Below are 60,948 nucleotides of genomic sequence, written 5' to 3' on the forward strand. Positions count from 1 at the left end.
ACAGGGTCTTGCTAAGTTGCTTAGGCCCTCGCTAAATTGCTAAGGCTGGCTTTGAACTTGCATCCTCCTGCTTCAGTTTCCCAAATTGCTATCATTACAAGTGTGCACCACAGCTCCTGGCTAGATTAAAGATATTTTTAGGCTGGGGTGTGGTGTCAAATACCTGTAATCCCAGCAGCTTGGGAGCCTGAGGCAGAGGACTATTAGTTCAAAGCCAGACTCAGCAATTTAGTGAGGCCCTAAAGCAACTCAGAGACCCTGTTGCTAAAGAAAATATAAGAAAGAGCTGGAGATGTGGCTCAGTGGTAAAGCACCCCTGGGTTCAATACCCAGTACCAAGAAAAGAGATATTTTTAGAATGTATCTTGTTTTTTGTTTGGGTTTTTTTTTAAAATGGGGATTGAATCTAGGGGCACTTTACCACTGAGTCACATCCTAGCCCTTTTTATTTTTTATTTTGTCTTGTTTTGTTTTTTATTCACCATGGCTCACCTGGCACTTCTGCATGCTAGGCAAACACCCTCCGAGATGGGCTATACAGTGAGCACTATTTTTTATTTTGAAACAGGGTCTCACCAGGTTGCTTCGGGCCTTGCTACTTTGCTGAGGCTGGACTTGAACTTGCAATTCTCCTGCTTCAGCCTCCCTAGTCGCTGGGATTACAGGCCTTTGCTACCACACCTGGCTATCTTTTTTTTTTTTTTTTTTTAACTGCACAAATAGCATACAGTTGTTTAAAAACAAATCTAAGAGTAGACTGTGAAGTTCCTTTCCTTTAAGGTTATTTTTGGTAGGTTGGTGAGACTCCTTCCAGGCTCTGGTCTGTTGTGACAATCACACGTCTCTTTATTATACAGACAGGACTGCAGGCACTGTCTGCAAGGTGCACTTTTTTCCAGTAACGACATCTTTTAGGCATTTTATCTTGCTGGGCTTTCGTTCTTTCTCTACCATCAGAACCTTCCCTCACTTCCTGGTGGTGAAAGCTGGAAAAAGAGAGCTACTTCTCCCACACTGAGGATTGAACTCTTGGATGCTTTACTACCGAGCTACAGCCCCAGCCCTCTTTATTCATTTTGATGCAAGCTCTTGCTCAGTTGCCCAGGCTGACCTTGAATTTACAATACTCCTGCCTCATCTCCCAAGATACTGGAAGTATAGGTGTGCACCACCGTGCCAGCCTAAAAATCCCAAGACTTTTTTCTCTTATTCTCCAGGCATCTCTTGATAACACTTCCACGTCTCCTGTGAAACCTATGATTTCTAAATGATGTTAGGCTGGCACCACTGGACTAGTTCAGCCCCACCCATGCTGCCAGTTGCCACCTCCTAACATGGAGGTTTCTGGGCTGGCCTTGCCTCATGACCGTGTGGGGCCACTTTCTTCTTGCCTTCTCCCTTCCTCAAGGCTCTCATTGTCCACACCTTTCCAAGGCGTGTGGGTGAAGTGAGTAAGGAGCATTTCCAAAGCACCAGGTGAAGCCTGAGTTAAAAGGAGGTGGGGACGTGGACACAAGTCCCCTAAAGTCATGACAGGTTCTTCTCTCCTTCTTCCAGGCAGCCGGCAGCATCACCTTTACTGAGTCCTCCGTCTAATCTCCATTTCAAACCCTCTTCCAGTCTCCTCCTTGCTGGACCCATTCCTGCGCCTTCCCTACCTCCTTTGCGCTTCTGAGATGGTATGCCTCGTTGACCTGAGCGTCCACTCCCCACTCCTTCCCTGGGCGCCTCGGTGCTCTTATCTTCCACAGGCAGGGGAGTGAGGTAAGGAGCATTTCCACAGGACTGAGTGGGTCTGGGGTGGGGATGGGGAGGAAGTGGGGACATAGGGTCTGAGTCACTTGCAGGTGTCTCTGATGCTCTTGGAATTCACCACCCAACACTTGGACCAAATAGAGAAACTCCAGCTCAGGCTTTTGTACAGATGGTAGGTAGGTGTGTCCTCTCACTGGGAGGACCAGTGACTGGTCTAGCCTCAAAATCGGCCCTCCTGGCCCTATTGGATTGGAACCAGTAAATCTGTGGAGACAGAAAGAGATAAGCGATTGTCAGGAGTCTGGGGTGGGGACGTGGGGAGTGACTTTTAGTGGGTATGGAGTTTCTTTCTGATGTGATGAAAGTGCTTTGGAATTAGATAATGGAATTTAGTGGTTACTCTGTAAATATACTAAAAAACCTCACTGAGTTGAACACTTTAAAAGGGTGAATTTTAAAGAATATGTATTGTATTTCAATAAAAATTAATTTAGAGGGTTAAAAATTTATTGAAGTCTACTTTATATGCAATAACATATATTCATTTAAATGTGAAGTTCAATGATTTCTGACAAATGCCCCATGCCACCACCATCCCAATCAAAATATGGAACTGTCACCTAAAAAAGTTCTCCTATTTCCTTCAGTATATTTTTCAATAAAATTGACCAGAATAGAAAATGTCAGGTTTATCACATATTATTTCATAGAAGCTGTGTTTCTTACATTTAAAGATATACACAGGGGCTGTGGTTGTGGCTCAGTGGTAGAGCACTTGCCTAGCATATGTGAGGCACTGAGTTCGATCCTCAGCACCACATGTAAAGAAGTAAAATAAAGATCCATCCAAAACTAAAAAAATATATAAATAAAATACATAATAAAATAGAAAAGGCCGGGGGATGTGACTCAGTGGCAAAGCAACCTGGGTTACATCTCCAGTAACAATACAAAATAAAATTGATTGTGGTAATGGTGTACAACTCTATGAATATACTAAAAGCCATTGAATTGTACACTTTAAATGGGTGGATTTATGATATGCAAATTGTATCTCAATGAAAACTGTTATTTAAAAAATAAATAAATAAAGATATATACAACTGGGCCATGCCTATAATCCCAGTGACTTGGGAGACCAGGTAGGAGGATTGCAAGTTCAAGGCCTGCCTGAGCAATTTAGCAAGACTCTGTCTCAAAATAAAGTAGAAAAAGGGTAGGGATGTAGCTCAGTGGTAGAGTGCTGCCTAGCTATTCCAGACCCTGGGTTCAATCCTCAGTACTGCAAAAGAAATGAATATACAAAAACAAATAAGCTAGCAAAATAAAATAATAAAATATTGAAATTCCCTGTTGAGACACAAAATACCACACAAGTGGTGGTGACTGTAGAGATGTTATTCACTGGGTTGGGGTGATGGCTCAGTGGTAGAGCACTTGCCTTACATGTGTGAGGCACTGGGTTTGATTCTCAGCACCACATATAAATAAGTGAATAAAATAAAGGTTTGTCACAAGTAAAAAATATTTTAAAAAATGTTATTCACTCCCTCTGAGGGGTGCTGGATGCCAGTCTCTACACTAAGCAAACGTGTATATATTATAGCTATAATCCACAACGTGACCCATTTTCTCCATCCTTTCAAACCTGGAAGTTAGATCTATCTGATTCCAAAATTTACTCTTCAGAATATCTGTTTCCTCATTATGGGCTTATGATTCCACCAGAAGGGTCCAAGTGCAGAGGAGACAGGATTTGTCAGTCCATCTAAGCTAATTAATTCACACACAGGAAAAATACTAGAAATGAGAGGGAAAAATAATAATAGTGAGACACATTTCTCCCTGTAAGGAGCCTGCTGTCCAGCAATCGGCAGAGGCACCCACCAGGGAGCTGCAAGCACCAGAGGGACACGGTGGCGTGTGCTTCGTAGCCCTGGATGTGACCAGTCCGTGGATAGACTTCACCAGCTGGCTTTTCTGACCTGACTTCTCCAGGAAGGCTGTCCGAGCCTTTCCCCGACAGTCCTGGACAGTCAGGCCAGGTTGAACCTGTGGGACCTAGTCTCTCCTGGCTTGTTCTGAGCCCAGTACAGCGCGTCCCTGGGTTCATCCAGATCCCCGGAAGAGCCTGGGTAACACGATCCAGTGCTGCTGGCAGGATGGGCCACAGGAGTCTTTCTGGAGACACTGGCGTCCCCTAAAGCCCTCCTGCTGGCTCCAGAGCAGCAGGGGCAGGATTTCTTTGTCATGAGGGCCTTGAATCCTGGGTGCTCCTCCATGAGACCCTGGTAGCCACCGTAAGTTTCTCATTTCAAAGAAGTCCAGAGAGGGTTGGGGAGACAGCTCAGTTGGTAGCGTTCTTGCCTGCAAGCAGTAAGGCCCTGGGTTCAATCCTCAGCACCACAAAAAGAAAGTCCACAGATGGCATTGGTTCTCCCTTCTGGTCAGCCCTGATAGGTTTCACCCTACTTGATTTATTGCTAGATAACGAGCTTGTTTATCTCAGGATCCAAACTCCTTCCTTCTTTATTAGATTCTTTGGCAGCATTAAATCGTCTTGTCCACTGGGGACGAATTTTAAAAACTGCACACCCCCGTGATCTGAACAAGCCAGAGCAGTCCCAAAGGAGACCAGATTTCATCCAAGGCGTAGCTAGAATCCAGAGAGCCTCTGTGTTTTTAAGACCTTCTCAATATGCTGAAGAATTCTGCACAATTGAAAACTTCCTATCACCCAGGAATATTGTGGAAAAAAAGAATCAGACAGATGTGGGATTGAATCTCAGCTCTGTCCCTTGCTAGCTATGTGACCTTGGGCAACTTACCTAACCTCTCTGGACTTCAGTTTCCTTATTCAAAATAAATAAATAAATAAATACCCAAACAAACAAATCAAAGTTAATAACCTTAGTCTTGTAGGGTTGTTGTGAGATTAAATGAGATTGAGGTATGTAGTTGGCACTTCCTGCCAAGAAGATTCACAGGCTGCAGAGAGATTATCCAAGCAACTTTCTTCTAGGAAGGATTCATGTTTTTATTTTCATTTTCCTCGAAGGGTTGATCCAGGAAACTTGGACTGGGAAGAGCATGGTAACTTTGAAAGTTTCTGTGGGTCTTAACCACCCTGCGTTCGTAGTGCCTTGTGTTCAGGGAGAAGGGATTTGTCTACACCAGGCGTCTTCACCTGGAAAACAGTCCACAGCTCTCTATCTGAACCATCACCACAGAGGACCAAGGCATCGGCCCTGCCCACTCAGGCCGCTCATCAGCTTCTCGCCAGTCCCCATTTCCTCCTTGCTCTCGCTTCTACACAGAGGCCGGTTCTGAAAATGTGACTAGTGCCCTGCTCTAGTCTCCCCATTGTCTGCACACTAGCAACACAATCCCAGTCCCTTCCCTGACCTGTGAAGCCCCCCTGTGACTAGCCCCTGCCTACCTCTCTTTTCTTGTTTCCTGTTCCCCACCCAACTCCCTGCTTTTCAGCTCCCTGAGCAGACCAACCTGTTCCTGCCTCAGGGGCTTCACAGTACCTGTTCCCTCCATCTTGAGCTCTCCTCCTCCAAATGACTGCTCCCTAGTCCCTTTGTATCCACAGGGGACAGGGGGTATGTTCTAAGCCCCACAGTGATGCCGGAAACCTTGGGTAAGTAATGAACCCTAAATGTTTTTATCCTATATACACATACCTATGATAAATTTTAATTTTTAAGTTCAATACAGTAAGAGATTAGCAACCATAACAAAATAGAACAATTATAACAATATGCTGTAATAAAAATGTGTCAATGTGATCTCTCAAGATTCCGCACAAGCAAATAATGGGTGGGTAGCATATACAGCATGGAAACACCAGGCAAAGGGATAATTCATATTCTGGGAGGAACAGTCGAACAACATTTAATTTCATCATGCTACACAGAATTCTGCACAATTGAAAACTTGTGAATTGTTCATTTCTGGAAATTTCCACTTAATATTTTCAGACTGCAGTTGACCGCTCACTGAAGCTATAGAAAGTGAAACCGAGGGTATCGGAAAAGGGGTAGGCAGGGGTGCTAACTCGTTCAGGTTTCAGCTTCTGTCCCACTGGCTGTCTTAAGAGACATCTTTGATCACGTCCCTGCCACCATGCCCACTGATCACTTCATCCTATGTTATTTCCATCATTGCATTTGTCACTACCTAAAGTTTTCTGGTACTTAATGTGTCTTATCGCCATGTACCCCAGGGCCGGGTACATGGTAGGCACACAGTCCTTGTTTGTTAAATAATCGAATACCTTCTTCTCACCGTGGAGGCATAAATCAACGATGTCAGGGTAAGGGCTCTCTTCATATTAGAACTTCGAATATGTAAGTGTCTAGACAGTCCTTTTATTTTTGGCATTTTTGGCAAAGTGAGTTGCTTCTGGAATTTAACAAAACCAGACAACGCCTGTCTCCCTAGAGCCTCATCCAAGACGGTGCCACTTCTTCTGAATCTGCTGAGACTCCTGTGGCCAGGGCCCCTCTTTAATGAAGAGGCAAGGATGAGACAAAGGCTTCATAAATCCCACCAGAGTATCTGCTGCCTGAAAAACGAGCGTTGCTGGACTGAAGCCTTCAGACAGAGGCAGTCCAAAGCCAGAAGGGCCCTGCTCCTCAGCAGGCTGGACACATGGGATTAATTCAGGCAGGAGCCAGGCAAGAAATGCTGGTCCCTGTGAAAACTAAACGAAGGGGATTTTCAGATCCAGATTGAAGGGAAAGCTGGTGCAGAACATGAGGAGGAACAGGAAAAACTTTTCTTTTCCTTAGCTCGAGGAATCTTAACCTGGTAGGGCTGACAATAAATGTTTAATTTAGTGTATATGCGTTTTAGGGAGAAGAACCATAGTTTTTTGGTTTTCGTTTTTTTATCGGGGTTGCAACAGCATCTGTTCCCCAAAAGGTTAAGAACCACAGTTCTGGAAGGCATGTAATTAGGCTAGCGAATCATCATCCTAAACATGACCCGAACTGAAACAATCACGAGAAAGGAAAAGTGTTTTATGCTCCAAAGAAAACAAAGCCTCTTCCAACAGGAATTGGCTGTCACATTCTCTGCACTTGGAAAAAAAATCAACAGAGCATCCGCCCAGCCTGCCCAAGACCCGTCCCTTAAGCCCAGGTCTCCAGGGAAGGCAGTGATCCTTTGTTTTCCAGTCTGTGGGCAACCGGCTGGGCAAGGAGCCAGAGGGGAGAGACCTCTATGGAAGAAAATACCGCCATGTGCCAAGCTGTGCAGACTGGAAGCACCCAGTGATGGGTTCTGGTTTGGCTGGAACAGAGATGCCCCAAAGACCCATCAAGGGAGAAACAGTGTGCCTCCCGAGGACCCAGAGTCCGCTTGTCACGTGGCCCCAGCAGGGTGTGGGCCACTCCTCTCGGTGCTGCACCGCAGTCTTCCTCACGGGCCTCGCTACTATTCTAAGTCGATTCTGGACCTCGCGTGGTTGGCAAGCCCACGTCTCTCCCTGGGGCCACCTCAGCTATCAGATTGGAGCTCCTGCTTATTCAAGGCTGTGTCACATTCGGTGTTTGGGACACTCCCTTCCCCTGGCCCTTCTTGCCTTTGTAAGGGGAGGACCTGGGACATGGCAGAAGTCCCAATAAAGGCTGGAAGGAGCCCTGTGAGCGCGCAGGCAGCCGGGGCCAGCGTGCTGCGCCAGCACTCGCATAACCTCCAGGGAGGGCGCAGTCCTCACACGTCCTGGCTTCCGAGAGGCAGGCCTGGGGTCGGCCCACAGCCAGCGCTGGGCTCACCTCGCAGGAGCTGGAGGCTCGGCCTTGAGCCGGTCCTTCTGTGTGTGTGCGCATGCTCGCCTCGTATTGTAGCCCAGGGGGCCCCTGTTTCCCTCCCGCGAGCTCCCACACCCTGGGGCCCATCCCTTGGGGTCCTCCTTAGGAAGGCCGTCCCAGGCACGGGATCCGAAGCGCCCCCGCCCCCGCCCTGCTCTCCTTCCGGTCGCCTGTTTATGGACCATGTTTCGTAAAGATCACTTTTTATTCTTCTGCCTCCCCACTCAGCATGCGAGGCCGGGAGCCACCGATACACCCCTCTTGAACCTCCAGATTCACTCTGCAGCCTTCTCCCCCTCAGTGCCTCGGGCCAACGATGGGGACCCTGCCGGGTGCCTGACTCTGTCGTCCAGACGCCCGTCCTCCTCGTGGCCTCGTGGGAGGCACAAGGAGACAGAATTAGAGGACCACAAAGTCAGGTGGCCCTCTCCCTCCGCAGCTCCTGTCTGCAGCCCTCTGCGACAGCTCGTGACAGGAACTTTCAGGCCCAGGGCACCAATGGAGGTCAGCTACCACCAAGCCTGCTTCACCACGCTTCCCACCGGGATTCCTCCTATCCCCGCCCTTGATTCCGCAAATGGTCCCTTCACTTCAATGACTCCTTTTGAAAATGTGTCATGTTACAATGCAGGTAGCAAACTCATTGACCTCTGTTTTCCCCAACAATGAGCTGAAGAATGTCCGGCATGTCCTAGGTACTTAATACTACATGGGGTTTTTTTTTTGGGTGGAGGGGACACTAGGGATTGAACTCAGGGGCACTTGACCACTGAACCACATCCCTAGCCCTACTTTGTATTTTATTTAGAGAGAGGGTCTCACTGAGTTGTTTAGCGCCTCACTTTTGCTGAGGCTGGCTTTGAACTTTCGATCCTCCTGTCTCAGCCTCCTGAGCCACGGGGATTACAGATGTTCGCCACCTGGCCCAGTTTATTACGTGTGTTTTGAATAAATCAATGAATGATAAGGATGCTGTGTTTTTATGTATTAAGATATAATTCATATATTATAAAATTCATTCTTCTAAAGTATACAATTCAGTCTATGAATTATGAGTTATTACCACTAATTCTAGAACATTTTCATAACCTCAGAAAATAACCCCCCAGCCGGGCATGGTGGTATACACTTGGAATCCCAGCAGCTCAGGATGCTGAGACAGGACGATCACAAGTTCAAAGCCAGTCTCAGCAACAGTGGGGCACTAAGCAACTTAGTGAGACCCTGTCTCTAAATAAAATATAACATAGGGCTGGGGATGTGTCCAGGAGTTCAATCCCTCATACTCCCAACCACCAAAAAAAGGCACCCTCCAGGGCTGGGCATGTAGCTCAGTGGTAGAACATTAGTTTAGCATGTGCAAAGTCCTGGGTTCAATCCCCAGAATCGCACATACATAAAAAGAAACCCCCATACCCATTAGCAGTTACTCCCCATTTCTCCCTTCCCCACACCCCTAGCAATCACTAATCAACTTTCTGTTTCTATAAATTTGCCTATACTGGACATTTCATTTAAGTGCACTCATTATATACATGGCTTTCTGTGATGGACTTCTTTCACTTAGCATCATGTTTTCTAAACTCACTCATGTAGTAGCATGTATCAGGGTTTCATTCCTTTTTATGGCTGAGTAATATTCCATTGCATGGATTATGCTGCATTTTACCTTTTGGCTATTATGAATAATGCTGTATGAACATTGATGCACACACTTTTTGGTAAAGATTATGTTTTCAATTTTCTTGACATATACATAGAAGTGGAATTGCTAGGACACATGATCACGCTACATATTAATGTTCTGAGGAAGGATAATGTGTTTAATATGTTTTAAATTTCTGTGTATCTCACAGCAGTACATAGTACTTTCTTTATCCTGTGGCCCCAGGTATTGACATCTGCATGGAAAAGAACGCAAACTGATAGGGTTATAGAACAAAGATGCAGATCTACACTGCAGATCTACTCCTAGGTATACATTAGGAGACATTCTTGCACATATGCACCATATGGAGGCAAAAATGCTCACAGTAGTATTGCTGGCCAGAAATTGTAAATAACCCAAAGTCTGTTAACAGTAGATGGGATAAATACATTGTGAACTGCACATCAAAGAAAGCAAAAGAACTACTGCTACACAGAAGAGCATGGAGAATTCTCTCCAACCTAGTGTTGAAAGAAACAAAAAAGAATACGTACAGTATAATTTCATTTAAATGAAATTCCAAAACAAGGAAAACGCAATCATGTGGTTTAAGGTTACATATGTAGGTGGAAAAACGATTAAAAATTATTATGCCAGAAAAAAAAAAACAGGATATTTGGTTACCTCTGGCTGGGCGGGGGAAATACATGTCAGGGAGGGCACGCGAAGGTCTTCCAGGCTGCCGACAATCTTCTAGCTCTCATCCTGAGTAACGAATGCGTCGAGTTTGCTTTGAATTAATTGTAACTGTATATAGGTACTTACCTATACTCTATATCAAAGTTTTATTTCACATTTCAAAGAACAGACAGAATAAAACTCAGGTCCAGGTGTCAGGAGGCCTGGATTCCAGATCAGGTTTACCACTAAAGAGCTGTGTGATGCAGGATAAATGATTTAATCTCTGTTTCAACTTTATCTCTAAAATGGCCATAACAATAACAACTGACATTTATTCGGGTGCTAGACATCATGCTAAGAGCTTTTACATATAATTTCAGTAGTCATTCTGTGTCTCATTCTAGGTACAAGAAACACATCACTGAAGTCAGCTTAAGCAAAAAGTGTTACAAGGATTAAGAAAGGGCCTGCACAGGGCAGGGTACAGCAGAGAAGGGACCCTGGGGACTCCATCTTTTGTTTCTGCTTTTCTGTCCCTAACTGCTGTGTTCTCCTCTCTTGCTATGTCTTTGCATCCAGTTACTGTGTGAGAAAATGACCGCAACCCCCAGATTTGTATATTTTCCATTCAAGACACCAGTCAAACCGGACCTGGAATTACTTGGTTCATCAGGGAAAGGATTCTTACTGCTCTCAGTCGGGTCAAGTGTCCTACTCTGATCACATCAACTGTGGCAAACAGGCAGAATCACATCACGCAAAATGGGACGTGCATCAGGAAACCAAGGGAGAATATGTTGGTTGGCACTCAATCCACAGAACTCTAATTCTGTAGCTCTTAAGAGACTAATTCCCTAAAGTGGGGGAGAAAGAGCAGGACAATCTAACTTCAACTGTTATTTAACACAATCTCTATAACAACCCAATGAAGTAATGTTGACATTTGTGTTGTACAGATGAAGACTGAGAATCAGACAGAGCCCAGAGTTTCTCAACAGCAGCACTGGGGACATTTCGGGCTCAACAACTATTTGTTGACAGGGGTTGTCATATGCATGATGGTATGTTTAACAGTAGTCTTTGCCTCCGCCCACTAAATGACAATAACATCACTCTGGTTATCGGTCAAATTGTTTTTTCAAAGAGCTAAAGTATAGCTCAATGATAGAGCATGTGCTTGGCATGCATAAAGCCATTGGTTCAATCCGCAGCACCAAAAGGGGGGAAAACAAAGTCTCCAGATGTTGCCAAATATCCTCTGGGGTTGAGAATCACTAAAACAGGCTCAGTAAATTGTGCAATTCCACTCCAGGACAAGAAGTCAAATCCAGGTTGGTCTGACTCTAGAGTCTGTTTTCTTAGTCACTGTCTCTCTTATGAAAATAGCTAACTTACCTCACAAGGTTGTAATGATGATATAAATATGAAAGTACCTTGAAGAATTAGATGGAACACAAATATAGTATGTCTGCAGGTCCTAATGAGCTTCCAGCTCTGTGGGTCTACGTGGCTTCTCAACAGGACAGGACTCGAAGCTGCTAAGCATGAGATTCCATGGGTTTGGCCACCAACCAACCATATTCCCCATTTGGTTTCAAGATGAGCTCTCTCCCTATGTCCTCACTCTCATGAGAACTGATATTTCAGGTTCTTGCTTTTATGCGTCTGATTCCACTCTTTGAGCAATGATTTATGGCAATATCCCTTAGCTGGGCTTCCTCGAAGAGCAAGTCCATTTCCAGATAATTGGGTCCTCAAAATCCATATACTTGGGCTGGGGTTGCAGCTCAGTGGTAGAATGCTTGCCTCGCATGTGTGAGGAACTGGGTTCAATTCCCAGCACCACATATAAACAAATAAAATAAAAATCCATTGGCAGCTAAAACATATTCTTTAAAAACTTACCAACTACTGACTAAACGTGTTACGTCTCTCCCTCCATTAACTGGAGGTCTCAGTGACCTAGGTTGCATGAGGCTCTGGTTACTTTCTTCCAAATTGACCTTCCCATGACAAAAGTTCATCTCTTTGGTCTCTCTGAGATTATTGCTGGACAAAGCCCTCTGTTAAAATCTGTTAAGCTTTTTTTTTTTTTTTTTTTACTATTATGAAAACATTCTAAAACCGATAGGGTCCTTTATGTGTGAGGCTTTGAGGCACTTCCATCCAAACCAAAAGGGAGAAGGGTTTGGCTGAGATAAGAGAGGACACTACATTCCTGCACACTAGGGACAGGAAAGCTGTTCAGTGAACTTCTGGGGATTTATAAAAGAAAGGGTATCCTCATAGCTTCATTTGGATGCCTAATAAAATGACCATTATATGCCATCCAAATCCTTCTTGTCAAGATAAAAACCATTTTTTAGCTCTGGTTGTATTTTTTAAATATAAAAATTTTTAAATTGAATTATAACTTACAGGCAGGAAAGCACACAAATCCAAAGTGTAGCGTAAATGAATTTATCCCAGAGTAAACACGTTCATGTACCCACCACACAGACTGAGAAATTACTAGCATTCCAAAAGCCCCCTCAGGTACCCTCCCAGTCACTATCCCCAGCCCTTCCTAAAAGTAACCACTATAATTTTAATTCTTATGACCTCCATATTTTTATATATCTGATGGCCCAGATAATTATCTCTGGAGGCCAGAGTTAATCAGAAGCTCAGAGGATTGTTTCCCCGTGAGTCATTTCTCTTAATAGTTTATGAGTGAGGATGCTTCCAGCTGCAAGTAATAGAAACCTCAACTCAAATGGCTTCAACAACAGGGAAATTTATGATCTCCACATAAATGGAAGTCTTGCTGTAGTGAGAGCTTCGGGGTGAATTGAGTGAGCAGCTTGAGTCAACAAAGGCCTGTTTCTTAACGTGAACTTGGTATTCACTTTATTCTCAGGCTGGCAGAGCATAGCCAGAGCAGTTCTGTTTTGGTGGCTCTTTCTTTGGAAACTTCTCCCAGATGTCTCCTCCTGTTCCAATGGGAAGAACTAGGCCACATGTACAACCAATCAGACCAGGCAGATAGGATGGTTCTGAGTGTCTTGGATTTGTCACCGGGGCTGGGATGGGACGTTGAGAAGTCCATTCTACAGCTCTATATGGAGAGTCATGTAATTAAATGGAAAATATCTGCTTCTATTTATAAACATGCCCCGTATTGCTAAATAATGAAAAGGATCATAAAACAGTAGAGAATTGTGGCTGAACATACTGTTGAGGATTCAAGGTTAGAGGTGTACAGTAAGGAACTCTGTGAGGAGAGAATAAATTGACCATGACAAAATAAACACAATAGCTCTTGCCCTCTCCTCTGAACAAAAATGACCTCTCTGAATTGCCTGTTTGTGTGCTGAGTCATAAACTTATATTTTAATTTTTTGGGGATAGTGTCTTACCACCTTTGTAAGCACAGACTATGTTTTAGTACACCCTTAGCACTAATTCTTTTTTTTTTTTTTCCGAGTACTGGGGATTGAGACTGAGGTACTCTACCACTGAGCTATACCCCCAGTTCTTTTTATTTATTTATTTATTTATCTATCTATTTATTTATTTATTTTTTGCGGTGCTGGGGATTGAACCAGGGCCTTGTGCTTGCAAGGCAAGCACTCTACCAACTGAGCTACATCCCCAGCCCACTATTTTTTTGTTTTCTAACAGAGTTTTGTTAAATTGCTGAGGCTGATCTTGCACTTGCCATCATCCGGCCTCAGCCTCCTGAGTTGTGGGATCAGGGGCATGTGCCACCGAGTCCACTAGGTTAGGATTTTTTAAAAATGGAATATTTGTGATGTCAAGACCCAATAGGTGGTGGTGCATGCCTATAATCCCAGGGGCTCAGGAGGCTGAGGCCAGGAAGATTGTCTCTAAATAAAACACAAAAAGGGCTGGGGATGTGACTCAGTGGTTAAGTGCCCCTGGATTCAAACTCTGGTACCAAAAAAAAAAAAAAAAAAAAAAAAAAAAATCCAATAGGAGCCTCTATTAATTTGCTCCATAAAGGTCAGATCAAGGTTATAGAAATTTAACAGGTGTGCTCTTTTCGATCATACCAGCAGAGGGCACATTTTTCCATTTGTGTTGCTGAAATCCAATGGATTCTGAACATTTACTGTGTAAGGAACTGCACTGGGCACAGTGAGGGGACACAGAATCTCTGCCCGAAAGCTGCCATTAAAGAAACTCCAGTCTGGTTGTGAAAACCAGCACACAAACTACTCAAGTACCAAACAATGAAAATGGTGTGACAGTGTCAGATACTCGGAGAAGCTGACTGGAATAATTTGTGATTTCACGAACACAGTGAGACTTGAGCCTGCGTATAATTCAGCTAGACCGACATGGGAAATATGTTGCCCATCTCTTGCCATTCTCTTCATGCCTGTGGCAGACATTATAATAAATATCAATGTGGCTCTACTGTCAACCAATTTCAGGCCCAATATAGTGCTCAGGGAACCCAGGTCAATCAACTGGAATCAGAATTCATGACTACACCCATCTGGTGGCAGGATAGGGTGGGAGTGGGTAATGGATATTGGCTCATGGAAAAGAACTCTCAAGGAAACTAGTAAGGAAAGAGCAAGGTGGACGTAGAACACAGCAGAATCAGCCAACTGAGAGTATATTACTGAGGGAGAGGTTTCCTACATTCCACCAAAAAACGGGGAAGATTTACTCCTAGTCACTGATAGGGCTGGAAAACTGACCTCCTGTTATCAGGTCCATTCTTCACTCAGCTTCTAGCAGAGGAAAAATAAGAAGACACAAGTTATCAGCGGAGCAAAGCTAGTTCCTTTTTCCAGAAAGCACCAGTTGGATCAGAGAACTCATTTCTCCAAGGGCAGAGTCCAGCAAAGCTTCCACTTGGAAGCTTAAGAAGTGGGAAAGAACCAATCTCCCCTAGCAGAAGAAGTGTTGCACTATTTAACTTTTTGAACTATACATATATTTTGTACTGATTAAAATTAAAATTTAAAATTCAAGGGCTGGGGATGTAGTTCAGTTGGTAGAGTGCTTGCCTCGCAAGCACAAGGCCTGGGTTCAATCCTCAATACCATCACCACAACAAAATAAATAAATAAATAAATAAATAAATGAATTCAAAATGTAAAATTTTTAGGAATGCATCATTGTTTCTCTTTGTTAATATTTGTCTGGCAGGTAGCACACTGGGTCACATTATGGAGGATATTGAAAAGTAGGCAGCTCGTGAATAAAGACTGTGTTTAATAAAGAATAACTTGGAAAGCCCATTGTCGTGGTGCACGCCTATAATCCCAGTCACTCAGGAGACTGAGGCAGGAGGCTCGCAAGTTCAAAGCCAGGCTTAGTGATTTAGCCAGGTCCTAAGCAACCTAGCAAGACCCTGTCTCAAAATAAAAAAATAAAAAGGATTGGGGATATAGCACCCTTAGGTTTGAATATCAGTCCAAAAAAACAGGGAGAACTGGGGGTATAGCTCAGTGGTAGAGTGCTTGCCTAGCATTTGTGAGGCCCTGGTTTCGATCCTGGTAACACACACAAACACAAATATAAGAAGGGAATATGCTGTTGTAATAGTAAGTGAAAAGCACATGATATGAGACTGTATTTATACCATGAAAAGAGTAATGCATAGAAAAATCCCTAGAAGAAAATAAATGAAAGTAGTAAAGCAATGCCCACTGCTTTGGGTGCTGGGACAACTGACCTTTTTCCAAGTTTCTGTTTGTAAGAATTTTTTTTTGTTTTGAATTTAACTATTGAACCAACATACTTGTATCTAATCCTAGTTTTACCCAGAGAAAGGAGTACCTTGAATATAAATTCCTACTCATTTCAATACATAAAAATTCATCAGTAATACTTTCCCAACATAATTCTGTGTCAAAGAATATTATTTCTTAATGAGAATCAGATGGTGGAATCACAGATCTGGATATATTCTCACTACATGTCCTCTAAAATAGGGATAATAATAGCATGTACCTTTATAGGTTGGCTGGGCATTAAATATATCATAATGCATATAAAGCCTTTAACACAAATGAGGCAGCATTGTAAGTGGCTCCTAATGGAAGGTTGCTAAAGCCAGGCAGCCTGGGTGCAGACTCTGACTCATTACTTACTCACATTGTAACATTGGGCAAGTTAAAAATACTTGTTTCATAGAATTGTTACAAGGATCAAATGAGGTAATACACATAAAGCATCTAGTACTATTCGTGAAATTTTTTTTTTTTTTGGTACCAGGAATTAAACCCAGAGGGGCTTAACCAACAAGCCATATCCCCAGTCCTATTTTTTAATTTTGAGACAGGTCTTGCTAGGTTGCTGAGGCTGGCTCTGAACTTGCAATCTTCCTGTCTCAGTCTCCCAAATTGCTGGGATTATAGGTATGCTCCACCACACCCTGCTAAAGTGTTAACTCTTATTAACAGAAATTATCAATGTTAATTGTCAATTTAAACATAGGTCTGACTCCGGGACTCCCATATTTGACCAGTGTGAGATCTACCTTTGGAGAAGTGAGTTCTCTGATCTGACATGAATTCTGGAAAAAGGTCAAGGTCCCACCATGGGAAGCAAGATTTCCAGTCTGTCAGTGACTAGGGCCAAATCTGCCCTGTTCATTGGTGAACTGTAGGAAGGCTCACCTACTGCTTGGCTAAATCCTCCAATTTTATTTCTATCAATAACAAAGACAGCATTTTGATCTCTTCCTGTCAATCTCACCACTGGAACAGAACTCAAGGAAGGAGGAGTGCACTTAATGACCAGTAAGGCCCAAAAGCTTCTAAGACAGTCCTTTGCCTTTTCCCTCCTTCTCCAATGCCTGGTTCACAGAAAAATACTCTTTGCAGCTCTTTTAGTTTTTTATCCTGGTATTTATCTCCATGCAATTAAAGAACATGTTTGTCATATTTCTTGAATTTTCCATTTTAGACAACCTTCTATTGAGCTTGTTGAAATTTTTTTATCCCATGCAGGCTTCTCCTTTGTTCATCTTCCTAATACAGTCAGTAGTTTTCATTAAGTGTTTACATTAGGGCTATTGTTAAGTAAAGTTCTTTTTTTTTTCCCAGTGCTGGGGATTGAACCAGGGCCATGCTTGGCAGGCAAGCACTCTGCCAACTGAGCTATCTCCCCAGCCCTGTTAAGTACACTTCTATGATCACATTTCCTTTCTTGTACATGTTTTATTGGAGTATATAACTGCCTTTTTTCACATTTTTCTATGTTGTATCATTAATCCATCACTCAAATCTTCATGTGGTAAAAAACGCCCCTGACAATCTATCAGTTATATTTTTTCTTGAGCTGTCTCTCCTGGAAACCTCTCTTCCTGAAGCCACCTTGACTATTGATGTTCTCTGTTCTCTTGGGATTCCACATGACCACTCAATGTGGGAATTTATTTTACTTCTCCCCTTTCCAGTATCACGTATCTTCCTCTTTCTCAGCTTATCTTAAAATTTAAGAAAATATTTAACTTCATTTTTAAAAAGGTATTTTTAGTTGTGGATAGACACTATTTTTTGTTTAATTAATTAATTTATTTTTATGTGGTGCTGAGGATCGAACCCAGTGCCTCACATATGCTAGGCAAGCCCTCTACCACTGAGCCACAACCCCAGCTCCAAAGTCTTCATTTTTGCAGAGTATATTCCTCAGAAGCTAAGAGAAGATACAGGAAAATTCTTGATAACTCACATGTTCAAGATGACTTAATTCTACCCTTAAGCTTGACTTGTAGTTTGCACATAGAATTCTAGGTTAGAGGCGTTTTCCTACGGCAGGCACTGTTCCACTACACTGTTTACAGGGCTACTACTGAAAGTTTTCATGTTTCCTGATTCCTTGTATGTGCTGTTTTTCTCTGTGGAAGTTTTTAGGGCAGTGGTCCTCAACCCTCACTATGCCTCAATTCCCCTGAAACAATGTGTTTTAATTGATCTGTGGCAGGGCTAGATATTATTTTTAAATGTTCCAAGGTGATTTCACAATAAACCATACTGAATCCACTCAGCCTTCCTTCTGGCTCAACATAACTTGGGCACCCTGAGGAACATACAAGCCCCTCCTCTCCAAAGTCAGTTAATGAAGGTACTTAAATACATACACACACACCAAGCAGGTGATGATAGCTTCTACCCTGAGTAACTGCTTTCTGTATGATCCTCTCCTACTCAAGTCTGAGGAACAAATTGGGACCCAAAGAAGACACCAATACTATCTGGCCAACCACACTTTCACTTGTAGGAATCACTTCCCATTATGAGTTTGCACTGGAAACTAATGCTGCCAGCTTGATTCCTGTGTGTCTTCTGGTTCCTACTCCACCAGATACTCATTCAATATTGATACATAACAAATCATTTCTCTTACTCGGATTAGCTTAGCTAGGTCCTATATCTATTGTAAGACAGGAAGTAACTTGTGGGTGAGGAATGTGTCTACTTCCCAAAAATGCTGAGACTTTGAATGGAGCTTCTACCTTCCAGGAGCCTAGGTACACTTGGAAAGGCAGGACACTTACAAGGACATTCTTGGAGCAGGTGATTTAAGGTTGCTAAGTTATAGAGACTAGAGCAGTCAGAATTTGTGATTAGTTCACAATGTGAACTAACTTAAGAGAAAATGCAATTTTATCAGCTCACATGAAAAGTCCAGAAATAGAATGTAGCCTTAAATGAAGGTGATGTTCAAATGGAACTGGAACCACTCTAGTTTACTCAGATGGTTCAGTTTATAAACAAATCAACTTTATTTCTTCCAAATTCTTTCTAAGATAAACTGTTGGGCACATTTTTTTTGTACCACAAAATATAAAAAGGAAGAAGCACACAGAGGTGCACTCTCATCCTTTATAGAGTAAAAACCACAAGGCAAAGTCAAGAGGACAAAACAGGTTAGGAAAAGAGCTGGAGAAAAATCCAAAAAGAAAAAAGAACACAGAAGAGAAAAAGGGGGTCAGACTGGGAATCTTGGAAAACTCAATTTCTTGTGCTGTTCATGGCTTAACCCCTCCCAATTCTATCTGTATTTGTCCCCCAATTAGTTTTCTTAGGTAATTAAGCCACGGTGGGCAAGTTTGTGAGAAGATTCATTTTCTGGTTAACACCATTCTATTGTTCTATAAGGTAATTCCACCTCTATTTCTAAAAAGTAGGAAAAAAGAAGGAAACCAGAATGAAGATACCTAAAGTAAGCTTATTTACTGAAAAATAAAATTTAAGCCCCTGGGTTTGATTTGGTTTTTCTCTTTCCAGGTCCATATGGTCTAGCTAGCATCAGTGTTTCAGTTAAAGAGATAACGTCCAAGAGCAAACGGATAATTGCCTTGAGACTGGCACTTCTTGATCAAAAACGGCACGTTACATTTATAACAGACAACATTTGTATTTGCACTGCCATAGTGTGCTTTCTCCAATGAAATTGAATCATCTTTTGATGATAAAACAATTCTAAAAGCTGGAAATGAGTTTCCCCACCTTATGCGTGTAGTATAAGTCCACCAACTAAAATTATTTCTCATTTAAAACTATACATTTTTAGGTTATATAGTTACAAGTTAAACCTTATTCCAGGATCCTAGATTGGTAAAATTAGGCAAGGACTTTTCATCTATTCTGTTTGTGGATTTCATCGATAATTCTCAATTCCTTATCCTTTATAGGCTTCCTCTTATTAAAAATTGTTTCTAACAAAATAGTTCAAACCTAAATTCTCATTAACTGCCTTCAATAAACTATTTTGTAAAGCTGGGAGTGAAGCTCAGTGGCAGAGTACTTGTCTAGGAAGCATGAGGCCCTGTGTTCAAGCCTTAGCACCACCACGAGAAAAAAAGAAAGGGGGGGAGGGATAATTTGTTTTGCAAGGGGTTTGGGGTTCATTTCCAAACAATTATCTCTGTTATTTTCTGTATCTTGGTCCTCCCTAGTTGTTCTGTGGCCTCAGGCAAGTGAAGTATCTCCCTGAGGCACTAGTAAAAATTTGGATGCCTCTACTTTGTAAGGATATTTTTAAAATAAGGGTCAGAAATGCTTATAAATTACCAAAGACACTGTGTGGCACATAGTAGGTGCCACATAAATGACCGTATTACAACTGCATTCTCATATTTCAGCTGAAGAGCAACTAATCTCTCCTTAATACTTCATAAGAGAATTAAGTTTTTAAATGCTGGTATATATGTGATTAAGTGAGCTTTGAATCATAGTATAGATATGTTTAGCTAATTGTTAGTTCATGCTTTAATTATCAGATTGAAATAAATTATATGGATATTCTTTACCTTAAATTTTCATAATTGGAATCACAATCTTCTACCAAGTTTTCATGAATCAATCAGGATCTGTTGAGCCCCTACCAAATCTTCATCAGGAAGAGTGCTGTGATAATGAATTCTTATTAGTATCAAAGATTAAACATTAGATTCAAATGCTGGTAATAATGGGGCTATCCTTTCCTGTTACTAATCCTTAATTCCTGTGGTAGTGAAACAACCAAGCCCTAATGAACAATCTTTTATCAGTAATCTGATATAATGTTAGTAATGTTAGAAGGCTATCAGTATGTTTTAAAGGCAATTATTAAAATGGTTTATTTCCCTTGTTTTATTAACACAGTCACTAGAACTTCAATCTCCATGTTTAATTTTCCCCAACAGTTTATTTCCAAGAAAAACAATCATTTGAAGCCTGGCAATGAAGATAATAAAACATTATTACCTCATATTGGCTTCTCTTTAGCAGATGATTTCAGCAGAAATAGAAACTCAAACAGTCTACCGGGGTTCACTTCCATTAACATGGCAAAAGCCTTGATTTTTATGTCTTCTGATTATTAAGCAAGTAACTCACTTCCAGCAAAGAGAAGAAGCGGCAAGAATACTGAAGAACCATAGAACTCTCACCAAGTTACACTAAACACAGTATTAACACAGGCACAAGTGAATTTCCTGCTTTCAAATTACTTTCATCCAGAGCACCTGAGGACTACAGAGCCAATACTTCTATTAAAAAAGAAAAGAAAAAAGAAAGTAAACAAAACAAAACAAAAAAGGAAAAGAACAAAAATTTAAAAATAACTGTAGACAGGGCAAGAAAAGGAAAACAGTATCTTTATTGTGTATAATTCTAACAAACATTCACTGTGTGCACATTCCAGCAGAAAGACAGAGATCTTTGTTCAAAATATGCTGAAATAAAATAGGTAAACAAATTCCATTACTGAATACACAAAAGGAATGTTAATGTTACTCATTTACAGTCCAGAGTGAAGTAAAAAGAAAGTTAAATAACCAAAATAATGTTTTGCCCAAACAGCAAATATAGGAAACAAGCGTGGGCAAGGAGCGGCTATTCAAACTTGTGAATAAGATGTTGGGGACAGGGTAGGTGATTTGACAAATCTCCCTCTACTTTGGTGAATCTCCCTCCTCAAGCACCCCACAAATTCCAGAACTGACTTTTTCAGAGCACAACAGCCAAATGAGACTAAACCAATACTTTTGTGATAGCTGTCAACGAATGGGATGGTTTAAAAAATCGATTTCTTGTTGAGACAAGACATGTCTGAATCCATTTCTCCTGGGATGGAAGGTAAAGAATATTAATACTCTGCAATTCAGTTCTTAAAGTAAAATTTAACCAGATAGATTTCTCTTGAGATTTTAAGTATGATATGTCATAAGGAACAATCCAACTGGCCTGTAAAGCATTTTTCCATTATTCCCCATCAGAACTAAATGAGATAAACCCAACAGTGTTCTTATTTTACAACCTAAGATTTATGAAAACTGCTAAAACCACACCACAGGCCCAAATGATAGATTCCAATGGATTTTTGCTTATGCTTAAGCTGTCACTTGAGGAGATTTAAACACAATATCCACTTTGTCCCCCATCACTTTCTTACCTTTACAAATGCAGGAGTCATCTGGAAATGAAAACCAATTCCCAAGAGTCAGGGGCTGGAAAATTCTGGGGAATGGGCCCTAACATCCTGTAGCACAAAACCTGTATCATCTCCTCCTTGCCTGCACCAGCCATTGTGTGCACAGTACAGTGTGCTGCAGCAGGTGGCCCTCCTCAGGAATAAACACCAACAGATTAACACCCCGGGTCCGAGGGTGGGGAGGACAACAGGAACTAGCTTGATTTGCTCTCAGAGGGGGATTTCATGACCTACTAATGCCAAGACTGTATAGAAAATACAGATCTACTTCTTAAACCAAAGTGCTTTTGGACAGATTTGGCTACTGTGCTGTAAAATTTATTGTTTTAGAAAAACCTTTGCAAACTCACTCAAAAGCTATCTTTCACCTGTCTGCTTATATAGACAGAATTATACAGCAAATGGGCTTTAAACTATTTTCTATAATATAAAAGTGACATAACATTAGCAGTACTTCAAAAGAAGCCCTGGGTCCTAGATGGATTTCAAGGACAGTAGAGACAAAGTCTGAAAATATTTTCCCTCTGCCTCTTAGTAAAAAGTAAGTCCACATATAAACAAGAAAAAAAATATATCAATATGAAACACACCATTTGGTGTTTCCCCTAGAAATATCAGAAACACCAATTTTACTTAAGACTATAGTTCTTCAGCATTTCTTGAAGCCAGGTGTTTTTCACTCAATTTTAGATACTGCCAACACACTTTTACAATTGATCCAAGTTATCTTCTGGCTTAGTTTTAGCTTTGAACATTCCACTTCCAGCTCCTCAATACTCCTTTGTTCTTTACCTCTACCCCAATCCAAGTAATCATGCAACTTAATTATTATAGAAATTACATACCAATCCTTATTCAAGACAACCCTTCCTTGTCTTTAAATGGAGGTGCATCAAGTCATACCACTTGTTACATAACAACCAAATATTTTAATTCAATTTCTTGAAGTAGCATCGTATAATACAAATATTTTCTAAAGATAAAAGTTTGATTATACCCATATCAGATATATAAAAAGACAGCCAGAAAGAACTCCAAAAGATCATATCCAAGTATGCAAAAAAAAGGTTAATATTATTTTGATGAATTCTGAATTCATTCAACTGCCAAGTCCCAGGATACAAGACCTGGGTTGAACTTTTTCTTGACTAGTTTGCATGAACAGACTCGGTTTGCTGGTCAGTTTCCTGTCTCAAGTTCCAGGCAAACTGGAAGGAAAGGAGAAGATATTGAGCAGTATCTATAGTCCTTCTTGAACCCAGCTGCTCCTTGCTGGAAAGAACGATGGCCCAGAAGCAGACTAATAATCTTCAAAAGATGAAGAGAAAAATCACCATACTACTAGCAGAAAAGAGCCAGTATAAGTTCCATTCAGGTGCTTCCTTGGGGTTAGGGCAGTAGGGGGAGAGAGGAGTAAAAAATGCCAGAGGAATCCCTGGGCCAATAAGAAACAGTAACATAATTCTAAATGACAACCTACTTTTCAATGAAACACACATCCAAGGAGGAGAGAAAAACCGCCAATTTTTTAATCTCGATGGAAAAGCACAAAACCATAAGTTGGAGCCTTGGAGGTAAAATACAGATTGAAACGGAAAACTGCCTTTTGTCATGATCTCCCACTTTCAAATGACATTTTATATGGAAGTTATTTTACTGGGATGAACAGAAGATCAAACTAAAGTTTCTTCTGTAAAACAGGAAACCAAAAATTGCTAATCAATAAACAAAACAGCAGCAAGAATCCCTGATAAGCTCTACAGACATAATAATTATACACTCATATTTTACCAATAAAATAAAGGTAGGAAAAAAAAAAAAAAAAAGAGAGAGAGAGAGAAAGACAGTTAGTAACTAGTGCCAAATCAAAGAGAAGCTCTGGTGCCTTTTCTAAACTCCTGTCCTAAAGTAGTGTTTTCAAAAGATTACTCTGAACTTGCCAGGGTTCCACCACCTCAATTCATCTCTCCCTTCCTTTGGCTCTTCTCACCCACAAGAAATCAAAGGGAGGCACAGTTTTGTCCATCATCCCTTGGGAAGAAAAGGGGCTGGACCTAGGGAGTGGGAAGAGCTATCAGCTTACATTAGCTTGGAAGGGAGATAACCACATAGTTTTTTCTGCTTTTAACAAACATAAAAAGGAACAAGATCATTTGGCAGTTGTATTTTAATAGATGTGCACCTTGACTACATGAATAAACTCCTTGTGATAATACAATTTAATCAGAATTTTAAAAAATATTTACTTGAAAGAAAAATGGAAAAAGAAAACCTTCAAAATTAGAGTACTGCCCTGTTAAGAATGTCTAATGTGAATTCAAATTATTGAAAAGCAGGCATTTTTTCCCAAAGAGTAATGTCGCTGTAACATATGAATTACAATCGTTAACACACTTTGAAATGTAAGGATACTGTGCAAACCAGTGGAGAGAAGAAACACTGGTAAAGACACAGGACAGTGAGCAGGTACTACGGGAGTAAGGCTCTCAGAGATGAAGGACACTGGTCCCAGATTGGAGGTGGATGTCTGATCAACTGTCTTGGCCCCAACGGGGAAGAATACAACTGGCAGGATTCGAGGAGAGGGCACCAATGTAGCCCTCAAAGCAAGTCTCCAATTTTCACTCCCAAGTGGATGTGTTCCCCAGACTTCAACAAGGTTTCCTCAGGAGGATTTGCTTTCCGCCATGTAGTAACGATACAGGAAACCTACGAGGATAGCGCCTAGGATGGGGAAAATCCAATATGCCCAGCAACTAGAAGTAGGGGGGAAAAAAGCAAGGAAGTTGTGAATATTTTATACCAACCATTCACTATCTTTCAGTTTTCAAATTTTAATATTTATGTAGGCAAGGGTCTTTGATTTATTTTGAGAATTTTAACTGCTTTTATCACATAGTAGCTAGAAAAACTCCCAAAATATTTGAAATGACAATATAAAAAAGCAGTTTTTTTTTTAGAGGTTAAAAACAGAACTGGAGGGGCCTGGGGTTGTGACTCAGTGTTTGGGCACTTGCCTAGCATGTGTGAGGCACTTCTCAGCATATAAATAAATGAAAATAAAGATCCATCAACATCTAAACAAAACAGAACAGAACTAGAATTTGATATCAAAACACACATATTTCTATAGATATTTCTATAAAGACATAGTGGTTATTTCTGGGTTGTGGGACTATGGATAGTTTTAAATTTTTCTTTTTCATATATATATACATACACACACACACACACATATGTATATATATATTTTGTGATGTTGGGGATTGAACTGAGGGTCCTGTGCATGCTAGGCAAGTGCTCTACCACTGAGTTATATACTGCCAGCCTAAATTAATTACTTTTTGTTAAGTATAGCAAAAAGCTATTCTTTGAACAAGTTTAATATTCATAAACAGGAAAAAATAAGTGCCATTTCATTAATGTATAGATATTTACATGTTCATTCCATTATAAATCTAGAAGTGATACTATCTAATCCAACTATAAGCAGTATTCTGCTTCATATGTATTTAAAAAATTTAATCCTCATGGCCAAGTGTGGTGGCACATACCTATAATCTCAGTAATTTAGGAAGCTGAGGCAGGAGGATTACAAGTTTGAGTTCAGCCTGGTCAACTTAGTCAGACCCTGTAATTTTTTTATAAAAAATAAAAACACCTGGGGCTGGGGTTGTGGCTCAGGGGTGGAGAGCTCACCTAGCACACATGAGGTCCTGGGTTTGATCCTCAGCACCACATAAAATAAAATAAAGATACTGTTTCCACCTACAACTAAAAAATAAAAACAACAACAACAACAAAACTAGCTGGGATGTAGCTCAGTGGTAGAGCACCCCTGGGTTCAAATTCCAGTACCCTCAAAAAAAAAAAAAAAACTCTTATACTAATCCTATAAAACTATTATTATTTGCGTTTTGTAAATAACAGATACAATCCTTGAACCCCAAATCACAAAACTGGTATGGGAATCAGGCAGTCTGATGCCAAATCCATCCTCCTAACCTCTAGTTAAGGGTGGACACTAATAAGGACACACAAGAAGAGAACATAGTTGACAGTTCTACAGAGAAGTAAACAAATGGCCTTTGGCTTAAGAAGTACTGCAGAAGACTTAGGAGTTTTGAAACAGTAATCATTCTCTTCAATTCTTTTAACAGAGTTTATCAGCACTTCTAATTTTAAGGTGTAATTCTTCCAAGATCCAAATGACCTGGCTGCCCCCTCTACTTATAACATATCCAGACTTGGTATTAAAAGGTTTCCAAGTCAATAAAACTAGTGAGGTTCATGACAAAAAAACGATTCTCTTTGCCTAAACATGCCTAGCACTTTGTATACTTTTTGTTAAGTATAGCAAAAAGCTATTCTTTGAACAAGTTTAGAATGTTGACCAGGAAGCCTTCTTTTTTTAAAAAACAATCAAGATGGCATGTGTTAACAGCAATGTGGTTTTTAATGTCCCCATAAGAGAAATGAATTCAGACTTCTTTTTTTTTTCCATATTTTTTGTTGTTGAGGGACCTTTATTTTATTTATTTATTTATTTATATATGGTGCTGAGGATCAAACCCAGTGCCTCACACATGATAGGCAGCATTCTACCACTGAGCCACAACCCCAGCCTGGATTCAGACTTCTTGAAGAGCAACCATAAGACGGTAGGATCCTTGAGTAAACACTGAAGAAAAATTCTTCAGTACAAAAGACAAAATGGTTGACTACCAATTCTAATATAATCTTCCCTTTACTAAAAGAAGAGAAGCAGAGGAAATGCATTTATACTGCACTAAAGAAGATTTAGGCTCAACAACAACTTCATGCCATAAGAATTTTCTTCCTGGAGATTCAGCCAAGTTATTGCATGTAATTACTGCACGTAGTTATGATATTTATTTTTATTGCTTTGTAGTATTTCACTATATGGCTATATCAGTATTTATTCATTTATTTTATTAATGCATGAATATGTGGACTGTTTCCAGTGCTTAAATATCCTGAATAGCAGTGTTATGATCATTTTTGTTTGTATTTCCTGATATACTTGTCACATGTTTCTTTTCTTCTCTCTCTTTTTTTTTTTTTTTCTTGAGACATGGTCTTGCTATGTTGCCCAGGCTAGTTTTAATAGAATTTATCAAGTGACCCTTCTGCCTTAGCCTCCCAAGTAGCTGCAACTACCAGTAAATGCCACCATATCCAGCTTGTATGCACATTTCAATTGAACATATACTTAGAAATGGAATTGCTGGGTTAAAAGTTATTCATATATACTAGATAATGTCAAATTGCTTTCCAAAGTGATTGTACATATTTACAGTTCCATAAGAGTGCTTAGAAGACAGTGATTCACTTCCTAACCAAGCATCCTTATTTTCAGAATTTAAAATTTTTGACAAGCTAGTAGGTGTGAAATATATCTATGATTTGATTTTTTTGGTAAGGGGGATTGAACCCAGGGGCACTTAACCACTTAGCCACATGTCTAGCCCTTTTTGTATTTTATTTAGAGACAGGGTCTCACTGAGTTGCTTAAGGTCTCACCAAGTTTCTGAGGCTGATTTTGATCTTGCAATCCTCTTGCCTCAGCCTCCTGAGCTGCTAGGATTACAGGCGGGTGCCACCGTGCCCAGCTACCTATGATTTTTTTTTTTTTGGTACTAAGGATTGAACTTGGGGGCACTTTAACACTGAGCTATATCTATCTTTTATTTTAAGACAGGGTCTTGCTAAGTTGCTGAGGCTGGCCTTAAACATGATTCTCCTGCCTCAGCCTCTGGGGTCACTGGGATTACAGGCAGGTACCACCACACCCAGATATACCTATGATTTCAATTTGTATCTCCTTGGTGATGAATGAGATTAAATTTTTTCCATGTGCTTATATTTGTGTTTCTTCTTCTATAACATGCATAAGTTTTTTTTCTCATATTCTATATATTTTTAAAAATTTCATTGCAAGAATTCTTTATGTATTCTGCTAATTCTTAATCAGTCTTATGTGTAGCATAAGTGTACTACAAATTTATATCCCTATATTTTCAAATGTCTGTGGTCCTGGAGATGAACCCAAGCATGTTCTACACTGAGTCACATCCCTAGTCCTATCCACCCCCTTTTTATAATTTTGAATCAGAGTCTAAGTTGCCCAGGATGGCTTCAAACTTGGATTCTACAGCCTCAACTTCTCAAATAATTGGGATTACAGGCATGTGTCATCATGCCCAGCTATTTTCAAAATCCTTATGCAACACTTGGCTGAGTGAGTCTTTACCAATAATCTGTATTTTTATATACTGCTTTCTACTTCAAATAAGACTTGGTATTTTGTGGAGGAAAAAAAGACATTTTTTTCTCTGTCTAAAATACTTTGAGATCTCCAAAAGACAGAGCAGATAGTTTTACATCATCTCTATGATTTTTTATAAATCAAGGATTCCACAGTCATCTAAAGTAGAGACATTTATGCAGTGGTAATTTACACTTTTCAGAGCTAATATTACCTATTACTAATATTACTGCAAAGGATACATTGTAAGCAAACCTCTGAGAAAACCCAAATTCCTAAATATGACTCTAATAATCTTTTCCTGTGTAAAATGTAATAATAGTACCTACCTTTCAGAGTGACTGTGAGGGTGGCCTAAAACTAAAGTGTAAAGTGAAAGTCACAAGCTAGGATTAACTGCATGCACTCAGGACCTGACTTGCCCATGCATACTGGCCTCTTAGAAAGTATGACTCCACCTTGATGTCACTATAAGATTTAAAAATTACTCAAGGCATGAACCTTTTAGATTATGGGAAATGGTTGAGGGGGCTGGGGTTGTGGTTTAGTGGTAGAGTACTTGCCTAACATGTGAGAGACGCTGGGTTCGATTCTCAAGCACCACATATAAATAAATGAATAAAGGTCTATCAATATCTAAAAAAAATAATAAAATGTTGAAAGTATAAAATTAATTTTACTGCTGTCAAAAAACTACTAAATTTGTAATGATTTTTGACCAAAAATGAATTAGCTGTCATATTGTACTCTTTTATTTTGTGGTTTATGTTTACCCAGGCTAGTCTTTGTGTTGTTTTTTTTTCTGGCACTGGGGACTGAACCCAGAGGTGCTTTACCACTGAGCGTAGTCTTTTATTTTATTTTTTGAGACAGGTTCTCCCTAAGTTGTTGAGATCCTCAGGTGAGCACCACCATGCCTGGCCACACTGCACTCTTAAGTATGTTATTCATGAATATTCATGAAAGAATCTCTTGTCAGACATAAGTAGAACATAAGGAAGTCTTTTTAAGGGGATACCAACCTTTTGCATGTATCATTTTTTGAAGGATCCTTAAGAAGACACATATTCAAAAATAACAAAAAGAAAGAGGATTAATACAACACATATTAAGCCTTCTTGCATATTCATATAAACTGTTGCTAATAACAGAACTTTATCTTTCATGCATATTGTGAATCTATAAGCAATGGAAGGACCAGGAATTTTATTTCTGATAACATACTGATACTCTCTACTGAAGCATCAATAATGAAACATTTTTAGATGTAAAAAAGAAATGCTGGGCTGGGGATATAGCTTAGTTGGTAGAGTGCTGCCTAGCTATTCCAGACCCTGGGTTCAATCCCCAGCACAGAAAAAAAAAAAAAAAAAGACTGTTTTAGTTATAATGATAGACCTGGTTCAGCTGGGCTTGCCACTGGCAGTAGTTAAGATCATATTTTCTGAAAACATGGAAAAACGTTCACCAAACTCTTCTCTGGTAACATATAAACTGTGAAATGCTCTAGGATCATGTAAATGATTGCTTATGGTTGACAAAAATGAACTGGCTTAATCTTTTTTTTTTTTTTTTTTTTTTTTTTTTTTGCAGTACTGGGGATGGAACTCAGTATCTCCCCAGCCCTGGTTTACTCTTTTTTTTTTTTGGTGCTGGGGATCGAGCCCAGGGCCTTATGCTTACAAGGCAAGCACTCTACCAACTGAGCTATCTCCCCAGCCTGGTTTACTCTTTAAAATCATAATAATTATGACTAGAGACCTTAGGGTTTATTTCACAATGAAAAGGAAGAGACAGCAGTTAAAGAAAAGAAAAAATAACCAAAATAACTTTTAAACAAATTTAAGCAATTAAACTGATATATATGACATGGATGAATCTTCAAAACAAGCTAAGAAGTCACACATATAAGACCACATACTTAAGTCTGTTTACATAAAATTTCAGAACAGAATAATTGATAAAAGCAGAAAATAGATTAGTGGTTGCTTACAGCTAGGGGTGGAAAAGGAGGACTAAGGGGGCAGGCTGGAAAATGACTGCTCATGAGCATCGGTGTTCTTTTCTGGAGTGATGAATTTGTTTCTAAAATTGTGATTATGGTTGCAGCAACTTCTGTGAAATATACTAAGAACCATTGACTTGTACATTTTAAATAGATGAATTATATGGTATGTGAATCATCTTAATAAAATTGTTATTAAAATAATTTTTACTTCAATTAAATATCAGTGAAGTTAATGATTCCATTATTGGCTGTATAATATAAAGCCCTGCTAACTTACTGCCAGAGGACAAAAACCCATTAGCATAGATTGCTATTGCTCAAATAACATCTTTGGCAAATATGTAGAAGTATGCAGGGCATGATACAGTGTATTAACTCTGCTTAATCATGATTTTCAATAATCTCCATGAATTTCCAAGAATCACACATACTTCAGATATACTTCAGAGCAGTCCATGAAATGAGTATTAATTTCTTGTATCCAAAACAGTATCATGCAAATGAACACATGCCCCAAACCTGAAAGAAATTAGCCTATAGGCAAGTAAAACTTCCAGTAAAAAGGCTTTAGATAACCATACTAATATACCATACCAAACTTCTTTGAGAACTTGATGATTTTTGTTTTATGGGACATTTCTGCTAGCATAATATGGACTGGGCTAATACAAACATGTTACACAAATTCCAGCATTATGTATAATTATAATGCACCAATAAAAAATAGGAAAAGATTCATACAATAAAAAATGTAGTTATTATTCTTAAAATGGGATAATTTGAAAGGCTTATAAGAGCATCCCAGTATTATATGTATTATGATATATAATCTTAATTACATTAAATGTCATGTAAGTTCATATATATGAATTCTCTACGTGTCAACACTTTTTAGCCTCTTTTACAACCAAAAGCCCTAGATGTGTGCTAACTAGGATGAACTTTAAGTAACATAATCAGTATGAAGAAAAAAAAGAGAACTAAGACCATAACACACTAAAATAACCAAAAACATATATGGTGTTTTTTGAACTAAATACCCCAAAGTGCTCCTGGTTTTAACATCAATTCATCTTTGAAGGTGAAAAAAGGTCAAACATGAGCCCAATAAACAGGGCCCAAACACCCTGGAGAAAAGAGAAGAGAAAGAAGCACCTATTCCCGTTAGGACAACTGAAGGCCAAATAAATTCCAAACTACAGTGGCCCCACTTTTTATCAACTGTAAGGAAAGAAATGCAATACTATGACGTTATTACAAGAGAGCAGATCAAACCCAAAATTGTTCTAGCATAGCTCTACCAAGTAATTATTTTCCAAAGAGTTTGGAGTGCATTCACAAACAACAAAATTGCTTTATGTCTACCAACAGCCAAGAAATAACTGAATTTAGCTCAAAACTATAGAAATCAACTGTTTAAATAAAACTGTTCCTAAAGTTCAAGGTTCATTAGCTTTAATTACCACTTAAAATAATTAAGTAAATATATTAATATACAAATAAATACCAAAGATGAGCTTGTAGGTAAAAAGGAAATATTTTATAATACCTGAGTAAACATTGCATAAAAGCTGCTCATAACTGAAATTATATCTAAATATCCTTCACATCAATACTAAATCAGTCTCCTCATTCGTAAAATAAAAGGCTCAGATAGAAGAACTTCAACCCTAAGAATCATATTTAATTCTTTTGTCACAATTTTCTGAGCCAAAGGTATTGTAGCAAAACCTACATGAACAGCCTCTTTCTGCAAGTAATGGGGATTGAACCCAGGTCTTGTGCATGGTAGCATTCTACCACTGAGCAAAATTCCCGGCCCTTTGGTTTTTCATTTGAGATAGGGTCTTACTAAGTTGTTTAGGGGTGCTCTGGAGCTTCCTATCCTCCTGCCTCAGTCTCCCAAGTAACTGAGATTACAGGCATGTGCCACTGTATCTGGCTACAAGAACAGAGAAAAGAAATACATTCTCTTATGTCCAGGAGGACTGAAGGAGCATTATCATGTGTTGAGTTCTCCCTCTTCCACCAGCTCTATACAGGATTGTTTTCCCAGATACTCTTCCAAGAGATCTTACACCTTAAGTACTGATCCAATCTGATATAGTTAAGAAAATGACAAAGAAATGTCACATCTAGTAATCCCTTGGCATTAGCAGAAGTAGATTTTACTATAAATTCTGCATACACACTTTTTTTTTTTTTTTTTGGCAGTACTGGGGATCGAACCTCAGGGCCTTGTGCTTGCGAGGCAACACTCTACCAGCTGAGCTATCTCCCCAGCCCCTGCATACACACTCTTAAGGAATGTGGTGTATCTTCTCATCAAGACATAAACTCAGGAAAGAATGAACCAATTATGATTATGGTGTGTTAAAATACAAAGAAAGGGCATTATAAGCATATACCGTCAGACTGAAATAGTTTATATTTAGGCTTTCAAAAGCTTAAATAAAAGATGTAAAAAGTGTATATGGAATTTATGTTTTAATCCCTAAATTGGATGTTTGCTATTTCAAGAGGATTCCAAGTACTTAAAATTGAAGGAAGCAATGTTAAGCCACAGAACACCTTCAGAAAATTTCATAGACATTTGGGTGGTCTCATCTAGTTTTTGATTTAGATCACTTTAGTAATTGTAGGCAGTAATTATGAAAAAAAAAACTGGGAATTTTGGCTTCAAACACTATGAGAAAGGATTTTACCTCCATAATTTCATGGACCTTGTACCATGAACCAACACTATGTGAATTTTAGTATTAGTTGTATCTCACACCAAAAACATTTGAAAATTGAAAATACATGATTTCAACATTTGATAGTTCTAACTATGATCATGTGGTATAGCTCCTGAGGACAGCCTTCTCACAAAGTATACAAGTCACTACAAACCATTTCTTTCTGGATGGGATACAGTTTAACAATTACTGCCTTGCAAAATATATATCCTGAGTCAGTCTGGTTATGTAAAAAATATTTCCCTGTAAGTAAGGTAAAATTAAAAAACAAAAAAAATTCCATAAAACGAATGTCTATACAACTCTCTTAAGAACCTCCTGTGCTAAGATAAGCACGTTCGTAGAGAAAAAAAAATTATAACACTCACAGAATGACCTCTATTGAGACCTAAGAAATGAAAAAAAAATTTATATCACTGGACAGCTACTTTGAAAAGGACATTACCTTGCTCTTTTAATCCTGTATTTTGCAAAACTACATATCATTTCTAAATAAAGCTTCCAAGAAGATGTTAAACTTTGCATAATTCTAGAAAGGGCATTTTCTTTTGTAACAGTGGGTTTAAAATATTCTAAAAGATTACGTATAAAACACAAATGTCAGACAAAACAAGGAACAATGAACTGGGCCTGATGGTGTCATGCCTGTAATCCCAGCGACTCCAAAAGCTGAGGCAGGAGGATCTTAAGTTTGAGGTCAGTCTCATCAACTGAGCAAGACTGTATCAATTTTAAGGAAAAAGGGCTGGGGATGTAGTTCAATGGTCAAGCACCCCTGGGTTTCAATCTCTAGGACCCAAGAGAAAACAAAACGAAAACAAACAAACAAACAACAAAAAAAAAAAAAACAGGGAATGATAAAACAATCAGACAAATTCTTTGGTAAATAGCAAGCATTAACCATCCAAGGGCATCTGCATGCCCATTTCAAACTTTAAAAAACCAGGTAGTAAAGAATATTTAAGAATTCTTAAAAGTAAACTTCTAGTCTAATGTAACTGCTATAATTTGGATAATGGTTTGAGTGTATCCCTCAAGAGCTCATGTATTGGAAGCCTGTGTTCTCAGCGTGACAATGTTAAGAGGTGGTAGAATCTTTAGGAGGTAGAAGTCCTCATGTGAGATCCTTAGGTCAGTGGTGGTATGCATACTCTTGGAAGAGATCAATGGAGTTGCCGTGATGGTTCTGATCTGCCCCTCTGGTTTCTGCCTTGCCATATGATCTCACTTTCTTCATCTCTTTCTTTTACACCCTCTTTCTCTCTCTGTTCTCTCTGGCCCTCCCCTCCACACTTCTGCCATGAGGACTTCACCAAAATTAGGCTGATACTGCCATGAACCTCCAGAATTATGAGATAAATAAATCTCTTCTCTTTATAAAGTATCCAATCTCGGGTATCTTGTTATTATAACAGAAAATGGACTAATACAATAACCAACTAACTACATTACATAATTATAAATGATGCAATCTTTTTAGTATTTGTCCCATGAAGAGGAGGTAATCAATGCTATGTATGTATTGCTACATTGTATGTATGAAAGAAAACTGTATGTACAATAAAAATCAGTATGAGGAGGAAGGAAATGTATCTGCCTAGACTGTAAATGTAACTTCTAGATTGCTACTTACTACCTATAATTAATTATTAATTAATTAATTTTTTATTACTGGGAATTGAACCCGGGGTGCCTACCGACTGAGCCACATTCCCAGCTCCTTTTATTTTTATTTTGAGACAGAGTCTTGCTAAGTTGTTTAGGGCCTTGATAAGTTGCTGAGACTAGCTTTAAAGTTGTAGATTCTTCTGCTCTCCGCCTCCAAGCCATTGGGATTACAGGCGTGCACCACTGGAACCAGCTGGAATTTATTTTATATTTATTTATTTTTTTTGGAATTTATTTTTAAAGGGTTAAACTTCTTAAATTGTGGCACCTCCTGTAATCCCAGTGGCTTGGAAAGCTGAGGCAGGAGGACAGTGAGTTCAAAGCCGTTTCCAGTAACAGGGAAGTGCTAAGCAACTTGGTGAAACTGTCTCTAAATAAAATACAAAATAGGGTTGGGGATGTGGCTCAGTGGTCAAGTGCCCCCGAATTTAATCCCTGATGCCAAAAAAACAAACAAAACAAAACAAAAAGTGAAGTTTAAAGAACATGGTAAGCTTTGATGGACATAATCTGTTTTTAAAAACAGATCAGGGGCTAGGGATATAGCTCAGTTGACAGAGTGCCAGCCTCACAGCACAAGCCCTGGGTTCAATCCCTGGCACCACAAAAAAAAAAAAAAAAAAAATCCTGTTACAACAAATGTCATCACATCAAACTTTCTCTATGAAATGTAAGTATCTATTTAAAAGAGTAAGAAGGATATTTATGAATTGATAAGGAATAATGACTAACAAAAATTTAAACAGAGACGCGAGCCAGGCATGGTGGCTCCAGTGGCTAGGGAGGCTGAGGTAGGAGGACTGCAAGTTCAAGCTAATCTCAGCAATTTAGTGAGGCCCTAAGCAACTTAGTGAGACCCTGTCTCTAATAAAGTGCAAAAAATGGCTGAGGATGGAGCTCAGTGGTAAAGCACCCTTGGTTCAATCCCCAGTACCAAAAAAGAGATTGCAATGTGAAGAACAGCATGTGTTATGGTTTTGGTTGTGGTTTTTAAAGAAAGGGATGGTCTGTCTACTATCAACCTATCTATTCATACCTCTATCCTAGTAGTCATGGAGGCACTGTAGAAGGAAAAACAAGAAAATGATGGCTTGCAATTCCAGGGAAGGAGAAATGAGAGACTGAGGGCTAGGGAGAGGAGGGAGCCTACTTTATGTATACTCCTATTTGTTTCTTTGTTGTTTATTATGCAGTGCTGGGGATCAAACTCAGGGTCTCCTGCAGCGGGCAAGTATTCTACCACTGAGCCATGTTCCTAGCCCCTTATTGTATAGTCCTTTGAACTATCTGAATTTTTTTTTTAAACATGCACTTGTATAATACCTATTTGAAAAAACACTTTAATGAGGAAATGATCAAGTTATTGAGTCTATTGACTATACTGAGATCTGACTAATAAAGCAGTTGAATTATCACCCAGATAACACCTGTTAAATAATGAATGAAATGGTATCCACTTTTTTGGTCAGGTTAGGATTTGTATGTATTTTATCTCCTGAACAGACTCAGTGATAACAGCTAATCAAGAAGTAAATTCATACTCAAGAGAGATAATCATGAATCACAAATGTTACTTGCTACAGAACAGCAAGGCAGGTATACTGGCATAAATAACACCAAGTTTGTTTGTTTGTTTGTTTTTTTGGTGCCAGGGACTGAACCCAGGGGCGCTTAACCCGTGAGCCACATCCCAGCCCTTGTTTATATTTATTTAGAGACAGGGTCTATCTGAGTTGCTTAGGGCCTGGCTAAGCTGCTGAGGCTGACTTTGAACTTGTGATCTTCCTGCCTCAGTCTCCCAAGCCAACGGAATTACAGGCACGCACCACCTCATCTGGCACTGAATTTGTTTGAAGGTGAGTTTCCATAACCAAAAGTAGACTGGAAAAAATGTTAAGTCAAATACAAGTAGAACATTGACACCTCTCATCATGGGGGTTAATCCAACAAGGAAGAGATTCAAAGGAAGACGATTTTAACTCTTGTAAGTTATCTTTGAAGTAAGGAAGAAAGATTTGTGAGTTTCTAAGCTTTTAAAATTTTATATTTCAGGGCCTTCAACTCAGGAATTATTAATCTAACAATAAAATAATGTTACCATCAATTATTTACCTGTGCTGTACTAAAAGTAAAATGAAAGGTAGTTTCTAAAAGAACAAGGAAATGGTTCCTGATTTATCCTCTGCAACAGCAACATTTTGGGTATTTTTTTCTCAGGGGAAGAGGAGACACTAAGTTATAAAGTGGGAGAGAAGTAAAAAAACAGAAGCCCATAAGGCTAAAGATCCTCTTAACAGGCTTAAAAAAAAAAAAAAAAAAAAAATCACTTCTTCACAGAAGTTCAGCCCTGAATCAAGAGAAAAGAAAGTAATTAATAATATCAACTTCATTTCCATTTCTTGGTGAATGTTTAACTAGAGATCAAAAAATGAAGAAGAGAGATACCTACATCCTAGACACCAAAGTGTCTATTTAAACCTCTGTAAGAAATAAATCTGAAGGATCAAGAATTCCTTCCTGGAACTGAAATCAGGTTGGAAGACTATGAAAGTCTGTGTAGGTGGTCTTGAAAAGTTTCCAAAAGGCTTTCTTTGCCTGATCTAAAGTGCAGCACTGTAGCTGGAAACACACAATAGCCTGACTCTACTTAGTGGAGACATGTCCCTTGAGTACAAGTGACATGGGGAAAACAGGCTTGACAACAGGATCTTTCATCATTCCTTCATCCAGGAAGGGGCTAACATACATTTGGAGGCTTCTTTTATTATAGAACTTAGCCGAAATGGTTTCTTTGCTGTACTTCTTACAACAGTTATAATTCAGCTGACAAATCTCCAATTAGTTCTTTGACCTCCAGAAAGCAGATGATGCTTTCCATGAAAGAGAATTAAAATTTCCTAGGTTTTCATATGAAATGATGGGCATATCATTAGTAAAACGTTTAGTGATTACTTACTTATTTATCATCTGGGTTACTTAAAATGCAATTCCCAAACCCCACTATCAAAGCTCCTGAACCAGCAGTAGCGGAAGCTCAGGAAACACATGCTTTATGTGCATTTTCATGTTCTTTCCACAGGAATCCAATTTAGGTGGTACCAAGGATCAGAATGTGAGGAACACTGTTTTCTGCTCCAAAGAATGGTACTAATGGACTATATTACCAAGAAAGAAAAACAGCAAGAAGAAGCAACTTACAGACTTCTAGACATAGTAATTGCAAAAAAAATTTTTTTTCTACTATCTTAATATGAAGGGTGCTGTCACGACTGTTGTGCAGAAATGGGTTGTGGCTCATAGATACAAGGTGTATCTCTTGTAAAATGGGAGTATCCTTGGATCAAATATTGACCTCTACATTTTCTGGACACATTCAATATAATAATTAAGCCATTCTTAGTTCAAATTTTATCTTAATACCACATGTGAAGATTCAAGATTGGTAGCATATGTGTGAGGAGGGGACAACAAACACAACACCAGTGCATCAAAAGTATTTGAAGAGTTAAGTTTAGTGGCGCATGCCTGTCATCCTGGCTACTTCAGAGGCTAAGGCTGGAGGGACTGCAAGTTTAAGACCAGCGGGGAAACTTAGTGAGAGACCCTGTCTCAAAATTAAAACATAAAAAGGATTAAGGATATAGTTCAGTGGTAGAGCACCCCCCCCGGATTCAATCCCCAGTATTGCCCCCCCAAGTAAGTATATTTAAAAAAAAAACAAAAAAACATTTAGGGCTGGGGATATAGCTCAGTTGGTAGAGTGCTTGCCTTGCAAGCACAAGGACCTGGTTCAATTGCCAGCACTGCAAAAACAAAAAACAAACAAACAAACAAAAAATCATTTAGAGCTGAGGATATGGCTCAGTGGTAGAACACTTGCTTAACATGTGTGAAACCCTGAGTTTAATCCCCAATATTATGAAAAAAAATTTAATTCTCCTTTCATAAACAACTCAATAGTACAGAGTAGTACAGTATAAGCAATACAGAAGAGTTAATTTATATAAATGCTCTGAATTGCCAGGCAACACATGGCAACTGCCAAGTAAGCAAAGTCTTCAAATGAAAGAATTTTTATGTCTAGGCATAGTTAATCACTGAGTCAATCTCATTCAGTAATTTGGTTCAATGAGGAATGGGACAAGAAGCTAGAAAGAGGACAAGGGGAGGTTGTGTGATGCCTATAACATTCTAGCAGCATCTACAATGCTGTCCTTTAAATCAGAGGGTGGACTAACAACTACCTAAAGGACAGGAGTCAAAGGAAATTGTAAGAGAATATGGGAGATGGAACCACTCAGCTTGTGGAAAGCAGACAAGGCTTTCATATTTTCTTCCTAGTATGTAATGCAGAGCACATTAAGGTTTTCAAATACTCAAGTATTTAATCTTGTTTTTGGTAAAAATCAGTGAATAATTGGAAACGGATTAAGCCTATTTGAGCCTACAAATAAAACTTTTACAAATAAAAATTTGGGAAATAGGAACAGAAAGGCCTCTGTATGACAGATAAATAAAATAACTTGAAAGAGAAAACTAATTCTTTTTCAGACAGAAGCAATATTTTTACCTGTTTTATTCTAAATAAGGCAAGGGTAAAATACTTTTCTATAACTTGAACCCATAAACTAATTTCTTTCAAAACCATACATGGCATACTTTGGAATTCCAGTTTAAAAAAAAAAAAAATGAAAGCATACAGAAGCATTAACAAAATGTTTCCTACTGTGTAAGACCCAGCTATTCATTTTCCTGAGAAGGACTGAATCCAAAGTCCTGAAAAATAGGATTTTTGCTTGGGAAAAATGTAAACACTTTTTAACTTCTCCTTAAGATAACTGTTATTGTTTAAAAAAAAAAAAAAAGCAATTCTACTTGAATAAATAGAAATATAAACACTAGAAACACACAAGACAAACCTGATGACTTCTTCTTACCTTGTTACCACCTTCCGGTTTAAGGTCACTCTGTTAAAAAGAGGAAAACAGTGTTTTAAGAAATATTCAAAAGGGCTAAGGCAGGAAGATCTCAAGTTGAAGGCCAGCCTCAGCAATTTAGTGAGGCCCTAAGCAACTCAACATGACCCTGTTTTAAAATAAAAAATAAAAAGGCTGGGGATGTGGTTCAGTGGTTAAGGCCCCTTGGTCAATTCCTGGTACCAAAAAAAAAAAAAAAAAAAAAAACGAAATATCCAAATGAACTAGTACTATTTGCTTGTTTCTAAACTTGGAACATGAGACTACTTTTGCGATCAGTGAATTCTCTAGGAGACCTACAGGTCTGAAAAAGGGGACTAGCACCCCAACCTTTGGCATATCAAGGTGTTCTGTTAGAACAGTAAGAATGTCTGGAAGGTTTAGAAGTCCACAGTTGCTGAGTGCTGAGGTGCATGCTTATAATCCCAGTGGCTCAGTAAGCTGAGCAGGAGGATTGCCAAGTTCAAAGTCAGCCTCAGCTGCTTAAAGAGGCTCTAAGCAACTCACTGAAACCTTGTCCTCTAAATAAAATATAAAAAAAGGCTGGGGATGTTGCTCAGTGGTTAAGCACCCCTGTGGTTCAATTAAAAGAAAAAAAGTCCATAGTTACCTTTTTACCAAGGGACTTGCAAAAAACAACCACACCACTATTTTAGGAACAGATGTCATTGACTACAATACAATAATCAAAAAATCAATAAAATAATCCAAAATCAGTTCCCTTCGCTTTCAAAGATACTAATAGTTACACTGTAAGGCAGGATGATTCTGGAGAAAAGTCAGCCTGATGAATGGTTAAATGAATTTCTATTTTAATAATTCTTTCTCTCACACCGTCTACGGCTGTTCTGTCACTTTCTCTGCACAAATGCTTCTAGTTCTGACCGATGGACGTCACCAATGTAGTACCTGCTTTAGCATTTCTTCTGGCATCAGAGGAATGGCCTACATCTTCAAAGCTTTCACTTGCATCTGTACACAGCTTGTTCTAGCAGAACTTCTTCTCTCACAGGATGCTACAAGAAAAAGATATTTACTGAACAGAGGATGTCTGAAAACAAACCCATGTAAGTTTCTTCCTGTCCTCCTTCCTTTCTCTTTTCTCCTTAAATGGGAGTAATGGAACAAATTTGACACTGTGTGCCTATAAGATGCAGTGGAAGAAGCAGCATAATTTCTATAAAATTATGGCCCAAACTGGCATAATATGGGTATTATTGTTAGGAAAGATAAGAAAAAACTGAGCAATAATCTACAGTGGTCTTTGATTGTCAAAAACACTGAGGTCACAAAAGTCAAGAAAAGACTGAAGAAACGGTTGTAGACTGAAGGTTAGAAGAGGCATAGCAACTGGAAAACAAGCGATTCTGGGTTGGTTTTGTTGTTGCTGTTGTTTTGGTGAGGTACTGGGGTTTGAACCCAGGATCTCACCCATACTAGGCAAGCGCTCTACCACTGAGCTACACCATGGCCCTTTTTATTTTTTATTTTGAGACCGGGTCCTCACTGAGTGCCCAGGCTGGCATCAAACTTGCTATCCTCCTGCCTCAGTCTTCTGAGTAGTTGAGATTATAGGCATGTACCACAGAACTGGGCAGATTGGTTTCCTTTTGCCAATATCATTGAGACTGCTGCAGAAAACCAAATGGGGACTCTAGGGTATACGAAATTCTTTATTGCAGTCTTCAATTTTCTGTAAATTTAAAAAGTGTTTCCAATAAAAAGTAAATAGTACAGATGAAGTAGATTCTGTAACTATAGTTATGTGAACATAGACAAGTATTTAAGAAATTGAAGGGCTGGGGTTGTGGCTCAGTGGTAGGGTGCTTGCTAAGTTGATTCTCAGCACACATATAAATAAATGAATAAAATAAAGGTCTAACAATATCTAAAAAAATTTTTAAAAAAAGACATTGAGATGTCTGGGAGGGGGGATGGGAATAGTAAAACAGAAGAATGAATCAGCCTTACTTTCCTATGTTTGTATATGAACACATGACCAATATAACTCCATATCATGTATAACAACAAGATAGGGAAGTTATATGCCATATATGTATATATGTCAAAACACATTTCTACTGGCTGGAGTTGTAGCTCAGTGGTAGAGCACTTGCCTACCACGTGTGAGGCACTGGGTTGATCCTCAGCACCATATAAAAATAAATAAATAGGCCAGGCACAATGGCACATGCTTATGATTCTGGCAGCTTGGGAGCTGAAAAAAGGATGAGAGTTTGAAGCCAGCCTCAGCAACAGCGAGGGTATTAAGCAACTCAGTGAGACACTGTCTCTACATAAAATACAAAATAGGACTGGGGATGTGGATCAGTGGTTGAGTGCTACTGAGTCCAATCCCCGGCACCCAAATTAACTAATTAATTAATTAATTAAAGGTACTGTGTCCATTCACAACTTAAAAAACAAAAACAAAAAAAACTCTACTGTATTGTCTGGTATTTAAGCATGCTCTTTTAAAGTAAGAGTAAGACATCCACCATTCACTTGTTATTACATCTGAAACCTATCAGCTGTTTCATCTTGAAATGAAACCAAGTCATTAATTTTGGAATTACATCCCAATTTGCTGTATGTCCTCAACTGTGCAAGATTCTGTTCCCTTATGTTTCCTAATATGTTGCCTTTCATAGGAAAAGAATAACCAAACTTCTTAGTGGCTTGAGCTATTTCAGGGAATAGAATTTCTGACTTCCTACACACCTCCTCCTACAAAGTGGTCACCACTAATAAGCAAATAAATAAAGAGCAATATAACTTTAAAAAGTACTTAATTTAGTACATAAATCTCATTGTTTTCCTGTGCATTCTTTCAATCGTTATTATAGTTTTTATTGAATCCTTACTATTTTACATACTAAGTAGTGATACATAAAAGGTTCTGTATTTTTATAAAAGTGAATTCATATATTACATACTGTTTTATAGTCTACTTTTCTTCACTGAAGCAAGAGATTGAGGTCAGAGTGGTCCCCAAACTAACTCAGTTTAGTAATTCTTACTGTAAAATGTGATCTCAATATTGATGGTTAGAAAAGCAAAAGGTGTCACGGAACTTTTGATTTCTATTTTAGAAAGCACTCATCTTCAGAGTACTTTCAAATGGCAACAGGACTGAAGTGTGCCACTGGCAATCCAGCTGCAGACAGTGTACTAGGCCTGAGACTGCACCAGAGTTCAGGGCAAATTCAAAACCAAGGTGATGCCCAGGCTGAGGGGCACGAGAAGGCCTTGAGGTGAACCTGAAAATGTACCCCAGGTAGGAGAATCCCCACAACCCTGAGTAGACCAGCTCTAGGAGAAGATGGCAGGAGGAGCAGTTGTTTACTTCAGCATTAGCCTCTGGATAGTACTGCTTATACTTATTACCACCTTCTGCCCAGGCATGATCTGCTACTGTATCCATCCTTGGCAAAATGACAAGAAGCTCACCTAGGAGCAAGCATCTGATAGATAGCTGGGTGTTAATTTGGAGCAGAATCTTCAGGGAAAATGGAAGTTATGTTCCCAGTGTTTCTTGGCATGAAAATATTATTTCAGCCACCCAAAGGATGGATCTTACAAAAAACTAAAAGGAAAAATAATGCTATCCTCTCTTACCATGGCACTATGCCTATGGACACAATGAAAAGGAATGTAACAAATGTCCTGCCTATGATTCTTATTGGTAGATGTATAAACATAACATTCTGAGGCTTTGTCACAAAGCTTTATTTTCACTAACCCTCTGTTTTTAAGAATAGAACTGCTCACACTGGGTGCATTCTGGCATTTCCTTTCACTGAAATGACATCTATGGCTAATCTCAGGAATACAGAATTAAACAGGAAAATAAGTTCTAAATATTATACATGATACTTGTTTAAAAAATAAAAACACAACTTTCCTTGAGTGTATGATCAATGATCTGTGACAACTATATCAAGACCATGCAATAGAAAAAGGACAGTCTCTTCAAAACAGTTTATGTGGAATTGTATGTTCACATGTAAAAGAATGAAGGTGGATCCCTAACTTATACACAAAATTAACTCAAAGTAGACTAAAGATCCAAATGTTAGACCCCAAGCTACAAAACTCTGAGAGGAAAATGGGGAAAGATTTAGGGCATTAATTGGATAATAACCTTGAATTTGAAAAACAAAAAACACAGCTAACAAAAGAAAAAAACAAACAGCACTACATGAAAACTTCAAAACTTTTGTGCATCAAAGAACACAGTCATCTGAGTAAAAAACATCCTGTGGAATGGAAGAAAATATCTGCAAATCATGTATCTGATAAGAATGTATAAAGGACTCCCAAACCCAATAAAAATTAAATAGCCCAATTTTTTAAAATAGGCAAAAAAGAATCTAAATAGCCATTCTCTAAAGATCTAAATATAGTGAACAAGCTATTCTCAGAAAAAAAAAAAAAAAAGCAAGCAAGCAAGCAAGCAAAGAAAGAGGATATGGAGAAACTGGAACTGTTTGCTCAGGACTGTAAAATGGTGTAACAAGTATAGAAAATGGTAAGGTGGTTCCTCAAAAATTTAAATAGAATTACCAAGCCACGTGTGGTGGCTGAGACCTGTAATTCCAGCTATTCAGGAGGCTGTGGTTGGAGGATTCCAAATCAAGGCCAACCTGAGCAACTTAGTGAGAATCTGCCTCAAAAAATTAAAAAATAAAAAGGGATAGGGATGTGGCTCAGTGGCAGAGTGCTTACCTAACATACTTAAGGTCCCGGGTTAATTCCCAGTACCACACACGTGCACACACAAACACACACAAACTAGAATTACCATATGATCCAGCAATCCTGCTTCAGGGTATATATCCAAAGAGAGTTTAATGCAGGGTTTCAAAAAGATATGTGTACATCCAAGTTCATCGTAGCATTATTCTCAACAGCCAAAAGGTGGAAGTAATTCAAATGCCCATTGACAAAAGGATTAAAAAATAAATTTGGTGTATATACAATCAAATGCTATGTAGTCTTAAAAAAATGAAATCCTGTCACGTGCTACAACAAAGGATGAATCTCAAGGAAATTATGCTAAGTGAAATAACCCAATCACAAAATGACAAATACTATGATTCCACTTACATGGTATCTAAAGTTGTCAATGCTGGGCATGGTTGCAAACGCCTGTAATCTCAGTGGTTAAAATTGTCAAAAATCATAGAAACAGGAAGTAGAATGGTGATTGCCAAGTACCGTGGGGAAAGGGAGACCTGCTTAACAGTATAGACTAAATTTTGCAAGATGCAAAAGTTCTGAGATTAATTTCATAACCATGTATATGTACTTCACCCTACTGAACTATACATGTAAAAATGTTTAAGATGTAGATTTTATGCTACGTATTTTTTAATCAAAATGTATTTTTAAGTAAAATACAATAAAAATAGAAATGTGTGGATATTATAAATACATATTCTTAAGAATATCCACACGCAGGGAGCAGTAGCACATGCCTATAATCCCAGCAGCTTGGGAGGCTGAGGCCTGAGGATCTTGAATTCAAAGCCAGCCTCAGGAACTTAGTGAGGCCCTAAGCAACTCAGTGAGACCCTGTCTCTAAATAATACATTTAAAAAAAAAAGGGTGGGGGGATGAGGTTCAGTGATTAAGCACTCCTGGGTTCAATCCTCAGTACCAAAAAAAAAAAAAAAAAAAGGAACATATACATATGCCATAAAACTAGGTAAAGGAAGTAAATAACGAACATGGAATTAGGAGTGACAGTTATCATGGGGTGGGTGTGGGGGAAAGTAGGAGAAAATAATGGGTAATAAACATTTGATTAGATCTAGGTTATTGCTAAGGTACTAATTTTTATTTGGGTGTTAAGATGATGGATATTAGTAACAATTCAAAATAATAACTACATATTCACACACATAAAAAGGAATACATAAAAAGGCATCTATTAAATATAGGAGTGCATTATGCAAAAAAGGCATTTGAAGTTAAAAGTCAGGGGCTGGGTAGATAGCTCAGCTGGTAGAGTGCTTGCCTCGGAAGCACAAGGCCCTGAATTCGATCCCCAGTACCGCAAAAAAAAAAAAAAAAAAAGATTCTGAAGTTAAAAGTCAGCATAGCATTTACTCTGGGGAACACAGAGGGCCACTGGTTGGGAAGGAGTATTTCTACGGCACTAGCATTGCTTTTTCTCAACTTGAACAGTGGTTTTACAAATGTGTTGACTTAGTGAAAATTCACTGAATGTGCTTGCAGGTTTTGTGCATTTTTCTGTTAGTTTTTGAAAATATTTCTTATAAACCATGCAATTGACCTTTGAAAAGAGGAAACACCTGGGTATGTTTACTGACTGGACACAGGGCAGAGTTATTTTAATTTTTTTTTTTTTTTTTTTTTTAGTTTTTCAATTTTTTTTTTTAGCTACAGGACACTTTCTTCAAGCAAACTTTTGGATGGAAGCCTAACGCACACAACCAACTAGAAGTGGTAAATACTGAGCAATCTTTAAGAACCAATTGGGAAAAAAACAGACACTCATAAAAGAAGAAATGAGACTAAATGTTTAAGTAATACCAGCAGCAGACACACAGCAGTACGTTTTGGAGAAAGATGAGTTTAATTTCTGTCAGACTCAGTTCTAAATAATAGCTGGAATTCAAAGTTACAGGGGTTAATAGCCTGCAGGTCTCAAAAAACATATTTGTAAACTATTAATACATAGTATGCTACAGCAAATTTAATGCAGCTATCAAAATTTTAAATGCATCAACAAATTGGTCAGATAAGGAAGAAAGAAACTAGGATAATGCACAAGGAGTTCCACTCCTTAAACTGATTCCAAGACAATAGGCCAGTGGTAGATAAGAGTATATATTGCAAACAGAGTCCAAATGTTAAGATGGATGAGACAAGGTTTGATTTTGGAGACCTGCCTATCAACAGGTTTGGCCCAAGTTCTGTTAAGTATCGATAAATGTAGTTTTGGCTTAGAAGAATATATAGGAGTGAATCTTCATGACATTAGGTTAAGCAATGGTTTCTTCAAGACACCAAATGCACAAACAATAAAAGAAAAAATAGATAAACTGGACTTACTCAAAATTTAAATCTTTTGTACTTCAAAGAATACCATCAAGAAAGTGAAAAGATAATTCAGAGAAAGGGAGAAAACAGTTGCACTTGTATCTAGAATACATAAATAACTTTTAAAATTTGCCAGGTGCAGTGGTGCACACCTGTAATCTCAGCGACTCAGGAGACTTAGAATTGCAAGTTTGAGGTCAGCTTCAGTAATTCAGTGAGGCCCTCAGCAACTTAATGAGACTCTGTTTTGAACTAACAAATAAAAAGGGCTGGACTGGGGTTGTGGTTCAGTGGTAGAGCGCTTGCCTGGCATGCATGAGGCACTGGGTTCGATCCTCAGCACCACATAAAAATGAATAAATAAAATAAAGGTATTATGTCCATCTACAACTAAAAAAAAAAAAAAAAAAAAAAAATTTTTAAAAAGGGCTGAGAATGTAGCTCAGTGATAAAGTACCCATGGGTTAAATTCTCAGTTCCTCAGTCCAACAACAACAACAAAATCTTAAAATTTAACATAAAGAAAATAACCCACCACATCAATGTTCATAGCTGCTCAATTCACAATAGCCAGACTGTGAAACCAACCTAGATGTCCTTCAATTGATAAACGGATAAAGAAACTGTGGTGTATATATATACAATGGAATATTACTCAGCTATAAAGAATAATAAAATTATGGCATTTACAGGCAAATGGATGAAATTGGAGAATATCATGCTAAGTGAGATAAGCCAATCTCAAAAAAACAAAGGATGTTGCCTTGCAAGCACAAAGCCCTGGGTTCAAATCCCCAGTACCAAAAAAAAAAAAAAACAAAGGATGAATGTATAGAGGGAAAAGAGGGGTGGGAGGGGTGGGGGAAGGAACAAAATAACAGAATGAATCAAACATAATTACCCTATGTAAATGTATGATTACGCAAATGGTATGCTGTTACTTCATGTACAAACAGAAACAAATGTATCCCATTTGTTTACAATAAATTAAAATAAAAAAAAAGAAAAGAACCCAATTCTTTAATGGATATATGATTTGAACTGACAATTTTCTAAAGAAGGTATACAAAGAGCACAAGAGAAGATGCTCAAACTCATTCTAAGTTAGGGAAATATAAATCAAAACATAATGAGATTTTACTTCACACCCACTACAATAGCTACAATAGCTATAATCAGACAATAAGGTGTGGGGGAGAACATAAGAAATTGGAACCCTAATATTGCTGGTAGGAATGCAAAATGGCACATTTGCTATGGAAAAGTTTGCCAGTTCCTCAAAAAGTTAAATATGGAATAACCGTATGATCCAGAATTTCAACTCCTAGAATTGAAAATATATCCAGCTGGGCACAGTGGCATACATCTGTAATTCTAGCAGCTAAGGAGGCTGAGGTAGGAGGATTCGAAGTTCAAAGTCAGTCTCAGCACCTTAGTATAGCCATAAGCAACTGAGCAACTCCCTGTCTCAAAATAAAAAATAAAAAGGGCTGGGGATATGGTTCAGTGGTTAAGCATCCCTTAGTTCAATTCCTGGACCAAAAAAAAAAAGAAAAAGAAAAAGAAAAAAAAACAATATGTATATATATAAACTTGTACAAGAATGTTCATAACAGTATTATTCATTAAAGCCTAAAGCCCAAAGTGAAAACAACCCAAATGTTTAGTGACTGCTGGATACATAAAAGACAGTATATCCATACAAGAGTATTTTTTTTTTTTTTTTTTTTGCTGTGAAAGGTAATGAAGTACTGATACATTCTACAACAAAGATGAGCCTTGAAAACATTAAATTTGACAGGTCACATTATATGACTCAATTTAAACAAAATGTCCAAAATAGGCAAATTAATAAAGACAAAAGATTAGTGGTTGTCTAGAGCTAACAATACAGGACAAAATAGAGAGTACTGGCTAACACAATGTTTCTTTTTGATATGCTTAAAAAGTTCTAAAGTTAGGTAGTGGTGATGGCTATACAACATTTGTTGTTTTCAGTTTTAGATGGACACAATACCTTTATTTTGTTTATTTAGGTTTTTTTTTGTTGTTTTTTTTTTTTTTTTTAATGTGGTGCTAGGGATCAAATCCAGCGCCTCATGTATGCTAGGCAAGTGCTCTACCATTGAGCCACAATCCCAGCCCACAACTTTTTGAATATACAGAAAACCACCTAATTTTATACACCTTATTTAATTTTTAATTTTGGTATTGAGGATTGAACCCAGGGATGCTCAATCACTGAGCCACATCCCCAGTCCTTTTAAGTATTTTATTTAGAGACAGGGTCTCCCTGAGTTGTTTAGGCCCTTGCTAAGTTACTGAGGCTGGCTTTGAACTCACAATCCTCCTGTCTCAGGCTCCCAAGATACTGGGATTACAGGCATGCTTCACCACGTCTAGCAACTGTACACATTAAAGAATAAATTTTATGGTATGAGTTATCTAAAAAAAACCATTTTTTTAAAAAATAAGGCCATGGCAAACCATTATGAAAAGGTGCCAAACACTTCAAAGAGGTCAAAAGATGAAGTCAGAGAAAAAGTCACAAAAAAATGCTACTCCTTTACAATTCAGTCCCCACTCCTTTTAGTTGTTGATTTAACAAAGAAAACTAGGTGCCAACTTCAGAATAAGGGAAAACCTTCCCATTATTGGCTTATATGAAGAAAATAATGCTCCATTGGGAGAGACAGATTGTGTAATAGCATATTCAGTTCAACAGCAAGTCTAAGGGAGGTTTGAGACACACCCAGGAATTTTCTTATTACTCAGTATCTGCCCTATAGGTGACCTCCACCATTTAAAGCTCTTAATACACTTTTAAGATGGTGATACAATACCACACACACAAAAAAACTTATTCACCTTGTTCTCAGAAAGGTCATTGATGCAAAGTCAAAAGCTCAACTTCCAATCATAAAATATGTAGATACATGCAAACAATGCTAATGCTAATAAATTATAAAATGCTGAGGTGTTTTAAAATCAGAATATACTGCTTCTCACACTCAAGGTAAGTGAAATAAGCCAATCCCAAAACACTAAAGGCCAAATGTTTTCTTTGATAAGAGGATGCTGATCCATAGTGAGGGGTGGGTAGAGAAGAATGAAGGAATTTTGGATTATGAAGAGGGGAGTGAGAAGAGGGGTAGGAAGGTGGAGATGGGAAGGATGGTAGAATGAGACAGGAAATATGACTCTAAATACATGTATGAAAAAAAATTTTAATTAATTAAAAAAAAAAAGAAAATGGAGACATTTAAATGCATATATACTCATTACCACCTCAACTACAACTATATTCTTTTCTTTTGTTTTTTTTGAGGCAGTCTCACTAGGTTTCTCAGGTTGTTCTCAAACTCCTGAACTCATGCCTTAGCCTTCTGAGCAGCTGGACTAAAGGCACTCGTACCTGGTAAACAACTATATTCTTTTTTCTTTTTTTCAGTGCTAGGGAGTTGAACCCAGGGCTTTTGCATGCTAGGCAAGTACTCTACCACTAAGCTACATCCCTGACCCTTTTAAAATTTTTATTTTGAGACAGGGTCTTCTAAGTTGCCCAGACTGACCATGAAATTGCAATCCTCCCTCCTGTTTCAGCCTCCCAAGTAGCTGGACGAACTATATTGTTAATAAAACTATAGAGGGTACTCAGAGGAAATATGTTGGATATTACTTTCCTGCTTGAAATTAGGAAGAGGAAAAGCTTTTCTCCATCTGGAACTTATTTCTGTAAATGGTAGAAGAAAAACGTACACACAATTCATTAGAGTACATTTTTTTCTCCACTAATTTTATTTATTTTTCTTTTTGTAGTGCTGTGGATCAGACCCATGGACTAGGTAAGCATTCTACCAAGCTATGCCCCCAGCCTTCCATTAATTTAATTACCACCTTTACCAGATATTAAGTTCCCATACACAAATAAAGACTCTTTTTTCACTGTAATTCAGTTCCATTGACTTATTTGTCAATGCCTGTGCTTCAATAACGACCTGATAGAGATTTTCATGGTCCTGCTGACAGTAGACAGCAACCCTTAGCCAAAGGGTTACTATTTTAGTCCTTTGACAATTTTTCTAAAGTATGATAGAGCATTTTTAAAAAGAAACAAAAAGTTCTTCAGGTGATTAAGTATGTGGTCAGATCTTACCCTATGCCTACTGAGTCACAGTATCCTGGGGAAATTCTTTTTACATTCTGAATGCCTTTGTCAGATACATATATCATCAAAATTTCCTCTATTTTCTCCAGATCTGTGGCTTGTCTTTTCTTACCACTTTCTTTTCTTTCTTTTTAATATTTTTTAGTTGTAGATGGACATAATACCTTTATTTTATTTATTTATGCAATGCCTCACACATGCAAGGCCAAGTATGCCACCGCTGAGCCACAGCCCCAGTCCTTACTGGGGATTGAACTCAGGAGTACTTAACCACTGAGCCATGTCCTAGTCCTTTTTTTTTTTTTTTTTTAACATTTTATTTAGAGACAGGGTCTCACTGAGTTGCTTAGGGCCTTGCTAAGTTGCTGAGGCTGGCTTTGAACTCATGATCCTCCTGCCTCAACCTCCCAAGTCACTGAGATTATAGGCATGTGCAACCACACCTGGCACTAAATTCTTAATATTGATGATTCTAATCTTTTTCTCTTTCATACTTTTTGCTCTGTGTATCCTCCTTAAGAAATCTTTTAGGTCCCAAGGTGGTTATATCATTTGTTCCGAAAAGTTTCATAATTTAAACTTTCATATTCATGTCTGTGATCAATTTTGAATTACTATTTTGTTTATGGTGAGAGGCAGAGATAAAAGTTCATTTTTTTCCTACACACTAATATCCAGCTGTTGCAGCACCACTTGTTAAAAAGGTTGCCCTTTTCTTTAGTTATCCTTTCCCCTACTTGACCCTACGCGTGGGGGTCTATTTCAGGACTCTATTCTGTTCAACTGATACATCTAACTTTACAACTAAATCACACTGTCTTGATTACTATTTTTTTTTTTTAATATTAAGTCTTATAATGAGCAAGTGTAAGAAGTCCTTCAATTTTTCTTTTTCAAAATTGTTTAGGCTAAGCAGAGCAGGTGGCACATGCCTGTAATCATATATGAATGTAATTATGTAATTCATAAATGAATGATTCACCATCTTCTGTGGTAAAAGAAACATAAAGCGAGGTTTAAGTTTACATATCAATAACTAATATAAACCAAAAACCTGCTTCTGTTGGAGTCACAACTAAACAAAACAGAAAAGCATAGAAGTTACCCTCAGTAACCTAGATTTCTGGTTTACACTATTCAAGTCTAATGGATAGTCAAATATTCCTCCCTACTTTAAGTAAACCTAACAAGGGAGTACACATTTCCCACTTTTCTGTGGCCCTGTTTTATATTTAAATCTTATATAAATTTTACAATAAAAATTTCTTCTGACCTGGATAGTCTTTGTATTTTAATACTAATGGAACTTGTCTCTGTTTCCATTATGTAAGCAATTATACACTATTACAAATGTTTCAAAAAATTATATTGCCACTAACATCATAAACTATCAAAAGAGATGAAATGATCTGTTCATTTCTATCTCACTCAAGCAATAATAATCAGATAAAATACAGTTACAACAGAATTAATTTTTTTTTTTTTTTTGTAATTTTAAGATGGACAGAATGCCTTTATTTTATTTATTTTTATGCAGCGCTAAGGATTGAACCCAGTGTCTCACATGTGCTAGGCAAGTGCTCTACCACTGAGCTACAGCCCCAACCCCTACAACGGAAATTTTGTAATGTCCTCTTGTGAAGGATTTTAGTTAAGTGGTGGGGAGAAGTCCTTTACATCTCCTTAAGTTCAGTTACTTTACTAGGTACTATTAAAGACAGGACAGAAAACGTATGCTTTAATCAAGAAAAGAGAATAAATTACTAATGGAAAATAATGCTTCCAGATTATTAATTCTATGGAAAGAACAGGGAACTGACGGACAGAAAAGAGAACGTAAAGAATGACAGTTAACAAAAATTTTGTCGCAAAAAATTACACATACTCTCTGTTGGTAGAAATTCCATAGTGATGGAATAAAAATATAATAATAGAGATCTATTAGAGATCACCTGATTTGGAAAATTAAATTGAGAAGCATTTAGACTGAGGAAGTTTTGAAATTAGGCTGGATGACAAAAAAGGGACCTCCAGCCAAACATATTACATCACCAAAATAAAACATGGAGATTAAAATTTTGGAGAGGACAAAAACTACTTCCTAAAATACAGCCTGAAAAAGCACAGAAAGATAAGAGCTGGGTGGTGAACAGGAGGAAATGGTGATCCTTGGGTATTTGCTTTGGGATGATAATGAGCCTGGCAAGACAGTGATGTCACCTAGGAGAGGTAAATTAGCTCACGGCCAAAAAGTGTATAACCTGGAAAAATGACCACAGTCCCAAGTCTGAAGTTCAGGGCAGCAAATTCAAACATAACTTGACATCCTTATCCCTACCAGATTAGGTCCCACTGCTATGGATTCTCATGCCTTCTTAGGAACTTCACAGTGATTATCACACTACAATTATTTATTTAATGTCTTTCTTCCCCAGCAGATTATAAACTCTTAGGAACGGAAGCCATGGCAATCCTACTCATGACTGTCTCACAACACAGCATGGTGCCTGGAAGATATTGATATCTAGGGAGTACTATTCTTTTTATTGGTACAACCACATGCATGAACAAGTGCATAGATGCTCACACATGCGAAATGAGTAAATAAATGAAAGTGAATTCACTGGGCTTTATCTTATGTCTAATCTTCCCAAGAACTAAACTACTTGGAAATGCTGAAGGAAAGACAGCATTTTTTCTATATATCTGTGATTTCCACTGGCTAGGAAACAATTAAATTGCACTTTTTTTGAACAGCCTTGGAAAAATCCAGTAGGAGTTATTAGTCAAACTCTGAAACTTTCAGGGAATACCCTAAGGCCACATAAAACAGCCTGCATTCTCTGCCTGCCTTCAGGCAAACCCACTATCTACCTTGCATGACAATTACTAGAGTATCTAATTTACTTTTAAATCCTTCAAAGCACCTGCCACTTAGGACTCCAAAGATGGTGGAGGCTGAGGTAGGAGGATAACAAGTTCAAAGCTGGCCTCAGCAACTTAGCAAGATCCTGTCTCCAAAAAAAAAAAAAAAAAAAAAAGGTTGGGGATATGGCTCAGTGGTTGAGTGCTCTTGGGTTCAACCCCTGGCACTCAAAAAGGAACGTGAGCCACAAAGCTAGCATCTAGTCATTAGGAGAAAAAAAAAAAAAATTCAGATCAATAACAAGGCAACAAGGTCTGGGGAGATATCTCAGCTGGTAGAGTGCTTGCCTCACAAGCACAAGGCCCTGAGTTCAATACCCAGTACCGAAAAAAAAAAAAAAAAAAAAAAACAAGGCAACAAACAAACCTAATAAAAAAACGGGCAAGACTGAACAGACACAAAAACATATATAAATAGCTGAGGGCTGGGGCTGGGGCTCAGTGGCAAAGTGCTTGCTTAGCATGTGTGAGGCACTGGGTTTGAGTCTCAGCACCACATATAAATAAATAAATAAAATAAAGGTCTATCAAAAAAACAATTGGAGGGCTGGGGATATAGCTCAGTTGGTAGAGTGCTTGCCTCGCAAGCACAAGGCCCTGGGTTCAAATCCCCAGAACCACCAAAAAAAAAAAAAAAAAAAAAAAAAAAAAATTGGATCTGTGATGGTTAATTAAAAAAAATAATAAATAAATAGCTGAAAAGATTCTGAACATCATCAGCCAACAGGGAAATGTAAATTAAAACCACAGTTATATATACACCACAGCATGCTCAACAGAATAGCTAAAAGTAAAATGACTAACAAATACAATGTGTCAAGATATGGAGAAACTGGAAAACTCAGGCATTGCTGGTGGAAGTATAAAATGATATAAACTCTTTGAGAAAAAACTCTGGTAGTTGCTTAAGAAGTTTTAAACAGACTTAATCACACTCCTAGTTTTACTACTAGGTATTTATGGAAACATACGTCCACACAAAGATTGTACATGAAACTTCATATCAATTTCACATCAACTTTCTTCATAACAACCCCAAACTGAAAACTATCTAAATGTCTATCAACAGGTGAATAGATCCAAAAATTTTGGTATATTAAAATAAAATAAGAAGCAATAAAAAAGACCAAATTACTAAAAGAGGAGAAAAACAGATGAAACAAGTTAGAAATATACATCCTATTCAACAGTGTTAAAAATCAAGTCAGTAATTGTATGAGAAGAAAAGTGTTAGAAATGTTCTGTATCCTCATTGTGCTTACATAGGTGACGTTTGTGAAAACAAATTAACTTCATAATCAAAATCTGTGTATTTTTAATTGTCTATACATTAGATTTCAGTAAAACTGAATTGAGGTTAAACCCTAGATAGCAAAATAGTGAGAAATCCAAATGTTTAGCAATAGGAAATTGTCTAAATAAATCATAATCCATACAACAAATTCGTTCCAGCAGTAATGAAGAAGGTATACTCTAGGTACTGATATAGAAAGTTCCCCGAGACAAAGTTAAGTGAAAAAAAGAAAGGCATAGATCAGTGTGTATAGTATGCTATCTTTCATGTGAAGACAGAGTAATTGCTGGTCCCAGCTATTTAGGAGGCTGAGGCAGGAGGATCATTTGAGCCTAGGAGTTTGAGGCCAGCCTAAGCAACATAGCAAGACCCTGTTTCAAAATAAAAAAATAAAGAGATGGTAGAGTGCATCTGGGTTCAATCTCCAGTGCCACAAAAGAAAATACATGAGCTTTCTGTAGGTATCTGTACATATTTTTACATCTGGGTATGTGCAAGAAGGACATAGGATTCAAACAAATTCTTGAAATTGAAAGAATTTTACTTTTTATCCTCTGTACTACTTTTCCTTTAAACCTAATTCTCAACTCTTTAGCAAAAATAATCTACTTGAAAAATAATGTTTCAATGTCACCCTTCATCTTAAAACACTTCAGGGATTTTTCATTACACTTTGGATCCAATTCCATTTTTATGTGATTTTTTTCTTCTCAACTACTACTAAATAGTGGAAAGACAATGATGTACACGATCTTCATTCATGATTTCAGTAAAATAAAGCAACTAAGCAAGACCCTATCTCAAAATAAAATACAAAAAAAGGGCTGGGGATGTGGCTCAGTGGTTAAGGATCCCTGGGTTCAATCCCCAGTACCTCCAAAAAATAGAAAAATGTTTTTTTTTCTTGCAGGGTGGGTACCGGGGATTGAATTCAGGGGCACTAGAACACTGAGTCACATCCCCAACACTATTTTGTATTTTATTTAGACAGGGTCTCACTGAGTTGCTTAGCGCCTCACTTTTGCTGAGGCTGGCTTTGAACTCATGATCCTCCTGCCTCAGACTCCCAAGTTGCTGGAATTACAGGTGTGTGCCACCACCCACTAGGACAAAGATAATTAACTACACTGCCAATCCTAAATTATCACAAACTCAAGTAGTATTACCATCTAATCACAGTTATTCATTTTAAGAACTGGTAATCTATAGATGCAGGATATTTGGATTATAAGCCCCTGAGGGAGACCCAAAGTCACTTCAAGTTGTAAAAAGAATGAAAACCAGTTGGTACAGTGCTTGCCTTGAATGCACAAGGGTCTGGGTTCAATCCCTAGCACCATCAAAAACAGAATGAAAACCAATGTTAGGTCTTCTCCATCTCATTTAATAGCAACCCTATTCTTCTAGACCTGCAGACCAAAAACCTTGATGTCATCCTTGACTCCTTTTTCTTTCTTCAAATTCAATGCATCATTAAATCCTGCTGGCTTTACCATCCCAACACATTCAAAATCTGATAGTACCCCCACTGCCATTTTCTAGTCTAAGCCACCATTCCATGCCTTAATTATAACAGTTTCCTAACTGTGCACCTCAATTCTGCCCTTGCTCTCCTTCATTGTTTTCAACAGCGCTGTTAGAATGAGCCTATTAAACCATTAAATCACATCATGTCATGCTTTTGCGCCAATGATTCTTCTGTCAAAGGAAGTCAAAGTCCTTCCTAAAACCTGCAAAGCTGTACATTATCCACCATACCCTAATCACTCTGACCTCATGTACAACTACTGTGCAACCACTACTGCCTCCCTGATTCCTCAAACACACCAGACACACTCCCACCCACATCAAGGCCTTTTTGGATTTGCTCCTTCTACCAAGAATGCTTTTCCTGCAGATAGCTCCCTTATCTTTCTTCTGGCCTTTACTCCAGTGATCTTAGTAAGGCCATCTCTCCTCACCACATACACACATTCTACAGTCTTCCTCCCTGCAATATTTTTCTTCTTAGCACTTACCATAACCTAAAATAGTATATATTCCAGTCATTAACTCTGCCTCCTAATGTCTGCATCCTATAAACTGTAAACCCTATAAGGGCATATTTATTTACCACTGAAACTTTAGTATCTAGAATGGTATCTGGCACAAAATAAAGGCTTAACATTTGATTAAGTGGGACTGGGTTGTAGCTCAGTGGTAGAGCGCCTGCCTAGTATGTGTAAGGTCCTGGGTTCGATTCTCAGCACTGCCTGTACATAAACAAAAACAAAAGGCCCATCGACAACTAAAAAAACAATTTTAAAAAATATTTGATTAAACCAGGTATGGTGGTGCGTGCCTATAATCCAAGAAGCTCGGGAGCCTGCGACAGGAGGATCGTGAGTTCAAAGCCAGCCTCAGCAATGGTGAGGCACGAGCAACTCAATGAAACCCTGTCTCTAAATAAAATACAAAACAGGGCTGGGGATGTGGTTCAGTGATTAAGTGCTCCTGAATTCAATCCCCGGTACTCTGCCCCCCAAATTATTTTTGATTAAGTGAATGAATGAATGAATGAATGAATAAGCTTGACAGGAACAAAACAGGGACAGACTACAGAAAAAGTAACCCAGCATCAACAAAACCCATGCATACAATAGTCTCTAGCTAGTTACATCAGGAAGTGCTATAACAGGTTTGAAACCACTACTTGAGATTAATGTTATCTATAAGCACTGAATGTTCCTTCCAAATTCATTATCTTATCCAAGTGAATCTGGATCAGATCAATCAAGGAGAAATAAGGGAAAATGAAACCACAAAAACCATAAATGAAAAACATGACTGCCTACCCATTATGAACTATGTTTTAACATAAAACTTACATAAGGCAAATGCCAGAAGTCATACCTAAAGCTAAAATTTTGAATACTATGTAGAAAGGAAAATCAAGGGATCTGTCTAAGCCAGACTATCACTGACCAATTACAGGACCAGAATTCCTGAATCTGTTTCTGGTACCCCTGTTAATACCCCTATCTAAGACTAGTTGTCTGAGGATGAAGCTGGAAGTACAGCTCAGTTCAGATCAATGGTAGAGTGCTTGCCTAGCATGCTTGAGACTCTGGGTTCAACTGCCAGCACTCCAAAAAACATCATAAAATGCTATAAATGCCAGGAAAAGCGGCTCATTCTACTCGAAGGTTAAGGAAGAAGGACTGCAAGTTCAAGGCAACCTGAGCAACTTAGCAGGACACTATCAAAAATTTTTTTAAAAACAAGGGCTGGAGGGCTGGGAATATAACTCAGCTGGTAGAGTGCTTGCCTTGTATGCAAGCCCTGCGTTCAAACGCCAGCACCAAAAAAAAAAAAAGGCTGGAGATGTAATTTAGTGGCAGAATGCTTTCCTAGCATGTACAAGGCCCTGGGTTCAATTCCTGGTACTACAAAAAAAAAAAAAAAAAAAAAAAAGAAACTGTACACAATACAAATGCAAGAAGTCATTAAATTACTGAGTTTAGCTTATGGTCCACTAGGTAGACTTATTCAAATAACATCCTCTTGCAAAATTATGAATTAGAAATTAACAAATTTCTCCTGTCCCCAAAATTAATAGGAAAAAAATTCTGCTAGTATATTTGCCTCAGAAAGAGAATAGAAATGAACTTTTTTCTCAGAATAAATTGTAATACAAGAAATTAATCACAAAGGTATAAAGCTATTATAAATTTATTACTCAAAATAAAATTATACATATGCACACACTCACACACCAAAATCAGCCTCAAACCAATCTCCTTTTCCTTTTTTCTGGCAGTTGGAGATTGAAGTCAGGGATGCTTTACCATTGAGTTATATTCCTAGCCCTTATATTAAGACAGGATCTTGCTAAATTGCCAAGGCTGGCCTCAAACTTGTGATCCTCCTGCCTCAGCCTCTCAAGTAACTGAGAGGTGTTACAGGTGTGTGACACCTCACTGGCTACAAACTAATCTTCAGTAGCTGCATAACAGCTGGCTGGTGTTGAGAAGAATAACAGCAAAGGAGCAAGAGAGAACTTTTTTATGTTAATGAAAATGTTTTCATTCTTAACTGGGGTTGTGATTACATGAACAAATCCATGTGTCAAAACTCATCAAATTGTACATTTTAAACGAGCACAACTTATTATATGTAAATCAAACCTTAATAAAGTAAATAAAAGTCACAAACCATTGCACAAGGATTTCAAAGAGAACTTGTGTAATAAGATCTAATACAGGGGCTGGGGAGATAGCTCAGTCGGTAGAGTGCTTGCCTTGTAAGCACAAGGCCCTGGGTTCGATACCCCCAGCACCCAAAAAAAAAGATCTAATACAACAGGTTTGAAGATTTAAGAAAAGAGACAAAGCCTAAGTCAATGGCCCAAAAAAAAGGTTCCCATGACCTTCCCACCTCAAGGCCAACTCAAGGTTTGTGCGTGCGTGTGTCCCAGCAGCACAATCTAGGAAGGGGGAAAAAAAAAAACTCAGTTTCTTCTCAAGAAGAAATTATTTCTCCCCAAAACGGTATTGCTTCCAAACTCATACTGTAAAGAGCACAGGTATGGAGCACTTCAGACCTGGGTTCAAGTGGATCTAAGCCGTTAAGGATGTGACCTTGAGAGTCCTCAGCCTCTCTGAGCCTCAGTTTCCCTCTGTGTAAAATGGAGATAATGATGGCTTTGAGTTGAATCGAGCTCACAGCAAGTGTCAGTACATAAGTAACACGTGATATTACGTAAGGCATGGGAATTCGGTGCCGGCTGGAAATGCCTGCAGTTCCAAGACCCCTCCCCTTTCCCCCGCTTCCTTATTAGTGTCGTGGCCCTTTTCACACACCTTATCGCCCTCAGCAGGCCTCATTTCCTTCCTACGCACGCTACGCGTAGCCTTTTCACCCCTCACCCCTGCAGCTCCCAAGGGCCTCCCACCTCCCGGGCCCAACCTCATTGAGGAAGCGGGTGATATCGTAGACTCGCCCGTGGATCACCAGCCACAGCTCCTTCGAGGAGTTGCGCTTCATCACCTCCTCCAACCGATGGTAGGTGACGGAGGTCTCGCCGCCCTCCTGCCCTTTCCCATCGCTGCCGCTTGCTTCCTCAGTCGCCATTGGACCCGAGACACCGCCTCGCCGCAGCAATCTGGGTTTCTGCGGCTAACTTCCTTGAGGCAGAGCCCGCGCCGGGCCCTCCTGGGCTTCCGTAACCGGGTGAAAGCCTGGTTCGAGGTCCAACCAACCAATCGGAGTCGTCCAGCCCTACCGATCTTACCAATCAGATGTCGTGATTTTGGAACGGTGCCTAACGGAGGCCTGCTGATGAGCGCAACCTCGGGAGACCCGCTGCTGAGTCCTGAAAGGGGTCGGTGTTTCGGAGCCCTGCTTCCCGTGCTTTTCCCCTGGATCCTTTTGAGTCGCGCAAGCTCGTTTCCCCCACTTCCTGCTCAGCCGGTACTGCAGCTCTGGGTTTACGTCTTTGCTGCCTCCAGGTTCTTGCTGTGGCGAACCTCTGCACAGTCTTCGCCAGTAAACCGGCATGATAACCAATACCTCACAGAGGGGTTTGGCAAATTAAGTGACTGCGTCTGTAAGGCGCTCAGCAAATGGTAATTGCTACATAAATGACAGCCATCCTTAGTGCGACTGACCTGAGGCCTTAGGACAGCGATTGGGGGTAGAGGATGGAGGATCCTAAGTTCCTACCACTTGGAAGCACCTGACTTGTAAACGAATTCTTTGGTGCTAAATATTTTAATTTCTACCTGATCTAAAATACAGTTCACCTCAACTGTCCCTGAGGTCCTGTCATTTTGGAATTCCAAGTTTGGTTAATATGTAGTGTCATGAGCTACCTATTTTTAGCTGCTATTATAACTGACAGCTCGATCATCCTCAAATGTCATTTTCATTGTATCCTCACAGCCTACTGTAATTCATTACTCTTCTGAATACATTCACG

General features: G+C 38.7%; 1 protein-coding gene across 1 annotated transcript; it reads right to left on the reverse strand.

Annotated features, from left to right (window-relative positions):
• Nucleotides 1–20,999: 20,999 nt before the first annotated feature.
• CYB5B (cytochrome b5 type B) lies at nucleotides 21,000–60,130 on the reverse strand. Its single transcript, XM_079116934.1, is given in 7 exon segments — nucleotides 21,000–24,608; nucleotides 29,164–29,192; nucleotides 39,493–39,522; nucleotides 40,416–40,442; nucleotides 40,445–40,510; nucleotides 40,512–40,547; nucleotides 59,937–60,130. Coding segments are annotated over 7 exon segments (444 nt in total). The 5' UTR covers nucleotides 60,102–60,130; the 3' UTR covers nucleotides 21,000–24,517.
• Nucleotides 60,131–60,948: the final 818 nt, after the last annotated feature.

This window comes from Sciurus vulgaris, assembly GCF_902686455.1.
Source record: "Sciurus vulgaris genome assembly, chromosome: 17".
NCBI classification, from domain to species: Eukaryota; Metazoa; Chordata; class Mammalia; order Rodentia; family Sciuridae; genus Sciurus; species Sciurus vulgaris.